Source organism: Muscardinus avellanarius, assembly GCF_963383645.1.
Source record: "Muscardinus avellanarius genome assembly, chromosome: 10".
NCBI classification, from domain to species: domain Eukaryota; kingdom Metazoa; phylum Chordata; class Mammalia; order Rodentia; family Gliridae; genus Muscardinus; species Muscardinus avellanarius.
In genome coordinates this window covers 88,597,679-88,658,498 of record NC_137796.1, presented here as the reverse complement: position 1 = coordinate 88,658,498, position 60,820 = coordinate 88,597,679, and the positions used below count along the sequence as shown (strand labels likewise).

Sequence of the window (60,820 nt, the reverse complement as noted above, 5' to 3'; positions counted from 1 at the left end):
AACTGGGTTTGCCCCAAACATCACTTCTGCATTCTAGGCCGGAAGTGCAGGGAGACCCAGACGCCCTTGCAGACCTTCCCGTAGATTGCATCGGTCAGAAAGAGGGCGCCTGGCCTGCGGTCAGCTTGTCTAGTCTCTCTGTTGGAGAGAGGGGCAGGAGGGAGAGTTGGAGTTAACCCTCTAGAGAATCAGCCACAGGAACTGGAGGTCACATCAACCTGCCATGGTGGTTCAGATGAAATTTATATGTAATTTTTATTTTTTTTATTTATTTATTTTTTTTTGGTGGTACTGGGGTTCCTGGAAGCCCTTCTTCCTCCGGGCTACACTCCCAGACCTATTTTATATTTTTGAAACAGGGTCTCTTACGCCAGCAAGGCTGGCTTCGAACCTGCGCGATCCTCCTGTCTCCGCCTCCCAAGCGCGGGGATTACAAGCGTGCGCCACCACGCCCGGCTATAATTTTTATTTTTTGGAGGGGTGGTATGGATGGAATTCAGGGGCATTCTCCTTCTGAGCTACATTCCCAGCATTATTTTATTCTTTTATTTTGAAAGAGTCTCACCAAGTTGCAGATGGCCTCACTAAATTGCTGAGGCTTGCAGCAAACCTGTGATCCTTCTGTCTTATTCTCCCAAGTACTGGGATTACAAGTGTGTGCCACCATGCCTGGCTATATGTAATTTTTATTTGTGTGTGGGGGTACTAGGGATTGAACCCAGAGGCATTCTACCTTTGAGCTATAACCCCAGCTCTATTTTATTTTTTATTTTGAAAAAGGGTCTCATTAAGTTGCAGAGGGCTTTGTGAGGTTGTGGAGACTGGCCACAAACCTGCCATCCTCCTGTCTCAACCACCCAGCTGGCATGCACTACTGTGCCCTGCTGGGGTGAAATTTATATATGATTGGAAGCAATAACATACTTTATGAATCTTGGTTTAAAAATAGAATGCTTAGCCAACTGGCAAGTCAGGCCCCTAATCCCAGTACTTGGGAGGCTGATATAGGAGGATTGCAAGTTTGAGGCCATCCTCAACAATTTAACGAAGCCCTCAGCATCTTAAGTGAGATCTGTAGGGCTGGGAGTATAGCTCAAGGATAAATGTCTCTGGATTCAATCCCCTAGTGCCACAAATAATAAGAATAAAAAAGAAAGAGCTGGGCGTGGTGGCACACGCTTGTAATCCCAGCATTTGGGAGGCTGAGACAAGAGGATCACAGTTTGCAACTCAGTGAGACCCTGTTTCGAGATAAAGAATAAAAAAATAGGGCTGGGGGTGTAGCTCAGAGGTAGAATGCCCTGGGTTCCATCCCCAGTACCGAAAAGAAAGAGAGAAAAGAAAGAAAGAAAGAAAGAAAGAAAGAAAGAAAGAAAGAAAGAAAGAAAGAGGAAAGAATATTGTACCACCCATTTGGACCATCATTTGGCAGTGACTACAGAAGACCTCAAAGTATACATTTAATTTGCCCCAGAGATTTAGTTGTTTTTTTTTTTGTTTGGTGGTACTGGGGTTCCTGGAAGCCCTTCTACCTCCGGGCTACACTCCCAGACCTATTTTTTTACATTTTCATTTTGGAAACAGGGTCTCCTAAACCAGCGCGCGCGGCTGGCTTCGAACCTGCGCGATTCTCCTGTCTCTGCCTCCCAAGCGCGGGGATTACAAGCGTGCGCCACCACGCCCGGCTTCAGAGATTTAGTTTTAAAAATAATATCTGAGCTGGACATGGTGGCACATACTTGTAATCCCAGTACTTGGGAGGCTGAGATAGGAGGATTATAGGTTTGTGGCCAGCCTCAGCTACTTAGTTAGACCCTGTTTCCAAATAAAGAATTAAAAATAGGGCTGGAGGTAGAATGTCCCTGGGTTCCATCCCTAGTACTGAAAAAAAAAATGTGTGTGTGTGTGTGTGTGTGTGTGTGTGTGTGTGTGTGTGTGTATTCAGAGGAAAGAATTCCAAAGAAGCCAATAACAATATTGTAGAGCATTTTTTTTTTGTGGTATGGGGTGACAAAATTAAACTTACTCCATCATGACAAGTTGGCAAACCTCCTCTGTGCAGGAGTGAGGCCTGGGCATTAGTGCAGAAAAGCTGTCACAGCCAGGCGTGGTGGTGCAGATTTTTTATTTACAAAACTCTGCCATTGTATAGTCAATACAACTGGGAGGAAAGTATAATTGTGATGGCTTGTTAGGCCTGGCTCCGTCTCTCAGGAGCTGGACAGGGTCAGATGTCTTATATCTGACTCACTCTCCCAAAATCACGCGTCCTGTGGAGTAGGGGAACATCTGTGGCTCTTTGATTTTTTTGTTTGTTTTGTGGTACTGGTGATTGAACCCAGGGACATTCTACTCCCGAGCTACACCCTTAGCCCTTTTATTTCATTTTTGTTTTGCAACGGTCTTGCTAGGTTGCTGAACGTCTCACTACATGGCTGAGGCTGGCCTGGCACTTGCCATCCTCCTGTCTTAGCCTCCCAAGTACTGGGATCACAGGTGTGTGCTATTGCACCTGGCACCCTTTGCTTTGTATACCTATTCTCTCTCCCCTAGAAGAAAAGTAATATATATATAAACCGTTTTGTGATTCTTGTTCTACAACTAGTGCAACTTTCTTCCTGTTCTACCAAAGGAACTGATTTTCTCCCTGCCCTGTTCAGGTCATCCCGAGACACTTCTGCTTTCAAGGGTGGGAGGCAGGAAGAACTGTTTTGGGTAAAATGGCTACCCCTGCCCTGAGAGTGACCTCTAGCCAACCAGGCTCTTAGCGTGACCTTAGTGGAAACCCTTGGTACTTTCACAAAACTCATGGGAGGAGATTTCCTTCCCTCCTCCCCTCCTTCCCCCTCCCTTTCTTAGTACTGGGGGTGATCTCAGGGGCATTTTACCTCTAACCTGCACCTCAGCCCTATTTTATATTTCATCTTGAAACAGAGTCTCGCTAAATTGCGGAGCATCTCACTAAGCTGCTGAGTCTTGAACAGGCGATCTTCATGGCTCAGCCTCCCAGGTCCTAGGATTCTAGGCATGAGCCGCCACGCCCAGTTTAGGAGTATTCATCTGACTTACCAGACACTGGATCTCTGCTTAGATGATAGACGAAGCAAGTAGAGCAGCTGGAACGCTTTAGCTGGTAGCAGGAGAGTTTGCACCAATTTTCCCTTCATATGTTATCAGACCATGCTGGCCTTACAAAGACCAACGAGAGCTGCAGCTTACAGAGTAGTTAATTAAAACCAATGGGAACTGAGTGTTCATCACGTGTGCGCTAACATTTATTATCTCACGTAGTTGTCACAACGACCCCAAGATATTAGTAGGATTATTACCCCCACTTTTCAGACAAAAACCATAAGGTCCAGAAAGTAACTTGCTCAAGATCATATATGCTAGAGCTAGGATTTTAACCCACTTATTTTGATCCTGCTCCAAAGACTTAATCTGATGGCTGAGGAGGAACAAAGCAGAACCTTTCTTTGCAACCGAGTGTCCATTGGAAACCTGGTGTAGATAGAAAAACACTGCTTCTACTTCCCAGAACCTGGATGGATTGTGTGTGGTATAATTTTTTTTTGTGTGTGTGGAACTGGGGATGGAGTCCAGGGGTGTTCTACCTCTGATCTATACTATATACATACATGGGGCTGGGGGGTTTAGATCAGAGGTAGAATTTGTATATTTGTGTGTTGGGAATTGAACCCAGGAGCATTCTACCTTCGAACTACACTCCCAGCCCAACTTTTTATTTTGAAACAGGGTCTCACTAAGTTGTGAAGGGCCTCACTAAGTAGCTGAGGCTATCTGTAAATCTGGGTCCTTCTGTCTCAGCCTCCCAAGTACTGAGATTTACAAGCATGTGCCACCATGCCTGGCTCCCAGCCCTATTTTTTGTTCTTCATTTTGAAACAGGGTTTCACTAAGTCATGGAGGGCCTCACCTAAGTAGCTGAGACTGGCTGCGAACCTGTGATCCTCCTTTCTCGACCTCCTAAGTACTGGGATTACAAGGGCGCATCACCATGCCTGGCATTTTTTTTTTTAATTTATGGTGCTCAGCCAGGTGTGGTGATGCATGCTTGTAATCCCAGTACTTGGGAGGTTGAGAAAAAAAAAAAAAGTACAGGTTTGCAGCCAGCCTCAGCAGCTTAGTGAGACCCTATTTCAAAATAAAAAAATAAAATAGGGCTGGGGGTGTATCTCAACAGGTAGAATGCCCCTGAGTTCAATCTCCAGTATTAAAAACAAAACCACAAAAAAATCTGTGGCACTGTGTGTTGTAGATGGTGTTGATAGATTAGACGTCTCGGCGCATGAATGACTCAGAATCAGAATTATTATTGAGACATAGGGTGGCTAGGGAAGAGACAGATCTCCTGCTCTCCTTCAACTAGCGCCTTTTTTTTTTTACTGAGGGTTTTAACCAAAACAATGGAAAAATGATTAAACACAGGAACTAGCGATGCAGTCATGGGGTGAATCAGGGAAACACAACAAGGTCGTCACAGATGACTCAAGTAAGGAAAGCGTTCTGGGAAATGTCAGGGTTCACCTGTGTATCCATCCCATTTGGTCCTGGGAAACTTGGTTGCATGCAAACAAACTTCCACTTGGGTGAGCAGTTTGTGTTCCTCCCAAGCCGACTGAAGGGACCTCAGAGCTGATGACTAGGAAGGCTTCCGAAAACTGTAGCTTGAACTCAGAGGCATTCTACTTCCGAGCTACACTCCTTCTTTTGGTTTGAAACAGGGTCTTGCTAGGTTGCTATGAGTCTTGTTATGTTGCTGAGGCTGGTCTTGAACCTGTAATCTTTCTGTTTCTGCTTCCCAAGAACTGGGATTTACAGGTGTGCTACAAGTGCCTGGCTTAGTACATTCTTTTGAATGTGGTGTGTCGAGCCAATTGAAGGGGGTTAGATACACAGAGTTTGTGGGTGTGGGCAAGGGGAAAAGATTTGGAGAGGAAGGTCTGAGAGATCTTGTTAGAAGAGAGAAGCCATGATCCTGGGTGTCGTGTGGGGCCATGGGAGATGGAGGAGATCCTGACGCCTTCATCCCTTGAAAGCAAAGCCAAAAAAGTTGAGATAAGCAAGACCAAGGTGTTTCGGGGAAGTTGAGTATCAATAGCCATGTGACGTAGAACTCACTTTTTGTTTTGTACTGGGTGTTGAACCCAGGGACATTCTACCTCTGAGCTATACCTCCAGCCTTATTTTATTTTTAAATGTAAAACAGGGTCTTGTGCTGGGCATGTGGCCAGCCTCAGTAACATAGTGAGACTCTCATCAACCTAGTGAGACCCTGCTTCTGAATTAAAAAAATAAAATCAGGCTAGGGGCATAGCTTGGAGGTAGAATGCCTTTGGGTTCAATCCTGAGTACCAAAGGAAGAAAGAAAGAAAGAAAGAAGGAAAGAAAGAAAGAAAGAAAGAAAGAGTTGTTAAATCCTGAGATTGTTCTCAAACCTGTGATTCTCCTGTCTCAGCCTCCCAAGTACGGGGATTACAAGCATGTGCCACCATGCCCAGCTGGTTTGAGGCTTTTTAAAAAGTAAAATATTAAAAAGCATTGTGTTTCTCTGTTCTGAATTGTCCTGGTCAATGGCTGTGACTAAAGGATACTTCTATTTCCATGGGCTGAAAGAGAGACATTCTACAAAGTGCTTTTGGACAGACATAGAGTTTGACATTCCACACTCGTTTGGTCTTTATCAATATTTAAAATATACATTGAAGGAGGAAGGCTCCGAAGATAATTACCTTGCTTTTAAAGTTTTTGGTACTGGGAATTGAATGCAGGAGCATTCTACCTCCAAGCTACACCCTCAGCCCTTAAAAAAAAATATTCTTTTTTTTAAAAAAAGCCGGGCATGGTGGGGCACGCTTGTAATCCTAGCATTTGGGAGGCTGAGGCAGGAGGATCGTGATTCGAGGAAAGCCTCAGCTACTTAGTGAGACTCTTTGCAACTCAGTGAGACCCTGTTTCAAAATAAAGAATAAAGAGCCAGGTGTGGTGGTCCACGCTTGTAATCTCAGTACTTGGGAGGCTGAGATAGGAGGATTGCAGGTTTGTGGCCAGCCTCAGAAATTTAGTGAGGACCTCTGCAACTTAGTGAGACCCTGTTTCAAAATAAAAATAAATAAATAAATAAATAAAAAGGGCTGGAGGTGTAGCTCAGAGGTAGAATGCCCTGGGTTCAATCCCCAGCACTACAAATAAATAAATAAATAAATAAAATAAAAAAAATAAAAAATAATAAAAAATAGGGGTTGGGGGTATAGCTCGGAGGTAGAATGCCCCTGGGTTCCATCCCCAGCACCCCCCCCCACACACACACAGTTAAATTGTGAAACAGGGTCTTACTAAGTTGCTGAGGGTCTTGCTAAATTTCTGAGGCTGGCCTCCAGCCTGCAATCCTCCTGTGTCAGCCTCCCGAGCATTATAGGCATGTGCCACCATGCCCACCTTCCATTCAGCTTGCTTTCCATGATGCTTTGGCGAGCAGGTGACCAACGGCACCTTTTGGGTGGTCACCTTCATGGTTTGGGCCAGGACCCTGAGGAGGGAGGGAAGGAAGGAGAGAGGAAGGCAGGCTTGCACAGGCCCCGGGGGAAGGTGCGCAGGGCTGGGCACTGGCTCGGCCTCCGCCCTCTTCCTCTGAGCTCTGACAGCCTTGGCCCCACTTCTCCTTTCTCCCTTCCTGGCTTTGGTGTCTCAGTGGCTCTTCCTTGCGGCTCCCGCTTCCTCCAGGCTGCGCTCCTCTCTGCCATGACCCGTAGAGTCCTTCTCTTCACAGGTACGCCAGGGACTGAGACTCTCGGGGCCGGAAGGAGGCAACGTCTGGGTCTGTGAGGGGAGAGGAAAGGCACAGACTATGTAGGAGTTAGACTGGGGAAGGGAGCTGGGAAAGGATCAGAGATTCCAGGAGAAGCCGAGACCAAGCAGATGAAGAACAAGACGGCCAGGAAGCTTGGAAGGATGACTAGCTTCCTAGCCTGCGCAAGGCTGTTTGGGGTCCACTCACCTCACAGATGAGGCCTCGGAGGCTCAGAGAGGTGAAGAGACATGCCCGAGGGTGCACAGCAGTGCTGGACTCTCCTCCCAGAGGGGCTCCTCTTGGGTTCCACCTTGTCACCTCTGCTTTGACTCCAATTCTGTTTAACAAGGGCCGGGCGTAGCTGTTTGTTGAATGACTGATGGATGATTGGAATGATTCGAGTTTGTTTCTTTGTATGCCTATGTTTTGTGGAAAGCGAGTAATGAAGGGAAGGAAATGCTTGAGATTTGCCTAAGAAAGAAATTATCTAACTGGATCTATAGGAACTTGCTGGCTAGGCAAATCACTGTGGGGGAAACTCCAGGGTAAGAGGCTGTCTGTGCGCTCAGAGTAGAGGGCGGAGCTCAGGGATGGGCTGACGGCCCCATCATGGTGGTCCTTAGGCCACGGGCCAGCGAGTATGTCAAATATGGCCCACCACCCGTAGTTACTTGTACCTGCAAGCCATAGGTTGAAGATGAATATTTGTAACGTGTGTGTGTGTGTGTGTGTGTGTGTGTGTGTGTGTGTGTGACTGGAGATTGACCCCAGGGGCATTCTACCTCCAAACTACACCTACAGCCCTATTTTATTTATTTATTATTTGAAATAGGGTCTCGCTACATTGCTGAGTCTGTTCTAGAACCTGTGATTCTTCTGTCTCACCCTCCCAAGTACTAGGATTACAGGTATATGCCACCATGCCTGGCTCGTTTATCACCACTTTGATGATAGGGAATACTAATTTTGAATCCCAGTTAAGTGAAATGTCCTTTCCAAAGAATTTCATTTATTCCATTAATAAATCTAATTACAAAAAATTAAACTTAATAATTGTGTGTGTGTATGTGTGTGTGTGTGTGTGTGTGTGTGTGTGTGTGTGTGTTTACTGGAAATTGAACCCAGAACCCAGAGGCATTCTACCTCCAAGCTATACCTCCAGCCCTCAAAAAAAAAAAAATTAAATTGTTCTTTTGAAACAGGGTTTTACTAGGTTGATGAGACTCTCACTAAATTGCTGAGGCTGGTCTTGAACCTGCCATCCTCCTGTCTCAGTCTCCCAAGTCCTGGGATTATAGGTGTCCACCACCACATCCAGCTTATATATATATATATATATATATATATATATATATATATATATATATATGTGTGTGTGTGTGTGTGTGTGTGTGTATGTATATATGTATATGTATATATGTATATGTATATATGTATATATATACGTATATATATATATAATTTTATATATAATATATATATATTTTTTGGGTGGCACTGGGGATGGAACCCTTCTACCTCCGGGCTACACTCCCAGACCTATTTTATATTTTTATTTAGAAACAGGGTCTCTTACAGGAGGATCGCGCAGGTTCGAAGCCAGCTGCACGCTCTGGCTTAGGAGACCCTGTTTCCGAAATGAAAATGTAAAAATAGGTCTGGGAGTGTAGCCCGGAGGTAGAAGGGCTTTCAGGAACCCCAGTACCAGCAAAACAAAACAAAACAAAACAAAAAACAAAACAAAACAAAACAAAAGAAACAGGGTCTCTTAAGCCAGCGAGGCTGGCTTCAAACCTGGGCGATCCTCCTGTCTCCGTCTCCCAAGCATGGGATTACAAGCGTGCGCCACCATGCCCAGCTATACTTAATAATTTTATTTTTAATTTCTTGATGAAAAATTTGTGGAAATGTATATTTTGTTATATAAGCACTGATGTAACATACTCTTTCTGCCTCTTGGCTTGAAAAGTCCAAGATTTCTGGCCTTGTAGAGAAAATGTGCCAACTTTGCCGTGGGCGATGGGAGCTGGCTCTGGAGGCGGACATCCTGACACTGGGCTGGGGTGGATGGGGACCGAGAGCTACGTGAGCAGAAAGGCATGCTGCTTCCTTAACTGTCGGTGTCTCTGCCTGACTCCCGCCTCCTTGTTCTCCCTCCAGCCTTGGCCTTATGTCATGGGTTCAACCTGGACACCGAAAACCCAATGACCTTCCAAGAGAATGCAAGGGGCTTTGGGCAGAGTGTGGTCCAGCTTGATGGATCCGGGTAAGAGCCTCAGGGGTTCCCTCAGAGGAACCCTTGTCTACTTCCCTAAATAACCAGAAAAAAAAAAAAAAAAAAAGAATTGCCTTGATTGATTTTTTTAAAGTAGGTAACAAAGTTCTAGGGTTTCAAATTCAAATATGCAAAAAGTATAAGAATAAGAAGTCTGTCTCTCTCTGTCTCTCTGTCTCTCTGTCTCTCTCTGTCTCTCTCTCCTTCTCTCTCTCTTTGCAGTACTAGGGATTGAACCCAGGGGCATTCTCCCTCTGAGCTACATCCCCAGCCCCATTTTTCATTCTTTATTTTGAAACAGGGTTTCACTAAGTTGTGAAGAGCCTCACTAAGTAGCTGAGGCTGGCTGCAAACTTGTGATCCTCCTGTCTCAGCCTCCCAAGTACTGGGATTACAAGTGTGCACCACCACGCCTGGCTAAGAAGTCTCTTTCTAACTCTGTTTTCTTCCCAGGAGGGACCCTAGTAAATAGTTACTTATGTTCTAGAGAGATTTTAATCTATTTATCTATCTACCTCATCTATCATCTATCTATCTATCTATCTATCTATCTATCTATCTATCTATCTATCTATCATCTATCTGTCATCTTCTGTCTGTCTAATCTCCCTGACTCCTCCTACCCCCCACACAATTTGTAGCATGCATTATATTGAAATTACGGCCAACTTGCTGGCAGCCACATTTTTCTCCCCTTGGTACTGAGGATTTAACTCAGAGGGATTTTACTTCTAGACTATATACCCAGACCTTTTTCTTGGGGGGTTTGGGGTTGGACCCCAGGTGCATTTGACCTCTGAGCTACACCCCGAGTTGCAGAGGGCCTCACTAAGTATCTGAGGCTGTCCGTGAACTGCGATCCTCTGGTCTCAGCCTCCCGAATGCTGGGATTTCAAGCATGCGTCACCACGCCCGGCTTCCCAGACCTATTTTATTTTATTTTTTTTCATTTTTTTTTATTGGTGCATTGTATTCATACATCATAGTAGGATACAAACTTTTGTAGACATACATGCACACATCGCCCAGTCAGCCCCCACCTGATCCCCACCCCATTCTCTCCCCATCCCTCTCTCCCATGCTTGGCTTAGTGGTTGACGTCTAGTATTATAGCAATTTATCCAAAATTAAAAATGATAATCTCTCATAACAGTTTCATTTGTCTGATACCAAGCTTTTGATGACTTAAAGATAACATTTCAATATTTCTTTTTACTTTCTTTCTTACCAGAGAATATTTTTTTTCTATTTTTTTAGGTGAAACTATCATATATTTATATATTTATTTTTCAGAAAAAAAATCTATCCTAATATGGAATATGGACTCTAGATACCCAAAACGATCTTGAAAAATAACAAAGCTAGAAGATATATATTTTCTGATTTCAAACCATATAAAGCTACAATAATTGAAACAGTGTAGTACTATTCTAAAGGCAGATATATAAACCATTGGAGTTAAATAAAAGCCTAGAGCTAAATTCTTCCCTATATTGTCAAGTTATTTTTGACAAGGTTTCCACGAACATTTGGTGGTGGAAATAATATTCTTTTAACTAAATATTGTTGAAAAATAATAATTACATGGAAAAGAATAAAATTGGACCCTTACCTAATCCCATATATAAATATTAACTCAAAATAGATAAAAGACCTAAATATAAATCTTAAGACTATAAACTTTTAGGAGAAAATCTGGGTCATAAAACCTCACAACATTGAAATTGGCAGTGATTTTTTGGATATGATTTCAATGGCACAGGCAACAGAAGAGTATACAAACTCCCTGAAAAATAAAAAAATATTGTATATCCAAAGACAATGTAAACAGAGTTAACAGTTACTAATAGAATGGGATAAAATATTTCCAAATGCTATATCTGAAGGTATATTAATATTCCAACTAGAAATCCTAAAAATTAACAACAATAAAGGCAAACAATACCATTTAGAGATAGGTAAAAGACTAACAAATAATGAATCTCCACAGATAACTAATCTTAGTTGTCTGTTGGATGGAAAATCTTGTTTCTCTGGTTCTGGTGTGTGTTACCTATTTCTTCTTTGTAGTTAATCTCTTTGAGTATTTTCTCTAGTGCTGGTTTTGAAGACATAAATTCCTTCAGTTTCTGTTTGTCATGGAGGCTTCTTATTTCTCCATCTAATTTGATAGAAAGTTTTGCCGGGTAGGAAATTTTTGGCTGAAAGTTGTTTTCTTTCAGAGTTTGGAATATGTTACTCCAAGCACTTCTGGCTCTCATGACTTGGTTTGGGAAGTCTGGAGTGATTCTAATTGGTTTGCCTCTGAATGTCACTTTGTTTTTGTTGCCTTTAAGATTCTCTGCTTGGCTTCCACATTGGTCATTTTGACAATTATGTGGCGTGGGGATCCTCTTGTCCGATCCTGTCTAAAGGGAGTTCTATAAGTTTCCTGGACCTGTGTATCAACCTCTTGCTCTATGTTTGGAAAATTTTCTGCTATTACTTCCTTGAAGAGATTGTTGATCCCTCTGGTTTCACTTTCTTTTCCCTCCTCTATTCCAATTATTCTTAGGTTAGCTCTCTTAAAATGGGCCCATATTTCTTCAATATCAGATTCCTGCTGTCGGATATTTTTTTCTAGATTAGAAACTATGCGTTCATTTTTGGAATGATCATCTTCTAAGAGTGAGATTCTGTTCTCCATGTGGTCTAATTGGTTGTTTGTGCTTTGAATTGAGGCCTTTACTTCATTAATTGCATCCTTTATCTCTTTTTGGCTCTCTCTGAGTTCTTTTTGAAGCACCTCTATTATTTCTACAGTTATTTTCCTGATTTGATCTTCTAGAAATCTCTGATTTTCTGTTTTATCGGGTTCTGATGTTGTGGGGTTGTGAGCATTAATTGCTCCAGTATTATTCCTCTTTCCCATGATTTCGGAAGTTTGTGCCTTCTCTGGGTCCTTCCCTTGGGTCACTATGACTTCACTTAAGGTGTTCTGGATCTCGAGACAGTAGTATCTCAGACCCCACTACTCCTTTACTGGGTTGTATCACAGAGTCTCCGACCCAGGGAGTCGATAGAGGCTGCTTTAGACTATGGGGGGTGCCAGGTTGCGCGTTCTCCTATGGTGTGATATCTCTGCCACCGCCACTCCCCCACTGGGTCAAGTCCCAAGGAGTACAGTACTGGGATTTCTCCGCTGTGGCCCGCAATTTGACTCACTGTTCTTGAGTACGCAGATGTAGCTGTTCTGGACTCGGTGAATTCACTGCTGCTGCCGCCGGTGGCAATATGGCGCCGCTGCTATGTCCTCGGCCATGAGGCTGGCTTATTTCTTCTTGGTTTTGATTTCTACTCTGAATCCCTGCAGCGTGTGCTGAGCTCAGCCACTGGGAGCTTTAGATGCTCCCTGCGCCGAGAAAACCCGCCTGGCTGTTCCGCAGCGGCTCACCTCGGCTTGCTGTAGCCGCCTGGTGAACTCGCCGCTGCCGCCGGCAGTATGGAGCTGCTGCCGCCTCCTCGGGCGTGAGGCCGGTGTATCTCCTCTGTGGCTCTGAGTTCTGTTCTCAGTCCGCTTTCTCTCTGGAGCCTGGTGATTTTTTTGTTTCTCTGGTGATGGTGTTTTCTGGCTATGAAAGGCGCTGATTTTGTGGTAATGGAGATTGGTTGTTAGTGGGGCTCTTAAGCCCCGCTTTTCTTGGTCGCCATCTTCCTATTTTATTTTTTAAATTTTTTGGTGGTACTGAGGGTGGAACCCAGAGTCTTTCTACCTCCAGGCTATACTCCAAGACCTATTTTATATTTTATATGGAAACAGGGTCTCACTAAGTTGCTGAGAGCTTCACTAAGTAGCTGAGGCTGGCTTCGAACCTGTGTGATCCTCCTGTCTCAGCCTCCCAAGCTCAGGGATTACAAGCGTGCACCACCATGCCTGGTTTATTTTATTTATTTATTATTATCATTTTTTGCAGTACTGGGAATGGAACCCAGGGACATTCTACCTCTGAGCTACACCCACAGCCCTATTTTTTATTTTTTATTTTGAAACAGGGTCTCACTGAGTTGCGAATGGCCTCGCTAAGTAGCTGAGGCTGTCTGTGAACTGCGATCCTTCAGTCTCCACCTCCCGAATGCTGGGATTACAAGCGTGTGCCACCACGCCTGGCCTCTTTTATTTTTTATTTTGAAACAAGATCTTACTAAGTTGCAGAGGGCCTCACTCCTCACTAAATTACTGAGGCTGGTTGGGAACCTGCAGGCCTCCTGTTTCAGCTTCCCAAGTACTGGGATTACAAGCGTGCATCACCGTTCTTGGCTTAAATCTTGCCTTAAATTTCTTTTTAAGAGGTGTTTAGATTGTTTCCAAACTTAAACCTCTCTTAAGAGATGTTTCAATTGTTTCCAAACTTTTCTATAAACAACGCTGTCATTTTGCATGTGTGTAAGTATATTTGGAAGTAAATTTCAAGAACTGGGATTGCTGGATCAAAGAGTATATATTCCTGTGGATTTGTTTTTGCTCTTGTGTTTGCAGCGCTGGGGACTGAATCCAGGGCCTCACACATGCTAGACAAGCGCTTTACTACTGAGCTACCCCCGCCCCGCCCTTCATTATTCTTTAAAATTTTGAGACAGGTTTTGCTATGTTGCCTAGGCTGGCCTTGAACTTACAATCCTCTTATCTCAGCTTCCTGAGTCTCTGGAATTACAATGCATATGCGATGTGTGTGTGTGTGTGTGTGTGTGTGTGTGTGTGTGTGTGTTACTGGGAATTGAACTCAGGGGCATTTTACCTCTGAGGTCTACCCCGAGCCCTATTTTATTTTTATTTTGAAACAGGATCTCACTAGGTTGATGAGAATCTCACTCTGCTGAGGCTGTCCTCAAACCTGCGCTCCTCCTGTCTCTCTGTGCCAAAGTATTGGGATTACTAGTGCGCACTGCTACTCCTGGCATGCGGATGCGATTTGAAACCATTTTTCCTGATTGCTCTTTGTAGAAGTGTCAACAGCTCATGATTGCACCAGAACCCTGGGCACTCCCATTTCCTATTTGCCAATCCAAAGTGTTAGCAAGCAGTGATCTCTGTAGATGGAGGGGATGAGAGGTGCTATCTCAATTTAATTTTAAATTGCTTTCTCTTTTTATAAGAGATGTATTTCCTTTTCTCTAAACGTTCTCTTCCCTCTTTCTCTCAGTATCTGCTACCCATTTTTCTATTTTATTTTTCCTTACTGGTTTCTAGGAACTATTTTGAGGAAGGTAGTCTGGACTAGGAGTTGCTAGTCTCCTTTCCCCAGTTTATGATTTGCCTTTTGACTTGGCTTCTAATAATCATATACTAAAATTTATCTAAAATGGCTGTGCCCTTTGAGTTTTATGTCAATCTTAGATGCTTCCCATTTTGAGATCCAAACCTACCTACCTACCTTCCTTTCTTTCTCCTCCCCTCCTTCCCTCCCCCCCTTCCTTCTTTTGTGGTGCTGGGGATTGAACCCAAGGGCATTCTACCTCCAAGCTACATGCCCAGCCTTTTTTTTTAATTTGAAAACAGAATCTTGCTAAGTTGCAGGGGGCCTCGCTAAGTTGCCGAGGCTGGCTTTGAACCTGCGATCCTCCTGTCTCAGCCTCCTAAGCACTGGGATCACAGGCATGGGCTACCATGCCCAACTAACATTTCCCACTTTTTTTTTTTTTTTTTTTGCTACTTCTTCCTCCTATTTATGTAAGCTCAGGAGCCTGTGTGAGGCCCCCACTCTCCTCTGGGGGGTGGCCTCCTCTCCCTCCCCACCTGTGAGTTTTCTCTGTTCCTTCCTCTCTCTCTAGGGTGGTGGTTGGAGCGCCCCAGGAGATAAAGGCTGCCAACCAAACAGGTGGTCTCTACCAGTGTGACTACAGTACGCACAAGTGTGAGCCTGTGCCCCTGCAGGGTGAGTCTGTGCCCCGCTGGGCCCGGGGCTGGGAATCTGCAGGTGAACCCACACTTGCCAGGCATCCCCATGTTCTGGGGGCCTATGGTGGGGGCAGAGAGAGCCTATCTCCCTGGCGCCAGCTGGGTCTGATTACTCTACCCAGACCCCCTTGTGTAGCCTGTGTTCCTTTCCTGGAATCTAGGTGCCCCTTGACCCGTCTGTCCCACCTCCGTTGAAGTCGAGGTGACCCCCATCCAGCTCTTACAAAGCCCCTTCCATGGCCCTGAGGCTGACCATGTGCACCTGTCTCCTCAGTCCCCCCGGAGGCTGTGAACATGTCCTTGGGCCTGTCCCTGGCAGCCACCACCAACCCCTCCCAGCTGCTGGTGAGTTGTGCTGGGTCACAGGAGGTCCTCCAGGGGAGGACGGGGGACCCAAGGCTTCTGGGACTGGGGGTCTTGTGAGGATGGGGAGCGGGGCAGCCCCTTCCACCAATGCTGCCCCCCAGGCCTGCGGCCCCACCGTGCACCAGACTTGCAAAGAGAACACCTACGTGAATGGCTTCTGCTTCCTGTTTGGATCCAACCTCCTGCAGCAGCCCCAGAGGGTCCCAGAGACCCTCAGAGGTAGGTTCCCAGGCCGGGGCCGGTAAAGGAGGGGTAGGGCTGGCCTGGGGCTCCTCGAGGTCAGGGAATGGCTTAGGTCGAGGTGCAGAAGGATGGGGAAACCAAGTTCTGAAAGAGAGAGAGGGAGAGAGGCACTAGGGAAGGTGCACGTTAAGAAAGAAGTCCCGGGTGGGCATGGTGGTGCGCACCAGTAATCCCAGGACTCGGAAGGCCGAGACAGGAGACTTAAGGGATTGAGGCCAGCCTTGGCAATGCATCAACACTCAAAGGCCTAATAAGACCCTATTAATAATAATAATAATAATAATAATAATAATAATAATAAGGCCGGGCGTGGTGGCGCACGCTTGTAATCTCCGCGCTTGGGAGGCGGAGACAGGAGGATCGCGCAGGTTCGAAGCCAGCCACGCTGGCGTAAGAGACCCTGTTTCAAAAATATAAAATAGGTCTGGGAGTGTAGCCCGGAGGTAGAAGGGCTTCCAGGAACCCCAGTACCACCAAAAAAAAAAAAAAAAAAATAATAATAATAAAAGAATAGGGCTGTAGCTGTAGCTCAGAGATAGGATTCCGTGGATTCATTCTCCGGGGAATACACACATATACATACACGCTCACACACAGTCCTGTACACACTCACACACAGTCCTGAAGGCCTGATATGGCTACTCTCCTCTGCAAGAGAAGGGGACCAGGCCACCCCGCTTCACAGGTGTCCCAAGAAGTGCCTGAACCTCGCCGTGACGGCTCCGGATGGGGCAGCCCTGCTCACCTCCCTCTTCCTCCGCCCCTTCTGCCTCACTCACCTGCCCTGGTCTTTCTTCTCCGAGTCATAGAGGCTGCCCTCACCCTCAGCTGACCACCTGTGACCGTTGGCTCCAAGGTCATGTCTCTGAAGAGTCCTTTCTGGGGTGACCTCTCACCATCCACCGCCCCTGCCATGCTGCGGCCCCAGGTCACCACCTTCACTCCTGTGCGGTCTTGTTTCTTATCTGTCCGTCTCTCTGCAGGTCCCAAGACCGCAGGGATAAGGTGCTGCTTATTCACTGCTAGCAAACTGCCCTAGAATTTAGCAGCTTAAAACATTTACTGTCCCAAAGGCATGGCCAGCCGCTGCCTGACTTGCTCATGAGACTGAAGTGGAGTTGTCGAACCCTGGCTGTTGGCTGGAGGCTGCCCTCCGCTGCTTGCTATTGGGCCACACCATAGAGCAGTTCACCAAATAGTAGCTGGGAGGCTGGGGGTGGGGAGACGGAGAGGGAGAGAGAGAGAGATGAATGGACATGCAGCAACCGTCCATCATCTAATCCAGAATTAGCCTCTTGTAGATGGGGTGGTGTTGCATGCTTGCAAACCCAGTACTTGAGAGGCTGAGATAGGAGAATCTCAGGTTTGAGGACGGCCTCAGCAAGTAGTTAAGATTCATCAATTGAGCGAGACCCTGTTTCAAAATAAAAGTAAAAAAATGGGGCTGGGGTGTAGCTTGGAGGGAGAATGCCCCTGGGTTCGACTCCATGCCTCCCAGGGAAAAGAATTAGCCTTGTGTTACTTCTTCCATATTGTTTCTTTGAAGCGAGTCCAGAGGTCCAGCTGTACTGGTGGGGAGGAGGTGATGCACGAGTGTTTTTGCCAGAGGGCGGGCATCTTGGGGGCGGCCTTGGTGGCTGCATAGCACCTGGCTCCCCCAGCGTTTGTTGATTGACAAAGATGGTGAGTCAGTAATCCAAGCCGCTTCCTCCTGTTGCTTTGTTCAACTGCTTGGTCTTTATTTTTATTTGTTTATCTTTTCTGGTGCTGGAGATCGAACACAGAGGTCCGCTACCTCCCAGCTACAGCCTCAGCCCTCTTTCACTTTTTATTTGGAAACAGGGTCTCACTAAGTTTCTAAAGGTCTCGCCGAGGTGCTGAGGTTGCTTGAGCCTGTGATCCTCCTGCTCTGCCTCCCAGTCCTGGGATCCTGAGAATGTATCGCCTCCCAGAGAAACAGAAGCTCCCTCTGGTCTCCTTTTCTCTTTGCTGAGGTTCCATAATGGCGCCCCCCAGGCCCAGCAGTGCCCTGTGGTTTAGGAGACCCACCTTCTTCCCTGTGACTAACACTTCCGTCCTTCCTGGCTTTGGAGGCTCCCTCGGGGGCCAACTAAGAAGCCCACATTCTCATCCTCTCATTCTTTCCTGGAGCTTTCATCTCTCTCCTTTTCTCAGTGTACACATGTGCACGAGACCCGTATGTTAAAAGCAGTCAACCACCAACACTGGTAGCAACAGAAACGGTTTCCCCTCTCCCTGATTTCGTCCTCCCCTTCTGCCATCTAGTCTTCCCTTCACCGCCAAACTTCGTCTGTGTGTGTGTGTGTGTGTGTGTGTGTGTGTGTGTGATGCTAGGGATTTGACCTAGAGGGATTCTGCCTCTGAGCTATACTCCATCCCTTTCCATTGTTTTGAAACAGGGCCGCACTAAGTTGTCAAGGCTGGCCTCAAACCTGCGATCCTCCTGTCTCAGCTTCCCAAGAACTGGGATTTACAAGTGTGCACCGCCACACCCGGCCAACACCACTTATTAAAGAAATTGTTCTATTCCCACTATGTGCTCTTGGCACTTTTGCCAAAAATCAGTTGGCTGTAGATGCACACGTTTATTTCTGGGCTCTGTTCTGTTAAATTGGTCTGTGTGTGTGGTTATCATGCTGGTTTGTTTTACTATGGGGTTTCTTCATTTTCTTTTAGTCCTGGGAATTGAACCCAGAGGCATTCTACCTCCAAGCTACACCCTGAGCCTGATTTTATATCTTATTTGGAAACAGGGTCTCACGTGGTTGCTGACAGCCTCGCCGAGGCTGGCTTTGAACCTACGATCCTTCTGTCTCAGCCTCCCAAGGACTGGGACTACCAGTGTGCGCCGCCATGGCAGGCTCGGTTACTGTAGTTTTATGGTGTTTTATGAAGCTGGATACTGTGATGCCTGCACCTATGTTCTTTTGTTATATAGCCAGTGGCTTGGCTATTGGTGGTTCCATATGAATTTTAGAATTGTCTTTCTATTTCTGTGAAGACGGACATTGGTAGGTAGAGAATGCAATGAATCTGAGTCACTTACGTAGTGTGGACTTTTTGGGGGGAGGTACTGGGGATTGATTGAACCCGGGGATGTTCTACCTCTGAGCTACACCACTAGCCCTTTGTATTTTTTATTTTGAAATAGGATCTTGCCAAGCCACTAAGGGTCTTATTATGTTGCTGAGGCTGGTCTCAAACTTGAGGACGACCTTCTATCCTCACCCCCCCTCAAAGTACTGGGATTACAGGTGTATGCCACTGGATTTTAACAATCCTTCTAAGCTGTGTATGGTGGCACACACCTGTAATTCTAGTACTTGGGAGGCTGAGATAGGAGGATTGCAGGGTTGAGGAAAGCCTCAGCAAGTAGTGAGACTCATCAACCTAGTAAGACCCTGTTTTATTTATTTTTTGCAGTACTGGGGATGGAACCCGGGGGGAATTCTACCTCCATGCTACACCCCCAGCCCTAGTTTATATTCTTTATTTGGAAACAGGGTCTCACTGAGTTGTAAAGGGCCTCACTAAGTAGCTGAGGCTGGCCGCAAATTGCGATCCTCCTGTCTCAGCCTCCCAAGTACTAGGATTACAAGTGTGCACCACGACGCCTGGCTCCTTTATTTCTTACTTTTGCCTAGTTGCTCTGGCCAGGACCTCTGTGAAGTAATAGTGACCAACATGGCCCTTTTTGCCTTATACCTAACCAGAGGGGAAGTGACTTCAGCGTTTTCCCATTCTTCATGACGTAGGCGGAGTCCTCAGGCGCGGCCTGCTGTGCTGGGGTGGGGGGGAGCCCTTGATGCCTCATCCACTGAGAGTTCTTAACAGGAGGGGTGCTGCATTTCCTCAAATGAATTCTCACCTACTGAGATGATCAGGGCTTTGGTTCTTCACTTTGTTGATGTGATGAATCACATTTACTGATCTGTGCATGTCAAACTGTCACTGAAGTCCTGGCATGAATCCTACTTGGTCACAGTGAATGATCTTTTTATTTTTATTTTTATTTTTGGTGGTACTAGGGGTAGAACCAGGGGCATTACTACCTCCGGGCTATACTCCCAGACCTATTTTTATATTTTGTTTGGAAACAGGGTCTCACTAAGTTGCTGAGAGCCTCACTAAGTAGCTGAGGCTGGCTTCGAACCCGTGCGATCCTCCTGTCTCCGCCTCCCAAGCGCGGGGATTACAAGCGTGCGCCACCACGCCCGGCATGAATGATCTTTTTAAAGTTCTGTGGGATTCAGTTTGCTAGAATTTTACTGAAGGTATTTTTTGTTTGTTTGTTTTTTGTACTGGAGATTAAATCCAGAGGCATTCTACCCCTGAGCTACACCCTCAGCTCTTTTTTATTTCGTAACAGGGTCTTGCTAACTTGCTGAGACTGGCCTTGAACCGGCGATTCTCCTGTTTTTGCCTCCTAATTACTGGGATTATAGGCATGCATCCCAACGCCCTGTTTATTGAAGAGTTTTGTATTTATGTCCACAAGGAATATTAATCTGTAGTTTTCTTTTTGATTTGTCTTTGTCTGGCTTTGATATCAGGGTAATGCTAGATTCACAGAATAAGTTAAATTTGGAGATTTTCCCTCTTTTTCGATTTTATGGAATAGGTGGGGAAGAATTGGTATTCTTCTTGTTTTGAATATTTGGTAGAATTCAGCAGGAAAGTCATCTGGTTCTTGGCTTTCTTTGATGGGAGACTTTTATATGACTAATTAAGTCTCCTCACTCATTACTGATCTCCATATTTTCTTTTATTTTCTTTTTTTCCTTTTCTTTCATTTTCTTTTCTTTTCTCTCTCTCTTCCTTCCTTCCTTTCTTTCTTTCTTTCTTTTTTTTTTTTTTGCGGTACTGGGGATGGAACCCAGGGGCATTCTACCTCCAAGCTACACCCCCAGCCCTATTTTAGCCTTTATTTTGAAACAGGGTTTCACTGAGTTGCAGAGGGCCTTGCTAAGTAGCTGAGGCTGGCTGTGAACCCTGATCCTCCAGTCTCAGCCTCCCAAATGCTGCGATTACAAGCGTGCGCCACCATGCCCGGCTACTGATCTCCATATTTTCTATTTCTTCACGAGTCAACAGAGGTAGGTTGTATGAATCTAGGAGTTTATCCATTTCTTCTAGATTGACAAGTTTGTTGGTGTATATTTATTCATAACATTTTCTTATAAACCTTTGTATTTCTCTCATACCAGATTAATGTCTGCTTTTTTGCCTCTGATTTTGAGTCTTCTCTTTTGTTTTTTAGTTAACCTAATTAAAAGCCTATGACTTTGCTGGGCGTGGTGGCGCACACTTGTAATCCCCGCGCTTGGGAGGCGGAGACAGGAGGATCGCGCAGGTTCGAAGCCAGGTTTGCTGGCTTAGGAGACCCTGTTTCCAAATTTAAAAAATATAAAAAATAGGTCTGGGAGTGTGACCCAGAGGTAGAAGGGTTTCCAGGAACCCCAGTACCACCCAAAAAAAAAAAAAGCCTATGAATTTTATTTATTATTTGAGAAAAACAACAACTCGTTTCCTTTATCTTTGTGTAATTTTTTTTGTGGTAATGGGGATGAAATTCAGAGCCATTCTATTTCCAAGCTACACTCCCAGCCCTATTTTTTATTCTTTATTTTGAAAGAGGGTCTCACTGAGTTGCAGAGGGCCTCACTAAGTAGCTGAGGTTGGCTGAGAACCCATGATCCTGTCTCAGCCTCCCAAATACTCGGATTACAAGCGTAACCACACCTGGCTTTGTTTTTTCTTTTTAGTATTTAGGATTGAACCTAGGGACATTCTACCTCTGAGTTATCTGTATTATTTTGTTATCTCTGTGTTTCCTTCAGATCATTTTATTGAGGGGGGGGTGGAACCCAGAGGCATTCTACGTCCAGGCTCCCCCCCCCCCCAGCCTTTTATTTCTTATTTGGAAACAGGGTCTCACTAAGTAGCTGAGGCTGGCTTCAAATTTTCAGTCCTCCTGTTTCAGCCTCCCAAGTGCTGGGGTTATAAGCGTGAGCCATCACGCCCAGCTCAGGTTGGTTTTGAATTCCTTTCCAGGCAGCTGGTAGGTTTCCTTTCCTTGGCATCCGTCACTGGCGAGCTGCTTCCTTGGGGTGCCACTGCCCTGGCCTTTTCACGTTCCTGCGTCTCTGTGTTGACGTCTACACCTCTGTTAGAGCGATCCTCTAACGCTGGAGCTGGGTCTGCGCATGCGCGGCTTGCTTGGGGCTGGGGGCTCTGAGTGCTCACAGCTCCTCCGCCTTGGTGCAGCCTCAGCACCGGCAAGGACTCCAGGTGCCTCCGTGGCCTCGGCTGCAGGCATTTGTAGGCATTTGTGGCAGCAGTGGTGGGGGTGTAGGTTTTAAGGTTCTAGGGGCGATTTTCCTATTCTCATTTTCTTTTTCTTTTTGGTTCTGGGAGGAAACTCAGGGACATTTTATCTCCAAATTACACCCCAGCCCTATTTTATTTTTTATTTGGAAACAGGGTCTCACCAAGTTGCAGGGGCCTCACTAAGTAGCGGAGGCAGGCTGGCTGGCTGCAAACCTGTGATCCTCCTGTCTCAGCCCCCCGACTCCTTGGATTTCAGGTGTGGGGCACCACACTCATATTCTCCAGAACCGAGAGACCTGGCTCAGGGGCTGCATTTTGTGTCAGGTCTGACCCGGCTCACAAGCAGGTTCACTGGTGCCGGGTTTCAGTGAAGACATGTTCAAAGTGGCTGGGGGGCTGGCATGCCAGGCTTTGTGTCCTGGAAATCCACTGTGGCATCTGGGTCTTGGGATGTGTGTGCGTTCTCGGGGGGAGGGTTGGGTGTACGTTGCCCGTAATGCTGTCCGTCTGCACCTTAATCCATTCTGGCATTTTCTTTTTCTGTCCTCTTTCTCTAGGATGTCCTCAGCAGGAGAGTGACATTGCTTTTTTGATTGATGGCTCCGGTAGCATCAATCTCCTTGACTTTCAGAGGATGAAGGAATTTGTCTCAACTGTGATGGACCAATTCAAAAACTCTAAAGCCTTGGTGAGGGCCGATGAGTGGGTTATGCCCATAGGAGGCTGGCATGTGTCCCTCTGACTGCAGTTGTAGGCCTTGCGAATGGACCACTGACCGGTGTATTTTGCGATTCCCTTTTCTGATCTGGTTGGATATGACATTAGCATTCTTCCAATCCTTTCATTTATTTTTCTGTGTTACTGAGGTTTGACTCTAGAGGCATTCTACCTCTGAGCTACGCCCCCAGCCCTATTTTTAAATATATTTTATTTTGAAACAAAGTCTCACTAGGTTGCAGAGGCTGGCTTTGAGCCTGTGATCCTCCTGTCTCAGCCTCCCAAGCACTGGGATTACAGGTGTGTGCCACAATGTCCCGCCCTCTTCCAACTTTTGTGAAGCAGGCGGCTCTAATTGGTGGTGTTGGCCTGGAGATAAACCCATGTGTCATCCCTAGTAGGAGCTACAGAGAAAGGATCTGGAAATGGGAGTGTTTCTGGCTTGATGCAGGGCCGCCGGGAACCAGGGCACCTTCTCCAGTGTAACACCAGGCACCCTGTTCCCAGTTCTCTCTGATGCAGTACTCTGATGAATTCCGGACTCATTTTACCTTCAGTTCTTTCGAGAAAAACCCCAATCCCAGGTCGCTGGTAAACCCCATAAAACAGCTGCGCGGGAGGACGCATACCGCCACGGGAATCCGAAAAGTAGTGTAAGTCCTTCCCTTTCTGCTTGGGGTCAGAGGAGAAGATATTTTTATCTGGGCTTTGAAGGGTGAGGGGAATTGTTCAGACAGGGATGGGGTAAAGAATATTTCCTGTGGAGGGAATAGCATGTAGGGAAGTTTGAAGGAGAGATTGTGGCCTGTCATCTCAGCACACAGGAGGCTGAGACAGAGGATTGCAGGTCTGAGGCCAGTCTCAGTATTTAGTGAGGTGCTCAGCAACTTAGTGAGACTCTATTTCAAACTCAAAAATAAAATCGAGCTGGGAGCATAGCTCTGAGGCAGTCCGCCTCTGGGTTCAATTTCCAGTGCCCAAAACAAAGAACATTCAGAATGTGGAGCTGACACAAAGCCGTTTAAAGGGAGCGAGGCTTCCTTTCTCTCCTCTCTTCTCCTCCCTCTCTGCCTTTCTGGCCTCAGGGCAGGCGAGTCTCAGTGTTGAGTCTCAGGGGAGATGGAGCCCCAGGACAGGTGTGTCTGTGACTCTGCTGACAGGGCCTCCCTGGCCGCGATGCCTGTCTGTCCACGTGCTGGTGACCTGGCTTCTGTTCTTCTCTGCACAGGAGAGAACTGTTTCAGAAAGCCAGCGGTGCCCGGGAGAACGCCGTCAAGATCTTAGTTGTCATCACAGATGGGGAGAAGTTCGACGATCCCTTGAGATATGAGGATGTCATCCCCGAGGCAGACAGAGCGGGGGTCATTCGCTATGTCATCGGGGTAGGAGATGGCTCTGGGGCCTCGGTGGAGGGTTTCAACTTTGAGGTACCCCCTTCGTCTTGCAAGTACTGATGAATTCCCTGAGCCAAGGGTTGCCCTCCCCCACATCCACCTGTGCGTCATTTACCCACGGTCACAGTCACGCTGCGTCACGAATGATCCCCAAATCCAGTGGCTTACAACAGTAAGCAAGTCGGTATGGGGGTGCCTGGCTGTAATCCCAGTTCTTGGAGACTAAGACAGGAGGACCACAGGTTTGAGGCCAGTCTCATCAACTTGGTAAGACTTGTGGGAACTTAGCGAGATCCTGTTTCCAAATAAAAACTAAAATAGGGAGGCTGAGACAGGAGGATTCGTGTTCGGGGCCAGCCTCAGCTACTTAGTGAGGCCCTCTGCAACTTAGTGAGACCCTGTTTCGAAATAAAGAATAAAAAATAGGGCTGGAGATGTAGCTTGGAGGTAGAAGGCCCCTGGGTTCAATTCCCAGTTACACAGAAAGAAAAGATTGGTCTCCCCTTCTGGGGGAGGTCGGCCAGGCAGCACGGCAGATGGACCCAAAGGCCGGCGTTAGCCCTAATTGCAGCGCCTCCTCCGTCCCTGGTACTGCCACCCCCAGGCAGTGTCTGATTTGGCCTTCATTTCTTGGAAACAGGTGGGAAATGCCTTCACCAGCGACAGTTCCCGCCAAGAGCTTAACACCATTGCATCTAAGCCGTCTCGAGATCACGTGTTTCGGGTGAATAACTTTGAGGCTCTGAAGACCATTCAGGACCAGCTTCAGGAGAAGATCTTTGCCATTGAAGGTGAGCCGGGGGCTGTGTTCCCGGAGCGGCTTTGGGTGTAGGTTCTTCTGACTCTTGACTTTCTTTCTTTTCTTTTTTCTTTTTCTTTTTTTTTTTTGGTAGTGTTGGGGATGGAACCCAGGGCTGTTCTACTTCTGAATCACACCCCAGCCCTATTTTATTTTTTTATTTGGAAACAGGGCCTTGCTAAATTGCCGAGGGTCTTAGTTGCTGGCCTCAAATCCATGATCCTCCGGTCTCAGCCTCCCGAGTGCTGACATCACAGGCGTGTGTCACGTGCCCGGCTGTGACTGGAGGTTTCAGTGGTGATGTTTTGGTTCTCTCTTAGCTTGTTAGGTTATCTATTTGTTTGTTTGTTTATTTATTTATTTATTGGTACGGGGGATTGAACCCAGGGGCATTCTACCTCCAAGCTGTTCCCTCAGTGCTTTTTATTTTTTAATTTTGAAACAGGGTCTCACTAAGTTGTCGAGGATCTTGCTGAGTTGCTGAGGCTGGCCTCCAACCTGCCATTCTCCCATCTCAGCCTCCCGAGTACTGGGATCACAGGTGTGCATCACCATGCCCAGTGGGCATGTACTTTATTATTATTATTATTATTTTATTTTATTTTATTTTGTGGTACTGGGGATGGAACCTAGAGGCATTCTACCTCCGAGCTACTATTTTTTATTCTTTATATTGAAACCAGGTCTCACTGAGTTGCAGAGGGCCTCACTAAGTAGCTGAGGCTGTCCGCGAACCGTGATCCTCCGGTCTCAGCCTCCCCAATGCTGGGATTACAAGTGTGCGCCTGGCTGGGCATGTACTTTAGAGTTTGACAAAGATATAATCTGAACTTCTTTTCATCAGAGTTTGAATTTCCAGCACCTCTTCTATTTCCTTCCTTCCTTCCGACTTTGGTGGTACTGGTAATTGAACCCAGGGGCATTTACCTCTGAGCTACAGCCTCAGATGATTTTACTTTGAAATAGGATTTCACTAAGTTGCTAAGAAATGGTGGCAAACTTGTGATCCACCTGTCTCAGCCTCCCAAGTACTGGGGTTGTGGGCCAGGACTGCTGTGCCGGGCCCTGCTTTCTTCAACATGGACGGCTCTCCTCCCAGGCACTCAGTCAGGAAGCAGCAGCTCCTTTGAGCACGAGATGTCTCAGGAAGGCTTCAGTGCTGCCTTCACCTCTGTAAGTATGCCACCATTCGATTGGCTGAGAAGAGAGGGCACTGGTGCCTCCTAGATGGGCAGGGGTGGTCCTTTCTGCCTTCCTTGAGTCTGTGCGGCCTCCCAGGATGGTCCCTTGCTGGGCGCTGTGGGGAGCTTCGACTGGGCTGGTGGAGCCTTCTTGCATAAGTCAAAGAATGACATCGCCTTCATCAACATGACCAGGGTGGATTCTGACTTGAAGGATGCTTACCTGGGTAAGTGGGCAGGCAGGGTCTCTCTAAGACGGGCTCAGGATTTGACGTAGTTCAGCTACTATAGACATCACTGGACCTTTTGGAGGCCCTTGGGAGAGCTGCAAAGATAGATAGTTCAAAATTTTTATTTTGTTCACAAAGAGGAATGCCGGGCAGGGCTCAGTTACCCCAGCCTACCAAACTCAGGATGCCCAGGGCCCCTGCTGATGGTGGGAAGGGCAGGTTTTTGGGGAAAGCACTTTGCCTGTTGGACTGCCGTCTTCAGGATACGCCGCCGCCGTCGTCTTGAGGAACCGGGTGCAGAGCCTGGTGCTGGGGGCGCCTCGATATCAGCACGTCGGCCGGGTGGTGATGTTCAGACAGAACGCTGGCGCCTCTGTCTGGGAGGTCAACGGCGACATCCAGGGCAGCCAGGTGAGCGCAGGCGTGGGAAGTGTGGACTTGCGCAGGTCCCGGGACAGGCTGCGCCCGATGCCACGCAGGTAGTGTCCCACCAAGGAGCCTTCAGAGGCTTCCAGATGGAGAGGCATGGGACCAGCTTTGCTTTTGAGGTGGCTGTCAGCCAGCCAGTGTGCTTGCCTGCCTGCCTGCCTTTCTCCCTTCTTCCTTCCTTCCTCCCTCCCTCCCTTCCTTCCTTCCTTCATTTATTTCTTGTGGGACTAGGGAATGAATTCAAGGGCATTCTACCTTTGAGCTATACCCCCTAGCCCTATTTTTATTTTTTAAAATTTAAGCTCTCCTTGAACCTGCAATCCTCGTGTCTCAGCCTCCCAAGCACTGGGATTACAGGGACATCTCACTACGCCCAAGTTTCACATGAACTTTAAAATCAGTTTGTCCATTTGGAGCATCTCAAAGAAGCAACCATGTATCAACAAATATGGAATTATTTCACTATTTTATTAAATAATGTGGGCACATTGTTTATGTACTAGTTGAATACCAGTTTGGGGTACAGTTAGAGAGACCTCTGTATAGGTCAAACATTGTTTATTTATTGTTACAAAAGCTAAGGACACTTAAGCCGGGGATAGTAGCACATGCCTGTAATCCCAGTACTTGGGAGGCTGAAACAGGAGGATTGCAGGTTCAAGGACAGCCTCAACAATTTAGTGAGACTCTGTTTCAAAATAAAAAATAAAGCTGGGAGTGGTGGCACAGGGTTGTAATCCCATTATTTGGGAGGCTGAGACAGGAGGATCATAGTTTTGTGGACAGCTTCAGCTACTTAGTGAGGCTCTCTGCAACTAAGTGAGACCCATTTCAAAATGAAGAATAAAAAATAGGGTTGGGGGTGTAGCTTGGAGGTAGAATGCCCCCTGGGTTCAACCCCCAGATCCGCCAAAAAAAAAAAAAAATCAATAGAGCCAGAAAGTAGATTAGTGGTTGGAGAGGGATAGGGGTACAGTGGGGATTGGAGATGACAGCAGTTTCTGGGGAGACGGCAATCTTATGAAATTAGTTTTGATAGTTACACAATATTATGAATACACTAAAAAAAACACTGACTTTTATAATTTGAAACAGTAAGTTTGTGTTACGTAAATTTTATCTCAATTTTTTTTTGTGTGTGTGGTACTAGGGATTGAACCCAGTGACATTCTACCTCTGAGCTATACCCCCAGCCCTATTTTTTTTTTATTCTTTAGTTTGAAATGGGTCTCACAAAATTGCAGAAGGCCTCACTAAGTAGTTGAGGTTGGCTGTGAACCTGTAATCCTCCTGCTTCAGTCTTCCAGGTACTGTGATCACAAGCATGTGCCACCACACCCAGATTTATCTCTATTTTTTTTTTTAAAGCTATTTAAGCTGGGTGTGGTGGCGCATGCTTGTAATCCCAGCGATTGGGAGGCTGAGACAGGAGTTTCGCACAGGTTAGAAGCCAGCCTCTGCTACTTAGAGAGGCTCTCAGCAACTTGTGAGACCCTGTTTCCAAATAAAGTATAAAATAGGTCTGGGAGTATAGCCCAGAGGTAGAAAAGCCCCTGGGTTCCACCCCCAGTAACACACACACACACACACACACACACACACACACACACACACAAATAAATTTAAAAAGCTATTTAAAAAAATCAATAAAGTTCACATAACAACAGATTCGAGAAGGAAAAGAAAAATCCTCATAATCATTTTTGTAGATACAGAAAAAGAACTTGACAAAAGTAACATCCTTTTGTGGTAGGAAACTCCCAGAGAACTAGGAACTTAAGGAAACTTCCTCAGCTTGAAAAAGAGCATTTGCACCAGACCTAAAAGTGGGAGGGGTGCTTTCCTCTTACACTTGGAAACCCGGCAAGAATATCCACGCTCACCATCTCTGTGCGTTTCACAGCCACATGCAAAGGGGAAAAGCATACAGAGCTAAAGGGAGAGACACAGCTGTCTCTACAGATGACTGCTGTGCACAGTCCCAAAGGATCTGCAAAACTACTGTCACTAACAGATTAACTAGACGTTCCTATACTGTATCACGGAACAACTAGAAACAAATAAAAAGGTGCCATTTACAGTAACACCCAAGATCAGATATTTTGATATAAATCTAACAAAAATGTGCACAGTAGTTGTGTGTTTGAAACCACAAAGCACTGAGGAGAGAAATCAAAGTTTCCTTCTTTTAGGAGGCTGAACAGAGCTGGGTGTGGTGACTCACACCTGTCTGCACTCCTTCCCTGGACTTAGGAGGCAGAGACTGCAGATTGGAGGACAACCTCAGCAGCTTAGACCCTCAGCAATTTAGCGAGACCCTGTTTTCAAACAAAAAATAAAAAGGGATGGAGATGTAGCTTGGAGGCAGAACACCCCTGTTTCAATACCCAGTACCAAAACAAAAACAAACAAATAAAAAAGCATTGCCTGGACCAGTATCAGGAAGCTTTCTTCCTGTGTTTCCTTCTGGTAGTCCTTAATTCATTTTGAGTTGATTTTGTATGGGTGTGAGGTAAGGTGTGATTTCACTCCTGGCTGTCCGGTTTCCCCAGCACTCCTGGTGAGGACTGCCCTTCCCCACTCTGCGCACTAGACGCCTTCACTGAAGATCGGTGAATTCCAATGGCAGGGGCTGAGTTCTGGGCTCTTGTTTTTGTTCCATGGTCTATGTTTTGTGTGTCTGTTTTTATGCCAGTACCATTCACTTTGATTATTATAGTTCTGTGTGTGTGTGTGTGTGTGTGTGTGTGTGTGTGTGTGTGTGGTACTGGAGATTGAACCCAGAGGTATTTGATCTCTGATTTACACCCTCAGCCCTATTTCATTTTTATTTTGAAACAGGGTCTTCCTAGGTTAATAAGAGTCTCACGACTTAAGGCTGTCCTCGAACCTGTGATCCTACTGTCTCAACCTTCTAAGTACTGGGATTGCAGGTGTGTGCCACCATGCCATGCCTGGCTAATTTCTTCTAGTAATTTTTTTTTTTTTTTTTTTTTTGGTGGTACTGAGGATGGAACCCTTCTACCGGGCTACACTCCCAGACCTATTTTATATTTTATTTGGAAACAGGGTCTCTTAAGCCAGCGCAGCTAGCTTTGAACCTGCTCCTGTTTCTGTGCCACCACGCCCGGCTTAAGTTGAGTTTTTAATATGGTGATGGATAGGGGTTTAGCTTCATTCTTATTTATATGAATATCCAGTTTCCCTAGTACTGTTTATTGAAAAGGATGTTTCTTTCTTCATGTAAGTCCTCGGCTCTGTTTTTCCTCCCTCCCTCGCTCCCTCCCTGTCTCGCTCTCTCTTTCTTTGTCCTAGGGACTGAACTCAGGGGTGTTTAACCTCTGAGCTAGACCCCCCAGCCCTGTTTTATTTCTCTTTTTGAAAACAGGGTCTCAACTGGGTATGGTGGCGTACTCTTGTAATCCCAGTACTTGGGAGGCTGAGACAGGAGGATCACATGTCTGCAACCAGCCTCAGCTACTTAGTGAGACCCTGTTTCCAAATAAAAAATAAAATAGTGCTAGGATTGTAGCTCAGAGGTTGAATGTCCCTGTTCAATCCCAAGTGCCATAATAAATAAATAGATAAATAATAAATAAATAAATAAATACAAAAATGCATAAATACATAAATAAAACAGAGTCTCACTAAGTTGTCCAGTCTGACCTCAAACTTGCAATCCTACTGCCTCAGTCCCCCAAGGACTGGGATCACAAGTGTGAGCCGCCACCCCCGGCTTCCTTGACACCTTTGTTGAAAATCTGTTAGCTATAAATATGCGAATTTATTCTTAGACTTCTAGTCTGTCTATTGGTTTGTTATTTATTCCAACACTTGGCTGCTTTAATTATGACAACTTGGTACTGTGTTTTTCGGAGGTACTGGGGACTGAACCCAGGGGCGTTCTACTGGCAAGCTACACTCCCATCCCTTCTCACTTCGGATTTGGAAGAAGAGTCTCGTGAAGTTGTCCAGAGCCTCACTAGGTTGCAGAGGCTGGCTGTGAACCTGGAACCCTCCTGTCGCAGCCTCCCACGTACTGGGTTTCTAGGCATGCTCCACAGTGCCGGCGTAGGGGCCTACAGTCAGCTCTTGAGCTTCCTTTAGCTTTCCCCTTCCTGCTCAGGATTGCTTGACTATTTGGGGATTTATTTTTGGTTCCATAAGCATCTTAGGATTTTTCTTTCTTATTTCTCTGAAGACTGTCATTGGCATTTTTTATTATTTTATTTTATTTTATTTTTAATTCCTTTTTTGTGGTATTGGGAATGAAACCCAGGGGCATTCTGCATCTGAGCTACACTCCCAGCCTTGTTATTTATTCTTTGTTTTGAAACAGGGTCTCACTAAGTTGGGAGGGCCTCGCTAAGTAGCTGAGGCTGTCCCATAAGCCATGATTCTCCTGTCTCAGCCTCCCAATTGGTGGATCACAGCATGCACCACCACACCTGGTTGTCATTGGTATTTTAATATGGATTGCATTAAGTCTGTATAATGTTTGGGTAGTATGGATTTTTTTTTTTTTTTTTTTTTGCGGATCTGGGGATGGAACCCAGGGGCATTCACCTCTGAGCTCTACCCCTTGCCCTATTTTTAAAATTATTTTGAAACAGGGTCTCACTAAGTTACAGAGGGCCTCACTAAGTAGCTGAGGCTGTCCACGAACCGCGATCCTCCGGTCTCAGCCTCCCGAATGCTGGGATCACAAGCGTGCGCCACCACGCCGGGCTCAATATATGGATATTTTAACGATATTAATTTTCCAATCCACGAGTGTGGGATGTCTTCCATTTACTAGTGGCCTCTCGAATAGCCCTCCTTGGTGTTTGTAATGTTTGTATGGAGATCTTTCACCTTCTTGGTGAAATTTATTCTTGAATATTTTATTGTTTTTGATAGCTATTGTAAATGGCATTTATTTCTTCCTTTCTTTTTCAGCTAGCAAATTATTGACATATAGGATAATGATTTTTGGATATTAATGTTGTGTCTTGTAACTTATTGAATTTATTTACATGTTCTCACAGGGATTTTGGGGTGAGTCTTGGAGGTTTTTCACTCTGTTCTCTTTGAGTGCCACTTCTGTGGTCATTCATAGGATTTGAAATATGGAATGTCCCCCAGAAAAGTTTGTGGGTGAGCTGGGCATGGTGGTGCATGCCTGTTAATCCCAGTACCTGGGAGGCTTGAGTCAGGAGGATCACAGGTTCAAGGCCTAGCCTAGCAACTTAGTGAGGCTCTCTGCAATTTAGTGAGATCTGGTTTAAAAAAAAAAAACAAAAAACAAACAAAAAAAAAAAACCTGGGCTGAGGATATATCTTGGAGGTAGAATGCCCCTTGGTTTCATCCTTAGTATCACACACACAAAAAATAAAACCCTCATGTGTTGGCAATGCAGAAATGTTCAGAGGTGAAATAGTTAAATCAGGGCTCTAGCCTCATTGGTGGAGAAATTCACTGATGGATTAACAATTTGAATGAACTAGCCAGGTGTGGTGGTGCACACCTGTAATCCCAGTACTTGGGAGGCTGAGACAGGAGGATCACAAGTTCAAGGACAGTCATGCCCCTGGGTTCAGTCCCTAGGAACACACACACACACACACACACACACACACACACGCACGCACGTGCAATTTGAATGGCCCTATTGGGCGGGTGGTAGGAGGTGGGTCACTGGGGGCATGCCCTGGGTCTCTGTCTGTCCCTGGCCCCTTCCGCTCTCCGTGCTCCCCGCAGGTCAGAGCAGCTTCCCTCTGCCAAGTTCTGCCGCCCCAGTGCTTCTGCTCTGGAGTGAGCCAGTCATGGGCTTATTGATTTTCTGTCTGACTAATCTGTCCATTGTTGGAAGTGAGATATTGAAGCCTTCCACTATTACATATTTTCCTTTTAGTTCCGTTGATATTCTTTACATATTTAGCCACTTTAATAGCATATACATCCTTTTGATGAATTGACCACTTTTTTTTTAATACTGGGAATTGAACCCAGGAGCATCCTATCACTATTTTATTTTATTTTGAGACAGATCTTACTAAGTTGATCAGGCTGGCCTTGAACTTGCAATCCACCGTCTCAGCCTCCAAAGTAGTGGGATAGTGGGTGTGCACGACCACACCTGTCTTAAACTCTTTGTTTCCTTTTTTTTTTTTTTTTATGGTACTGAGAGTGGAACCCAGGGGCTTTTCTACTTCTGGGATATACTCCCAGACCTATTTTATATTTTATTTTCAAACAGGTTCTTACTAAATTGCTGAGAGCCTGGCTCTCAGCAGGCTGAGGCTGGCTTTGAACCTGTGCGATCCTCCTGTCTCAGCCTCCCAAGCAAGGGAATTACAAGTGTGCGTCACCACGCCTGGCTCAAAATAAGTAATTTTGTACAAACTTTAGCACACAGTTACTATTCCAGCCACCCCACTCCTAAGCAGTTGCATAATATCAAACATAGATACTCACCTGGGTGTGGTGCACACCTGTAACCTCAGTACTTGGGAGGCTGAGATGGGAGGATCACAATTTCAAGGCCAGTGTGTGGTAACTTAGCAAGACCTTGTTTCAAAATAAAAAGTAAGAAGGCCTGGGAGACTATCTGAGAGGTGTGTACCACTTGGGGTAAATCAAACCCTCTGTCTGTTGACTATAATACACTCCTCTACCTGGTAGCACATTCACATAAGAATGTATCACGAATCTCACGGGAGGGTGCATCCCAAGCAGGCATGGCTGTTGCTCACAGAGAGAAACCTTTACACTCCGCCTTAGCAGGAAGGGGCATGTGACCCCAGCCCCATCTCTTCCAGATCGGCTCCTACTTTGGGGCCTCCCTCTGTTCCGTGGACATGGACAGTGACGGCAGCACAGACCTGGTCCTCGTCGGGGCCCCCCATTTCTATGAGCAGACTCGAGGGGGCCAGGTGTCCGTGTGCCCCATGCCTAGGGGGGTGAGTGGCCGCTGGGGCCTGGGTGTGGGTGGAGGGCTTGTCTGTGTTCCAGCCTGGCACGATTTCTGTTTACAGTGGTGTCTGTGTTCCAGCCTGACATGGTTTCTGTTTACAGAGGGCTCGGTGGAAGTGTGAGGCTGTTCTCCGTGGGGAGCGGGGCCATCCCTGGGGCCGCTTTGGGGCAGCCCTGACGGTGCTGCGGGATGTGAATGGGGACAAGCTGACGGATGTGGCCATCGGGGCTCCAGGAGAGCAGGAGAACAGGGGTGCTGTCTACATTTTCCATGGACTATCTGTCTCCACCATCAACTCCTCCCACAGTCAGGTGAGGCCCGGCCACTGTCTTTGTTCTAACAGTGACCTCTTTGCTGTCCGTCCACTTCTAATTCAACATTCCCAGAGCCGTCAGGTCAGCGAGGGTCCCAGTACTCCTTTCGGAGCCTTCCAAAATAACAACACATAAGCCGGGCGTGGTGGTGCATGCTTGGGAGGTGGAGACAGGAGGATCGCGCAGGTAAGAGACCCTGTTTCAAAAATATAAAATAGGTCTGGGAGTGTAGCCTGGAGGTAGAAGGGCTTCCAGGAACCCCAGTACCACCAAACCAAACCAAACCAAACAAAAACATAGAAACCTTGAAGAATCTCTACTGGGGATTGAAACCAGGGACATTCTACCTCTGAGCTACACCCCCAGACCTTTTTATTTTTAATATTTTTTGTGGTACTGGGGATTGAACCCAGAGGCATTCAACCTCCAAGTTACATCTCCAGCCCTGTTTTTATCTCCCCTTCAGTATGAGGGATTGAACCCAGAGGCATTGTATCTCCAAGTTATAACCCCAGTCCAATTTTATTTCTTACTTGCAAACAGTCTCACTAGATTGATGAGAGTCTTACTACTTGCCGAGGCTGTCCTCAAACCTGGGATCCTTTTGTTTCAGCCTCCCAAGTACAGGGATTACAGGCATGTACCATCACACCCAGCTCCCAGCCCTGTTTTATTTTTATTTTGAAACAGGGTCTTGCTAGGTTGATGAGAGTCTTACTACTTACTGAGGATGTCCTCAAACCTGGGATCCTTCCCGTCTCAGCCTTCCAAACCCTGGGATTGCAGGGGTGTGCCACTGTGCCTGGCATCGTTCTTATTTGGTAGAATGCAGCAGGCCTGCCCTCCAGCACTGCACATTTGAGGAGACAGCTACCTCTTCAAGACTTTTACCATATCAAGTCTGAAATTCTGGACAGCACAGCTGTTACTGGGCTGTGTCCCTTCCTGAGCTCTGAGGCCGCAGGGTACCCTGGGCTGTGCTGGGTGACCTAATGGTGACACAGGCTAGACTCTGCCATCAGGAGGCGCTGTTGGCCGGGCTCCGTGACATCTCTGATCGGGCTGGGTAAAGACTGTCTTTGTTTGGAGTCTGTAGTTGGGTGGGGCTACATAATGGCTCCCAGGCTGGGTGAGGTCTCTGGGGTCGCTGTTCATCCACAGCAGTCTCTGCTGCACAGATGTTCGTGGACTTGAATTTGCTTCCTGGCTTCTGTGGGCTGGCGCAGAGCCCTGCTCTTTAGTGGAATAGCCTCCCGGCAGCTGGGCTCGAGCAGGGACAAGTGCTCCCCCTGCCGGCAAGTCGAGGGCCTGCAGCTACTTCCTGGTTTGGAGACGGCTTCTGCAGGGCGTTGGGCGTTTGAGTCTAAAGCCTTGGACCTGTGCCCCGCATGGTGGCGCTGTTGGCTAGTGTTGCCCTAGCGTGCAGAGCTCAGCTTGCTGGTGGTCTTTCCTGGTGGTCTGGCTCGCACTCACTGCTAGGATGAGATGGGGTGAGCCTCCCGGGCAAGGCCTCAGAGTGGCCGGACGCTGAATCCTCCAGCTGCATTCCCACTAGAAGCCCGCGGACACCAGGAAGGTTCTGGGTGTGGTCCTGCAGCACTTGAAGAGTAAACATGGCCCAGCAGGCTCCTCCTGAAACACCATTTTCACACCCACTGTGGTTTCGGCCTCATTCCCCTTGTGAGGACACTGCTCCCAGCTCTTTCAGTTATTCTGCATATGTCCAAATTACAAGATTGTTTTCCTACTTCTTTTTGTGTGTGTGGTACTAGGGATGGAACCCAGAGGCATTCACTAAGTATCTAAAGGCCTCACTAAGTTTCTGAGGCTGGCCTTGGATGTGTGATCCTCCTGTCTTGACCTCCCAAAGTACTAAGATTTTTTGTGTAGGGTAGTCTGGGGATAGAACCCAGGGGCATTCGACCTCTGAGCTACACCCACCTGCCCTATTTTTTATTCTTTATTTTGAAACAGGGTCTCAGCCTCACTAAATAGCTGAGGCTGTCTGCAAACTGCAATCCTCTGGTCTCAGCCTCCTGAATGCTGGGATTACAAGCATGCACTACCACGCTGGGCTAGCTAAGATTTTTTAATGGCTGAATTGTATATATACTTTAATATATATTCATATATCTCTATGACCACTTAAATGAGTAAATAAGCTGAAGAGATATATTTCAAAAGAAAACATGAATGACCAAGTATATGAAAAAAAAAAAAAGCTAACTATAACCATCCTGGAAATGCAAATCAGAATTGTAATGAGGACGGATGTAGTGGAGCACGCCTATCATCCCAGTACTTGGGAGGCTCAGACAGGAGGATCACAGGTTCAAGGCCAACCTCAGCCACTTAGCAAGACCCTCTGGGACTTAGCGAGACCCTGTTTCCAAACAAAAAAAATAAGAAGTGCTAGGGGCAGAGCTTAGAGGTAGAGTGTGCCTGGATTAATTTTTTTATTTATTTTTTGTGGTACTGGGTTCCTGGAAGCCCTTCTACCTCCGGGCTACACTCCCAGACTTACTTTTACATTTTTTATTTGGAAACAGGGTCTCCTAAGCCAGCGCACGCGGCTGGCTTCCAACCTGTGCGATTCTCCTGTCTCTGCCTCCCAAGCGCGGGGATTACAAGCGTGCGCCACCACGCCCGGCATGCGCCACCACGCCCGGCATGCGCCACCACGCCCGGCATGCGCCTGGATTTAATCCCCAGCACCACACAATCCCTAGAGAAGTTCTGAGTGTCCCTCATTCCCTGATAAGCTGTGGAGACAAGAATGAAGAGAACCTCAGAGGCTCACCCGGGATGCCCGAGTGGTTCCCGTCCCCACTTTTCCCTCCGTCTCTTCTCTACCCCCAGCGGATCGTGGGCTCCCAGCTCTCCCCTACGCTGCAGTATTTTGGTCAGTCACTGAGCGGGGGCCAGGACCTCACGATGGACGGGCTGATGGACCTGGCCGTGGGGGCCCAGGGGCAGGTGCTGCTGCTCAGGTGAGGTTGCTGGAGCACGCCCGGTGTTCGCCCTCAAAGCCCCTTCTTTGCCACCTGAAGTTTGCTGACGGTCCTCTGATGTCCCTGTAGATCCCAGCCGGTGCTGAAGGTTGCGGCAACCATGGAGTTCACACCCAGGGAGGTGGCGAGGGACGTGTTTGAGTGTCGCGATCAGGTGACGAGAAGCAGGGCCGCTGGGGAGGTCCGGGTCTGCCTCCGAGTCCGCAAGAGCACACCGGATCGGCTCAAAGAAGGTGAGGCTCGGTGGGTAAATCTCAAAAGGTTAAGTGAGCCGGGCCTGGAATCCCAGTACTGGGGAGGCTGAGACAGGAGGATCACGGGTTCCAAGACAGCCTCAGCAAGTAGTGAGACTCTCATCAACCTAGCAAGATGTTTCAAAACAAAAATTAAAATAGGGCCGGGCGTGGTGGCGCACGCTTGTAATCCCCATGCTTGGGAGGCAGAGACAGGAGGATCACACAGGTTCGAAGCCAGCCACGTGCGCTGGCTTAAGAGACCCTGTTTCCAAATAAAAAAGTATAAAAATAGGTCTGGGAGTGTAGCCCGGAGGTAGAAGAGTTTCCAGGAACCCCAGTACCACCAAAAAAATAAATAAATAAATAAATAAAATAGGACTGGGGGTGTGGCTTGGAAATGGAATGCCCCTGGGTACTGCATACTGGGGTATGGCCCCAGTACTGCAAAAAAAAAAAAAAAAAAAAAAAAAAAAAAAGATAAGTACCCGGGGATCTGGGGGCATTTTTGCGTGGCTCAGCGCTGTCTGCTCTGCCTTCTGCCAGTGCAGAGGAAAGTTCTCATGGGCTGTGACGGCTTTTTCCATGCTGGGCTAAATGAGCAGGTGATTCCCTGGCTTGTCAGGAAGCCCAGCCAGCCTCACCGGGTGAGTGAGTCGGCTGTCCTCTATCCCCCAGGGACTAAGGGCCCCATACCTGTGAACCCTCTAACTAGGCTTTTTTTCTTTTTTTTTTTAGTACTGGAGATTGAACCTCAGGGCTTTCTACATCAGAGCTACACCCCCAGCCCTTTTTTATTTTTGAAACAGTGTCTCACTAGGTTGCTGAGGGCCTCACTAAGTTGTAGAGGCTGGCCTTGAACCTGCAATCATCCTGTCTCAGCCTCCCAAAGTACTGACTGGGATTACAGATATATGCCATCATCCCGGGCTCATTTTTTCCCTTCTTTTCTTTTCTTTTCTTTTCCTTTCCTTTCCTTTCTTTTCTTTCTTTCCTGTGGTACTGGGGTTCCTGAAACCCTTCTACCTCCAGGCTACACTCCCAGACCTATTTCATATTTTTTATTTGGAAACAGGGTCTCTTAAGCCAGTGCTGCTGGCTTTGAACCTGTGTGATCCTCCTGTCTCTGCCTCCCAAGCCCGGTGATTACAAGTGTGCGCCACCACGCCTGGCCTTTTTTGTTTTTTCTTAATTGAGCAAGAACTTATTTGGGAAGCTGGAGTTGATGAAGCTGAACACAAATTCACAAGGCCTTCAGATACGCATTTTATAATCAATGACCTGACTTTCCCTCTGTCCCTGTTCTCAGAGAATGGACCTGTGCTCGAGGCCGGGACATAGTAATGGCCATGCTAGAAAGAAACAGGAGGAGGAGAAACAATTTTCTTTCTAGAAGCATTTTTTCCCCCCATTGTGGTGTTAGGGATGAAACTCATAAGCATTCTACCTCCAAGCTATACCGCTAGGCCTAGTCTTTCCCTCCCCCCCTCCCTTCCCCTTTCTTTCTTTCTTTCTTTCTTTCTTCCTTTCTTTCTTTCTTTCTTTCTTTCTTTCTTTCTTTCTTTCTTTCGTGGTTCTGGGATGGAACCCAGGGGCTTTCTACCTCCGAGCTACACCCCCAGCCCTAGTTTTATTATTTTTGAAACAGAGTCTTACTAAGTTGTGGAGGGCCTCACTAAGTAGCTGACGCTGGCCGCGAACCTGCGATCCTTCTGTCTCAGCCTCCCAAGTACTGGGATTACAAGTGTGCGCCACCACACCTGGCTTATTTATTTTGAAACAGCATCTCACTGAGTTGCAGAGGGCCTCACTAAATAGCTGAGGCTGTCCACAAACTGTGATTCTCTTGTCTCAGCCTCCCAAATGCTGGGATTGCAAACATGGGCCACCACTCCTGGCTCCCAGCCCTATTTTTTTTATTTTGAAACAGTGTCTCACTAAGTTGCAGAGGGCCTCACTAAGTAGCTGAGGGCCTTACTAAATAGCTGACAGATTCCCTGTCTCAGCCTCCAAGTACTGGGATTAACAAGCATGCGCCACCACTAGCTAGAAGCTGTTTTACTAGGCAGAGGAGACAATAATCAGAGACTGGGGTAGCCAGCATGGCTGGAAATGGAAAGAAAAGCTTTGGAGAGGAGGGAATTTAGAGAAGGTACCAAAAAAATCCACATAAAAATTCCTTTTAGCTGGGCCTGATTAGAGGCAGAACAGAATCAGTGAACTAGAGATGTTAATTAAAAGTGTCTAGAGAAAAAAGGATGGAGAATACAGGCAGAATTGTAAGAGACAAAGGATACAGTAGAAGATTTAACAAGCTATGCAACTGGAATTTGAGACCAAGACAGACAGACAGAGAGACTGAATAGGAAAGAAGTAATAAATAATGGGTAAGAATATTCCCAAACTGATGAAAGCCATCAATTTCCATACAAATTCAAAGCAGAAGCTGGGCATGGTAGCGGATGCTTGTGATCCCAGTACTTGGGAAGCTGAGACAGGAGGATCGCAGGTTTGTGGCCAGCCTCAGCAACTTTGCAAAGTCCTGTTTCAAAGTAAAAATTAAAAATAGAGCTGGGGTTATAGGTTGGAGGTCGAATGCCCCTGGGTTTAATCCTCGGTACTGGAAAAAAAAAATCAAAGCAGGATAACCATTCCAAGTACATTGTAGTTAAATCACCGAATACCAAAGACAAGGAGAAAAAAATATTTTTAAAAAGCCAGAAAAATAGCCGGGCATGGTAGGGTATGCTTGTAATCCCAGCATTCAGGAGGCTGAGACTGGAGGATCGCGGTTTGCGGACGGCCTCAGCTACTTACTGAGGCCCGGTTTCAAAATAAAGAATAAAAAATAGGGCAGGGGGTGTAGCTCGGAGGTCGAATGCCCCTGGGTTCCATTCCCAGACCTGCAAAAGAAAAAAAAAAAAGCCATAAAAATACAATGCATTTTCTAGTGTGTTAACAAAATAGTCACTGGTTTGTGAGCACTTAGTCTATGGGCACCATTTTATTTCATTCTCATATATATTTAGAAAGATATAATCATTAACCTCACTTTGAAAATAACATATTGAGCCGGGCGTGGTGGCGCACGCTTGTAATCCCCGCGCTTGGGAGGCAGAGACAGGAGGATCAGCCTCTCTGGCTTAAGAGACCCTGTTTCCAAATAAAACAAAATAGGTCTGGGAATGTAGCCCAGAGGTAGGAGGGTTTCCAGGAACCCCAGTTCTACCAAAAAAAGAAAAAGAAAAAAAAAAAAAGAAAATAACAAATTGAAAAAGAAATAAAAAGTAAAGAAGGACTTGGGATTCAGAGAGATCAGATAACATGCCCCAAACCATAGAGCTGGGGATCAGAGGAACTGGGCCTCAAAGTTTTGCCTGGGTGACCCCAAAGCCCTGGCGGCTCACCAGCACACCACTCTGTCCCTCAGGAGACATCCAGAGCACGGTCACTTACGACCTGGCCCTGGACCCCGGCCGCAAACACCGGGCCATCTTTGACCAGACCAAGAACAGCACGCGCAGAGAGACCCGGACCTTGGGGCTGTCCCCGCACTGTGAGACCCTGCGGCTGAGCTTGCCGGTGAGTGGGGAAGGCCAGGTCCCCGGGCGGGCTTGGGAAGCCGGGGAGGGCAGGCCCTAAGTCCCCACTACCTCTCAGGGTTGTGTAAATGACACGCTGAACCCTATCACCCTGCGCCTCAACTACACCCTGCTGGGGAAGCCCTCCCCATCTTTTGGGAACCTTCGGCCAGTGCTGGCTGCAGATGCCCAGAGACTCTTCGTGGCCTTGGTGAGTTCTGGAGTTGGGGCCCTGCGGGGTCGTGGAAGGGGGCTGAGGCCAAGATCGTCGAAGCTTATTTGATATGCTTTTATTTCAGTAGTTTGCTTCGTGTTGTATCATTTCCTCTTTTAGTTTCCCTTTGAGAAGAACTGTGGGAGTGATGGTGTTTGCCAGGATGACCTCAGCATTACCTTCGCCGTTATGGGGTAAGCGTCTCCTTCAAGCCTGGACCTCGGCGGGGTACCCGGCTCTCCTGGGCCCTAAGGAACCTTCCAGAGCCGCTCCGTCGGCCATGTCTGTGTGCCCCAAGCGCCCTCGGGGCTGCTCTACTGCCATCGAGCGCCCTCGGCCCCTTTCCGCCAAGGAGGCCCTCAGCAGCCCGCCCCCGTCTCGTTGCTCCCACAGCCTGGACACCTTGGTGGTGGGCGCTTCCCGGGACTTGGATGTGATGCTCACGGTGAAGAACGAGGGTGAAGACTCCTACGGGACGCGGGTCACCTTCTCCCACCCATCTGGCCTGTCCTATCGGAAAATGTCAGGGGCCCAGGTAGCCACGTCCTTCTCAGGCTCCATCTGACCTGCCCCCGCCTCCGTGGCCGCGGGTTGATAAAGCGCGGTTCTGCTTCCCTCGCCTCCTAGAACCAGCGCTCACAGCGGTCCTGGAACCTGGACTGTGAGTCCGGCTCCTCTGCCGAAGGGCCTGGGGCTTCGAACAGCAGCGTCTGCCTCATAAACCACCCCATCTTCCCAGGAGACGCAGAGGTCAGAGCTGCCCCCTTCTCCCTCCTCCTCTTCCTCTCCCCCCATCCTACCCCTTCTCCTTACTTTTCTCTTCCTTCCATCTGTCTTTTTTTTTCTTTTTCTTTTTGGTACTGGGAATCAAACTCAGGGGCCATCTATCTCCTACACACCCAGTCCTTTATATATATATATTTTATTTTGGAACAGGTTCCTGGTGAATTGGTGAGGATCTCACTAAGTTGCTGAAGCTAGCCTCAAATCTGTAATCCTCCCATCTCGACTCCCAAATACTGGGATTATGGGTGTGTACCACCACACCCAGCAACTTATTCTTTTTCCTAAAAGTAGAGGCTCATTTTTTTTAAAAAGAATAGCTTTCCTGAGCTATAATTCACATACCATAAACGCACCCATTTAAAGTGTACAGTTTGATGGTTCTCAGTATACGTCTAAAGTCGTGTCCCTCATCGAGATCAACTTCAGAGAGCACACTCTCAGTCCTCACTGGACTTTCAGTCCTTACTGGCAATCCACTTCGCTGCTGTAGATTTGCTCATCCTGGATATTCGTGTAAATGGAAACATACTGTGTGTGGTCCTTTGCGGTTGGCTTCTTTCCATTAGCTTTATGTTTTCAAGGTTCATTTGCCCGTCACTACTTTTTTTCTTTCACTGCTGAATAATATTCTGTTGTAGGGAAAGATTACATTTATTTATCCATTTTTACTTGATGAACATTTGTGTTATTTCTTTTTTTCTCTTCTCTCCTTTTTTTTAACCTTATTTTTATTGTGGTACTGGGGATTGAACCCAGGGCATTCTACCTCCGAGCTATACTCCCAGTCCTATTTTACTTTTATTTTGAAATCATCTCACTGCTTGCTGAGACTGTCCTCAAACCTGTGATCCTCCTGTCTCAGCCTCCCAAGTACTGGGATTATAGGAGTGCACCACCACGCCTGAGGCTTCTTCTCTCCTGTTCTTACCACTGTCTGTCCTTTCTCCAACTCCAGGTCACCTTTGGCGTCACATTTGATGTGGATTCTGATGCTTTCCTTGGAAGCAAGCTGCTCCTGAAGGCTAGCGTGACCAGGTGCACTGTCCCCAACCTCCCACAAGCATCCTCCCCTTTGAGGCCCCAGCCCCGTATCCAGGGTAGACCTTTTCCCTCCACCCACTGGTTCAGATCATTTGTTCCCTCAACAAATACTGACTGAGCCCCCACAACTGCCAGGCCCTGGGACGAGTACTGGGGGACGGCTGTGGACGGGGCAGCAGTGGTTCCTGCCGTCACAGAGGTTAGAACGTGATGGCAGGTAGACGGGAAAACTGGCCATTGCAATACAGAAAGAAATGAGATCCGGTGGTTCTGGCCCGTGTTCTTGGAATCTGGTGTTCAGAGAAGACTCCTGAAGGAAATACATGTGGGCTATAAGTCAGTCAAACAGAGGCATGAAAAGAGAGCAAGCGGGCACCGGCAGAACCAGAAACCTGGCACCATCACAGTGTGTTTAAGGGTCGTCTAAGCACACGGCAACTTGGGGTGGGTGGTGGTCAGATGCAGGCCAAGTCACAGAATAATAAACAAGCGGCATCAGGAGATGGGCAGTTTAACCTACAGGAGGGATGACTTTATTTGCATGTTAGAAAGGTCACTCAGCTAGCTGGGCGAGGTGATACACACCTGTGATCCTAGTCCTTGGGAGGCTGAGACAGGAGGGTCACAACTTTGAGGGCAGCCTCAGAGACTTAGCAAGACCATGTTTCAAAGTTTAAAATTAAATAGGGTGTGGCTCAAAGATAGAATACCCCCGGGTTCAATCCCCTAGTACTTCCCCCAACAAAATCCCCAGAACTCATTCTCCTGGAGGGTTGGGGATTGGGATGGGAATAGTTTTGAATGGAGAGGACCAGTTAGAAGACCGTTCGAGCCTTGGAGGTGAATAGAGGCGGGCCCCGGTTATACAGGGGTGAGAGTTAAAGAACGGTGTGACGTAGGGCACAGGGCTCACAGGACTCGGTGACCGACTGGGAGTGACTGGGGGCAGGAGAGGCAGGATAAGGCTGAGTCTCGGTTCTCAAGAGCTGGCTAAGCGCTCTCTTTCCCTCCAGTGATAACAACGTGCCCAGGACCCACAAAGCCACATTCCAACTGGAGCTGCCTGTGAAATATGCTGTCTACATGGTGGCCACCAGGTGCTGGCCTCCCGGGCTGTAGTCTCTGGGCTGGGCACAGCCTGTAGTGAGTCTGTGCTTGTGTTTGCACGTGTGCTATGTGAGGATCTCTGCGCATGTGTGTATCCGTGCACATGTTGTCTGTGTGCATGTGTTGGGTGTGTCTTGGGAGTGGCCCACACCGGAGCCCACTGCGTGTCCAGCACACTGTGCCCTGGCTCACCATTCTGCCCCCGCTCCTTTGGGGCTGCATTACCCACGAGCCCACTCACTCCCTACACCTCAGCCTGCAGCCCCTCCCCAGGACACCCCTCATTGTCACCACCTCCTGCTCCTCCTTCCTTTAGTGATGAGGCCTCTACCAAATACCTCAACTTCACGGCCTCCGAGAAGACCACTCAGGTGATACAGCATCGGTATCAGGTGGGCAGCAGGGCGTCGGGCCCGAGGGGAGGCTGGGGAGGGAGGCCCATGGGAAGCGTGTGCAGAAACAGAGATGGGAAGTGTGCAGAAAGTGCCTCCTGTGTGCCCAGGCATGGCTCCAAGGGAGGGAGCTCACTGTAGACACACACAAGTACACACATGCATAGGTATGCACACACACACTTACATGCATAATGAACTCATTTGCCTTCATAGAGACTGTATGATGACACATGCACATCCATGTTTATAGCAGCACGATTCACAATGGCCAAACCAGGGAGTCAGCCTGGGTGTCCGTCGACAGATGAAGGAGTTACGCAGCTGCGGCGTAGGCGCACGGTGGACTTTTACTCAGCCATAAAGAAGAACATCATAGCTGGGCACGGGGGTGCACACCTATAATCCCAGTGCTTGGGCGGCTGAGACAGGAGGATGACAGGTTTGAGGACAGCATTAACAAGGAATGAGACTTGCATCAACCTGCAAGACCGTTTCAAAATGAAATAGGGCTAGGGGTGTAGCAGGGAGGTATAATGCCCCTGGGTTTCATCGCCAGCACCAATAAAAAGATGAGGAGGAGGAGGAAGAGAAGAAGGAGAAGGAAGAGGAGGAGGAAGATGAGAAGGAGGAGGAGCAGAATGAGGAGGAAGAGGAGGAGAAGGAGGTAGAGGAGCAGGAGGAGGAAGAGGAGGAGGAAGATGAGGAGGAGGAGAAGCAGAAGGAGGAAGAGGAGGAGGAGCAGGAGGAAGAGGAAGCAGAAGAAGAGAAGGAAGAGGAGGAAGAGGAGATGTTATTTGCAGGGAAATGGATGCAACTAGAGGCTGTGAGGCTGAGTGAGGACGCACTTGGCCTCATGGTCTCTAGTAAGTTGTTTTGTTTTCTTGCCTAGTGCAAGCTGGGAAGAAACTGGGAAACAAAAGGGACTTCAGATAATTGAGGAGAGAGACCAGGAAATTAGTGGAAGGGGATTTGGAGAGGGGACTGGGGAAGGGAAAAGGGAGACTTGATGAAGGAAATCGTTCAAACATCCCACGTACCTTTGTGAGGTTATCAATACAATTTCAATATTATGAACAGGATGGAGGGAGCAGGACAGGATCGGGGGAAATGCGCTAGGGACTTTGTGCATATTTTATGTATATTTCTATCACACAAAACCTCACTATGATATATGGTTACAATGCACCAATAAAAGTATATTAAAAAGACTATATGTGGCACCATTGCTATCCCCCGTTTATAGATGAAGAATCTGGGAGCTGGGCGCCTGTAACCCCAGTTGTTGGAGGGCTGAGACAGGAGGACCGCTGGTTCAAGGCCAGCCTCAGCCACTCAATGAGACCCTGTTTCAAGGTTTAAAAAAAGAAAGAAATTGGGGCTCACAGAGGTTAGCAAAACATGTCTAAGATCTCACCACTAATAAGTGGCAGAGCTAGGACTAAGCTCAGCCTGTCTGGGTCAGAGAGTGTGTTTAATGGCTGTACGCTCCTGTCTCCCAGAAAGGGGCAGGCCACTTGAGCCTTACTCAAGCATGCTGGGATGTACTGGGATGTACTGGGGCATAGGAAGTGGGAGGCTGGTTCCAGGAGCGGACAGGGGGCTCTGATCTCCTACCCTCTTCTGTGTAGTTCAGTAACTTGGGCCAGAGAAGCCTCCCCATCAGCGTGGTCTTCTGGGTCCCTATCCGGCTGAACAAGGTGACCGTATGGGACCACCCCCAGGTCATCTCCCAGGTGAGTCAGCTGGGCCTGGGAAGTGGGCCAGATTTCTCCCTCCACGGCCTTCATCTTTCTTATACTACTTGGTTTCCCGCCTTTAACCTTGGGGCCTCTTCTGCTGTCTCCCCTCCTTGGGAAGAGACGGGAAGCCCAGGGTCTCTCTTCTCAGAGTGTCCCTCTTTCCCCAGAAACTCTCGAACGTGTGCCACACTGAGGAGAGAGTCCCCCCTCGCTCCGACTTCCTGGCTGTGCTTGAGAAGACCCCGGTGCTGGTGAGAACACGCCCGACTCGGCCTCGGGGCGACCTGCAGGCCCGTGGGGCCCCATACGGTCTCTTCACTGAGAGGGCTGGGCACGCAGGGACGTTTCTGCTGTGGTCATCTCCCTCCTCTGGTCTCTGCCCTAGAACTGCTCCATTGCTGTCTGCCAGAGAATCCAGTGCGACATCTCGTCCTTTGACATCCAGGAGCAATTCAACGTCACCCTCCAAGGAAACCTGTCGTTTGACTGGTACATCGAGGTACGCGGGCTCCAGGGCTTTGCCGGGCACGCGCGTGGCACCACGGGGCCCGGCGCCGCCTCACTCCGCGCTCTCCCGCAGACTTCACACGCTCACCTCCGGCTCACCAGCGCAGCAGAGATCCTGTTCAACACCACGGCGTTCGCCCTGCTTCCAGGACAGGAGGTCTACGTGAGGTCCCAGGTACCTGTCTCAGGCAGAGGGACCATCAGAGGGAGGAGGGGCAGGGGGAGAAAGGACAGGTGGGGACCCCAGAGTGAGGGCTGGGGAATTGGGGGGAACCTCCAGAAATCTGCGGCCTCTCCCCTGAGGTGCCTCCTGGCTCTTCCTCCTCTCCAGACAGAGACCAAAGTGGAGCCCTTCGTCGTTCACAACCTCGTCCCTCTCATCGTGGGCAGCTCTGTCGGGGGGCTGGTGCTCCTGGCCCTCATCACTGCCGGACTGTACAAGGTGCCCTGCTCGGCCCTCTTCCCGTTCCTCTCCCTCCTTCTGGCTGCTTCTCACTCAGCGGCTCCATTATTGGGTCCAACTCCCAGGACGGCCGGCGGCTGTGTGACCAGGGGCAAGTCGGGGCCTCTCTATGCCTGCTTCTTCAGCTAAAAACTGATAATCAACATTCATTTTTTTGTGTGTGTGTGGATATGAAATTGGGTTAATATATGTAAAGCAACTGGAATAACCCCTGGAACAGGATGACCATTATATAAGGAATAATTTTTGTTTTTAATATATATGTGATTATATATCATATATTAAAGATATATAATAACATATATAACATATGCTTGTTATCACATATTAAAATATACGTTTATTTTTTTAAATTTATTTTTGGTGATACTGGGGTTCCTGGAAGCCTTTCTACCTCCGGGCTATACTCCCAGACCTATTTTATATTATTTGGAAACAGGGTCTCTTAAGCCAGCACGGCTGACTTCAAACCTGTGCGATCCTCCTGTCTCCGCTTCCCAAGCGTGGGGATTACAAGCATGCACCACCATGCCTGGCAATATATATGTTTATTTTTATTTATTATTTTTATTTTTGGTACTAGGAATTGAACCCAGAGACATTCTACCTCCAAGCTACACCCCCAGCCTGATTTTATTTCTTATTTTGAAACAGGGTCTCACTAGGTTGCTGAGAGCCTCGCTAAATTGCCGAGGCTGGCTTTGAACCTGTGATCCTCTTATCTCAGCCTCTGAAGTACTAGGATTACAAGTGTGAGCTACCACATACCAGCTTACACTTATTTTTTTATTTTTTATTTTTTATTTTTCTGGTGGTACTGGGGTTCCTGGAAGCCCTTCTACCTCCGGGCTACACTCCCAGACCTATTTTATACTTTTTTATATTTGGAAACAGGGTCTCTTAGCCAGCAAGGCTGGCTTCGAACCTGCGCGATCCTCCTGTCTCCGCCTCCCAAGCGCGGGGATTACAAGCGTGCGCCACCACGCCCGGCTTACATGTATTTATTTATTTATTTATTTATTTATTTATTTATTTATTTATTTATTTATTTATTTATTTTGTGGTGCTGGGGATGGAACCCAGGGGCATTATACCTCCGAGCTTCACCCCCAGCCCTATTTTTTTAGAGTTTTTATTATTATTATTATTATTATTTTTTTTTTTTTTTTTTTTTGGTGGTACTGGGGTTCCTGGAAGCCCTTCTACCTCCGGGCTACACTCCCAGACCTATTTTTACATTTCTATTTGGAAACAGGGTCTCCTAAGCCAGCGCACATGGCTGGCTTCGAACCTGCGCGATCCTCCTGTCTCTGCCTCCCAAGTGCGGGGATTACAAGCGTGCGCCACCACGCCTGGCAAGAGTTTTTATTTTTGAAAAAGGGTCTCACTGAGTTGCGAAGGGCCTTGCTAAGTAGCTGAGGCTGTCTGAGAACTCTGATCCTCCGGTCTCCACCCCCCAAATGCTTAAGCGTGTGCACCATCAAGCCCAGCTACATTTATATTTTATATATTTAAAGTGTATACACATTTTTATATATTTAAACATATATATTATATTTGGAGTTTTGGGGGGATTATCAAAGATTGAACCCAGAGGCATCCTACCTCTGAGCTACACCCAGCCCATTTTTATTTATTTTTGGAGTGGTACTGGGGCTTGAACTCAGGGACACTCTACCTCTGAGCTACACCCTCAGCCCTATTTTATTTCTCATTTTGAAAGAGGGTCTCACTAAGTTGCTGCGATTGACCTCAAACTTGCGATCCTCCTGTCTCCGGCCTCCCAAGTAGTGGGAGTACAGGCGTGTGCCACGATGTCTAGCTTCTTGTTATATTTTATATTTCCTTCCTGGCCCCAGCACTGATGCAATTTCCCTTTCTGCATTGCTTTTCCCAGGTCCCCTCTGTACTCTGCCCCATTATTGTTATTATTATTTGTTTGTTTATTTTTCCCTTGGTCCTTCCATCTCCCCTCCTGGTTTGCACGACCTTCACCTGCTCCCTGGCGTCTGTGTCCCTTACACTGCTGTCTCTGTCCCATAGCTCGGCTTCTTCAAACGGCAGTACAAGGACATGATGAACGCAGCCGACCCCCAAGAGGCGCCGCCCCAGTAACAGCTCTTCCTCCGCCCCGTGGCCTCGACAACAGCAAGCCGGACTCTGGTTAGACCAACATGCAACCCCAAGGCTGCTGGACGGACATGTCTGTTCAAGGAGCCCTGTTGGGCTTCCATTCACACGCATGTGTTTGAGCTGTGCGTGTGGCTCGGTTATCTAATCTTGCACAAGGGCAGGTTCCTTCCTACTGCACCACCTCTCCTGCAGAAGGAAATTGCCTGATCTGCCTTGGGGGTGGGTGACGATGCTGTTGGGTCTTCTGAGGAAGCTGCTAGCAGCCTTGTGGGTGGACACAAAGGGAAGCGCAGGCCCCCTCCGTGCTGGAGGAAGTGAGACGCCCCATGCGAGCCCAGCGTGCTGGCCTGCGGCGGAACCCGGAGAACCCAGGAAAGCTGTGGGTCTTAACCAGGAACTCGTGAGTCGGCGGGAGCCTGTCCCATGGGTCCAATAAAGATGTCCAGTGAGGACGGACAAAGCGCCCTTTCCTTATTCATTTATTATTTTAATGTTACTTTTATTTTTAAGTTGATAAGCCCATCCATGGTGTAAATATCAAAAGGCATTCAAGAGCTAATGGTAAAGTCTCTTTCCCTAGCTATTTGAGTCCCCTCTTTGGGGGCAGTCAAGGCTATGTGTTTTGGGGTTCTCCTTCAGAACATTCTAGGCAAACACATACATGTACATGCAAGCTTTTTTTAAAATACAAACAGTAGCATACTGGATACTGTTGTGTATCTTGTGTTTTTTATTCCTGTATCTCAGATTGTTTCATATGAAGATAAATTCCTTTTTTCATTGTTCTAAACAGCTGTAGAGTATTTTATCATGTGACTCTATCATAATGTATTTTAACCAGCCTCCTTTGGATAGATCATTTCCAACTTTTCACGATTACACTGAATTAATAAATTGGGTATAAATCACATTTGCATATGTGTGAGGCTAATTCATAGGATATATTATTCTTGGAAGTTTGAGTCTCCCTGAAAGCAAACCCAAGACAAGAATTTGAGTGAGAGATATTTATTTAAGAGATGTCTCCAGGAAACACTCAGGCGAGGAAGGCAGATGCTGCTTACCAGGCGTTCCCAGCAGAGGTGCCGGGATGAGCCCAGACCTCGTTCCCAGCCGAGGGAAGGAGGAAGCGGGCACACCGACCTGGTGGCCGAGGGCTGCCCTGGGTGGGGAGGGTATTAACTCCCCTTCTCACCTTTCAGCGTTTCTCTGTGCTCTAATTTCTGTCCAGAACTACTCATTTCCTTTTCTGTCACTGCCTTAGTGTGTGTGTGTGTGTGTGCGCGCGCGCGCATGTGTGTGTGTAACCCAAGGGCATTCTGCCTCTGAGGTACACCTCCAGCCCTTTTAATTTTTTACTTTGAAACAGGGTCTCACTAAGTTGCAGAGGGCCTTGCTAACTTGCTGAGACTGGCCGTGAACCTGCAACCTTCCTGCCCCAGCCTCCTAAGTACTGGGATTACAAGTGTGCCCCCCTCTGCCCCCCCTGTACCCCTTTTTTTTCCCCTGTGGTAGCAAGAATTGAACAAGGAGCATTCTACCTCTGAGCTAAACCTCTGGCTTATTTTATTTAATTAATTAATTTATTAATTTATTTATTTTGGTGGTACTGGGGTTCCTGGAAACCCTTCTACCTCTGGGCTACACTCCCAGACCTATTTTATATTTTTATTTGGAAACAGGGTCTCTTAAGCCAGCAAGGCTGGCTTCGAACCTGTGCGATCCTCCTGTCTCCGCCTCCCAAGACCGGGGATTACAAGCGTGCACCACCACAACTGGCTTATTTTATTTTTATTTGGAAATGGTCTCGCAAAATTACTGAAGCTCGCTGTGAACCTGTGATCCTCCTATCTCAGCCTCCCAAGTGCTAGGATTATAGGCATGTGCTACTCCACCCAGCCCTGACTACTGTGTGTGTGTGGTACTGGGGATGCAACCCAGGGGCCTTCTACCTCTAAGCTATACCCCCAGCCCTATTTTTTATTCTTTATTTTGAAACAAGTTCTCACTAAGTTGCAGAGGGCCTCACTAAGTAGCTGAGGCTGTCCATGAACCCAGGATCCTCCTGTCTCAGCCTCTCAAGTACTGGGATGACAGGTGTGCGCCTCTACGCCTGGTTACTACTGTATCTTTTTAAAAAACTTAATGAGAGGATTTTTAAGGTTTCTACCATAAAGACATAATAAGTGTTTAAGAAGACAGATATATTTACATTGATTCCACCATTACACAATATATACATGTATGGAAAAATATCATGTTACCCTATACATAAATTTTTATTTAAAAATTTAAATTTTTTGTCAATTTAAAAAATTCTTAGAAGTTTGGTACTGGGGTTCCTGGAAGCCCTTCTACCTCTGGGCTACACTCCCAGAGCTATTTTTACATTTTTATTTTAGAAACAGGGTCTCCTAAGCCAGGACACATAACTGGATTCGAACCTGTGCAATCCTCCTCCTGTCTCTGCCTCCCAAACGCGGGGATTAGAAGCGTGCGCCACCACGCCCGGCCTTAGAAGTATTTTAAAAAGAAAGACCTATAGTTAACTCTCTTCTCTTGCCCTCAGGTTAGATCAACTGTCAAGAAAGGGGTAGCAAAGCCCACTCCCCAGGCACCACTGAGCTACAGTAGTGAAAGAGCTGGGAACCACTAAATCCTCTGTTAAAAAAATCTGCTCAGTGCCGGGGGTGGGGGTGGGGGTGGGGGTGGGGGATGGGGGGTGGGTGTGGGTGGGGGGGCGTGGTGGCGCACGCTGGTAATCCCTGCGCTTGGGAGGCGGAGACAGGAGGATCGCGCAGGTTCGAAGCCAACCTCTCTGGCTTAAGAGACCCTGTTTCAAAAAATATAAAATAGGCCTGGGAGTGTAGCCCAGAGATAGAAGGGTTTCCAGGAACCCCAGTACCACAACAAGCAAACAAACAAACAAACAAAAGCCCTGTTCATTTGTCTGGGTAATATCCTGCCATTTATTAGCTTCATCTATGTCCCAAGTATTCACCGTATGTCTCCTCTGTGTCGGACATTGTGCTGCTGGCTGGACAGAAGGGTTAGAAGGACACAACCCCCATATTGAATAAGCCTACAGCCCTGTCCTATACCTGGCACGTCAACATATTCCAAGATTTCCCCCCAAGCATCTTCCCCTGAGACTCTCCAGAGCAGAGATGACCACTTCTTCTTTGGGTTGCGTCAGTGTGATCTTCTAGGGTGGGGTGTTTGTATGATTGAACCCAGAGGCATAGTCCCTTTAAGCTACACCCCCAGCCCTATTTTTTACTTTTTTTTAAAATTTTGAAGCAGGGGCTAGCTCATTTGCTAAGGGCTTTGCTACGTTGCAGAGGCTGGCTTTGAACCTGTGATCCTACTGTCTGAGCCTCCCAAATCCTAGAATTACAGGTGTGCATCCAGGTGGGTGTGGTCTTTACAACTGGGTCCTTTTCCTGTTCACCTTGATTCCTCAAGTGGTCAGCCCAGAGGCTGGATCATGCGATTGGCGTGCGCGCGTGTGTACGTGTGTGTGTGTGCGCGTGTGCGCACGCGTGTGTGTGTGTGTGATGAATGGCTCTATGAACTGAATGCTGACTGAACAGATTCTGCACAGGCAGCACGTAGAGTAGAAGAGAAAGTAAAGTCATTTGCGTGTGGTTAAGACTCCAGGACCTTGCATTTTGCCCTCGGCTTACACTGGGTGACCGAGGCAAGTGTCTTAACTTGTCTGTGCCTCTGTCCTTCATCTGTGGTTTGGGGATGAGCAAAAACAAACAAACAAACAAACAAACATACATACAACCCAACCCTTTGCAGGGCTCAGCAAGCTAATATAAAGTGGGTGGTGAAATCAGGGGTCGTGGCAACACCTGTAATCCCAGGACTTGGAAGGCTGAGACGGGGGGATCACAGGTTCAAGGCCAGCCCCAGCAGCTTGGTGAGACTCAGTAACTTAGCGAGACCCTGTTTCAAATTGAAACACAAAACAAAACAAAGGGCTGGGGATGGAGCTCAGAGGTGGAATTCCCCTGGCTTCCATTCTTAGTACCACAATAAATAAACAAATATAAAAATCATAAACTAAAGTGCATGGTGATGCGAAGTTTGTGTTATCACAGCTCCTTTGTTCTGCCATCGGGATGTTCTACCCTCTGCTGCTTCTCCCTTTCACTCCACCAGCGTCCTGACCACAGGCTAAAACCCCCCAGCACCCAAGTCAGCACCCCAAAATCCTATGTGCAGGGATCTGGGAGTGTAGATAGAACCAGGAAGGGAGTCTCTTCTTGAGTGCCTACGTATGTGTGCATTTCAACTCTCTATAGAATTAAAAAAATTCATATATAGATATAGATATAGACATAGATAAAGTGGTACTGGGCATTGAACCCAGGAGCATTCTACCTCTGAACTCCACCCCCAGCCTGATTTTTCACTCTACGTTTTTTTTGTGTGTGTGGTGCTAGGGATGGAACCCAGAGGCTTTCTACCTTCGGGCTACACTCCCAGACCTATTTTCTATTTTATTTGGAAACAGAGTCTCACCAAGTTGCTGAGAGCCTCACTAAGTAGCTGAGGCTGGCTTCGAACCTGCGCAATCCTCCTGTCTCAGCCTCCCCATTACTGGGATTGCATGCATGTGCCACCACACCTGGTCACTCTTTACTTTGAAACAGGGTCTCATTGAGTTTTCAAGGGTCTCACTAAGTTGCTGAGGCTGGCCTTGAACCTGCAATCCTTCTGTCAGCCTCCCAAGTACTGGGATTACAGGTGTGCACCACCACACCTGGCAAATAAGCTCTATTTTAGGCACAGGGGCTGGCGAGGAGGGGAAGTCCTTCAAAGACAGAGAAGCAAGACGGTCTGCAAGAGGCGGGAGGAAGAGCAGGAACTTTAGGTAACTCCATTCAGGCCCTGTGGGTGAGCATGAGCTGGGCATACTGAGAAGTTGCCCCCGAGGGCTTCTGCCCACCAGGTTTCAGTTCCCCTCATCCCACAGAAGACAAATGACCCAGGAGACAGACTCAGTATTAATCAGTTCCGCTGAGCGCAGGCAAATCAGATCTGCCGGAGAGCCTCAGCCACTGCGGGTCGGTGCAGCTCCTCCTGCCTGCCACCCTGCTGGGACCCTGCACACCTGCATCTCTGGGCTCAGGATGCAGCAGGAGCTTTCTGAGTGGAGAATGCCAGCAGCAGGAAAGGCTGACTGCTCTCCGGGAACCCTCCCTCTGCCCTGTCTCTCGCCACAGGCCCAGGTGCTTGATGGAGAGAGCTGGGCCTGGCTGACTCAGCGTCCCACTGGGCTGAGGAGAGGCTGCGCGGGCATCTGTTCCTTCCTTGTTCTGTCATCCCTCAGCTCCTGACTTGTCTTTCAAAATATCACAGTCCTGATTTGCTGAAATAAAGCAGTACATTCTAGACACTCTAAAGTCCCAGCTGGGGTCTCTGCGCTCACCTGTAAAATGGGTGGGTTCAATCAAGAACATTTGCTCTGCGTTTTTATGATCCTAGGTTGCCTTTGGCAAAAAGTGGGCAGTCTTACCTTAGTTTTTCTCTGATTAGAAGTCACCTTGAAGCCGGGCGTGGTGGCGCATGCTTGTAATCTCTGCGCTTGGGAGGCTGAGATAGGAGGATCGCACAGGTTCAAAGCCAGACTCAGCTACTTAAGTGAGGCTCTCAGCAACTTAGTGAGACCCTGTTTCCAAATAACGTATAAAATAGGTCTGGGAGTATAGCCCAGAGATAGAAAAGCCCCTGGGTTCCACCTCCAGCACCATACATACATACATACATAAATAAATAAATTAATTAATTAAATAAAAGCTACTTGATTTAAAAAAAAAAAAGAAATCATCTCGAGTGGGCCCAACACGTGCTGGGTAGTGAGAGAAGAGGTGGGGTCTTCCTCTCCCAGTATTTTGGTGAACTCCCTGGCCTACGCCGGTTGGAGCCCAGGGAAGGGAGGCCTGAGATGGCCAGAGGCCAAGGCCCTTCTGGCTGGACTCACTGCTGGTTTGCCCAGAATCTGGACCACTTCTTCTTCCTCTTCAGTGGCCTTTTCTCTCACCATTTCCTTCTTGAAATACGGCTCCTCGCCCTCTCTTTCATGTCTTCAATAGCTCTATGCCTCCCGGGGCCTTTGCCTGGCTGTGCTGTCTGAAGTCTCTCCAGGTAACGCCGCTGCCCGCACCCGTCCTTGTCCGCGCCAGCCTGGCCTTTCCCTACCCTAGCCCGGCTCCCTCGGGGCCACTGGGGCTGAACCCGGGTCACCCTCATCCCTTCCCGCCTGGTGTCCAGCGCCGTGGCAGTGTTTACACTTCTTCCTCCAGCTGCCCTTCTAGGGCGCCCTGTCCTTCTCCTGCATGGAGAATCTATCCATCCTTCCCTCCCTCCCTTCCTCCCTCCCTCTCCCTCTCTTTTACTTTTTCTTTCTCTTCTTATTCTTTCTTTTTTTTTTTTGTGGTACTGGGGCATTCTATCTCTGAGCTACAACATCCCCTTGCCCTGTCTTATCTGTTATTTAGAAACAGGGTCCTTGCCCGGCCTGGTGGCCCATGCTTGTCATCCCAGCATTTGGGAGGCTGAGACAGGATGATCATGGTTCGCAGACAGCCTCAGCTACTAGTGAGTGAGGTCCCTTGCAACTCAGTGAGATCTTGTTTCAAAATAAAAATAAAAAATAGGTTTGGGGGTGTAGCTTGGAGGTAGAATGCCCCTGGTTTCCATCCCCAGGACTTGAAAAAAAAAAAAAAACAACCAAAGGAAAAAGAAACAGTGTCCTGCTAAGTTGCTTAGAGGGTCTCCCTGCACTGCTGAGGCTGGCCTCCAACCTGCAACCCTCTCTGTCTCAGCCTCTCAAGTCCTGGGATTGAGGCATAGGCCATCACGCCTCGCTCCTCTTTCCTCTTCACGGACTCCTGCTCTGCTGACAACATTGGCTCCTCCCTAGGACCAGCCCCAGACCCGGCTTTCTGGCCCTCTTCACACTCTCCCACACATCTCCAATCCCCCCAGGCTTTTCTTCTAAGGTCCAGATTCCCTTGCCTCCTGGACTCCCCTCCTGGGGGCTCCACAGGCCTCTCTGCCTACAGCAAAGACCAGCCTGGCTCAGTACTGACAGGACCCAGTAACAGCACTCATCACGCTTCAGAGCATTTCACTCTTGCTAACCTGAACTTCCAAACACTAATGAGAGTATTAGCCTTCAGCCTTGCTCCCATTTTGTAGACGAGGGAACCAGCGCATAAAGGGGATAAAGTAAACCAAGCCCTTAAGTAGCACATCCTGATTTTCTCAAAACTGAAGCTGGTGCAGCCCTCCCCCCACCCCAGAGGCTCAGCTGGTGACCGTGACCACCATCCTGTTTCAGCAAGCGGTCCATGCCTGCGGCAGCCGGCCCCAACACCTCCCTCCTGGTTCTGTCCCGGTGAACTCAGCGTCTAGCTTTCTAAAAGGCAGCCTTGGGGATCTTGGTCCCCACATGTTCCCACGCCTGCTGCCCTCTGCCCACAGGACACCATCAGCTCATCTTCGGGGGACTTCCAGGGCCCGGGCTCTTCCTCTCCTGCCCACGGCTCCGACCTCCCTTCTCACCACTTTCCACCTCCCACCCTCAGGGTCCCCGTCACTGATTTCACAAACAGGCCCCCTGTCCTGTGCCCCACACCCTCTGACTGCCCTTCCTCCTCCCCTCCCCCTCTCCATCTTCTTCTTTTGGTACTGGGGACCGAACCCCATCCTTTTTACTTGCATTTATTTTTTGCTTTTGAAACAGGATCTTGCTAAGCTCCTAAGGCTGGCCTTGAACCTGTAGTCCTCCTGTCTCAGCCTCCCAAGTACTGGGATTGCCAGTGTGTGCCACCACGCCCGGCCTGGGCTGCCCCTTCTGAGACACGCTCCCCTGCTGTCTTCAGCCACAACCTAACCCAGATGCCATCTGCTCTAGGAAGACTTCCCAGAAACCCACACCGCGGGGCCAGGTAGGATGCCCTGCGGTCCCCCCCCCCCCATAGCGACCACGTGCTACTCTCCCATTTGCCCTCTCCTCACCCTCTACCTGGCAAAGGGCTAGTCAGCCACAAATTAGGCTTGTTGAACAAATGAGTGAATGAATGAATGAATGAATGAATGCATATAGATCACTCTGTGCTCCTCCTCTAAGGGACCAAACTCCTCACTCCTTAGCCTAGAGGGTCAGAGGGGAAGATTTCTACCAGGGTTTGCATTAGCTTCTGGAGGGGTTGGCATCTGCCCCTCTCCCTTTCCCAGGCTTGTTGAAATTTCAAGGTCAAGGGGAGCCTTCTGGGAGACACGGAGCAGGTCAGGGGCTCTGCATCCGCCCAGCAAGGACGACGGGTGAGGCGGGTGAGCCAGCCGAGGCCTCCCTGATGAGGAACCCTCCACGCTGTACGTGGGCCCCTTCTCTGCTGGTTTTAGTCGTGTTCTCCGCCCTCCACCTCTGAGTCACTGCCGCTTCCCTCCCGCCTCTGGCCTCCTGACCACCTCTGGGCTCACTCGCTTCCTCAGCGCCGCGGTACAGCTGTTTCCACGGCAGCCCAGGAGCTCAGAGTCCCACGTCTAGGTCTCCAGTCATGAGCAGCACCTGGACAGCTCTCCTCCTGCTCATGGGTGAGCCCGGGGCCCCGAGCAGGGAGGCCAGGAGACCTGTGTTGGAGTGAGTCAGGGTCCTGAACTGGGGGGTTCGGGGGCTGGGCAGGGAGAGAGACTGACATGGAGTGGGGGAGCTGGTATATAGGTTTTGGGATCTGGAGTTTATGGAGGGAGACGATAGTAAAGAACCAGTCTGGGGGAATTCAGTGCTAGAAGAGAGGCCAGTCGCCTGGATAATTCAGAGATTTTGAACATAGGCAGAACAAATCGATTCTGTGCCACGCGCATAGGATTCTGTGCCCCAGGTTCTCCTAGACCCTCCTTCCCAGAAGCCCCGGGACTTAGGGCCAGGCAGGATGGTCTTGAGAGCTTGAACATTGCTCAGCGAAAATGGGGAACTGAAACTTGACAGCAGGGCCGGTGGGTGAGCGGCATCTGGAGAACAGCCGGTGCGTCCAGGAGCCGGAAGGCCCGGGCGCTCCGGGGTGCCAGCCTGGAGCGAGAGCAGGCAGCCGGGGCCGGGGGCGGCGGCCAGCGGGACGAAGACCCTCTCCCCCTCTGCTCGCTCTCTTCCCAGCCTTGCCTTCTTCGCCCAGCTTCAACTTGGACACGGAGCAGCCGACAACCTTCCATGTGGACAGCGCGGGGTTTGGGCACAGTGTGGTCCAGTACGCCAACTCCTGGTGAGGACGGTGTAGGGACCGGCCTCTGGCTTCCACCAGCTCCTGGCTCCCCCCACCCCGCGCCCCAGGGGACTCTGCACTTTCCCTCTGTTGCGTGTGGTGACTCTCTCCAAGGGATGACTGTTTGGACTGAGAGTTGGCCTTCTCTTGCTGCCGCAGTAATCACAGCTATGTTGACTGAGCACTTAGCAAGTGGCCAGCGCTGTGCCCTGGGCAGGTCATAGAAGGGAACCAGTTTAGTCTTCCCAACAAATGTACAAGGAATCGGCCATTGCACAATTAATTGCATCTGCTACGTGTCTCAGGAGCTGGGCGTATGCCAGAGAAGAAAATAGACACAACCCCGCTCAGGAAGATTTTAAATTGTTATTACTCTCTACTTTATAGATAAAATGGAGGCTCAGAGAGATAAAGCAAACTTGCCAGGGTGGTAGTCAGGCTCTAGTGTCTATCTCTTGTTTTGTGGTACTGGGGATCGAACCCAGGGGCGGTCTACGTTTGAGCTATATCCCCAGTTCTATTTTACTTTTTCATTTTAAAACAGGGTCTCATGAAGTTGTTGAGGGTCTCGCTAGGTTGCCGAGGCTGACCTTTAACCTGCGACCTTTCTGCATCAGCTTCCCAAGTACTGGGGTTCTGGGCGCACAGCGCCGCACCCCGCTTTACTGTCTACACTTTTAGCTGTAGTGTTGTCTTCTCCCAGGGTGATGGTTGGCGCCCCCAAGGAGATAAAGGCTGACAACCAAACAGGCGGCCTCTACCAGTGTGGCTCCAGGACAAGAACGTGTGAGCCTGTCCCCCTGCAGGGTGAGTCTCCATGCCTGCCTGGGGCCCAGCGCTGAGCTGCGATGCCGGCCGGGCCTGTGTGGAGCAGAGGGGTCCTGCTTGCCGGTGTCTGCTCTGCTGAAGACTCAGCCTCCACAGGCTTCCTGCACCTCGAGGTCCTCTGCCAGGACAGCCCCGTGTCCCCCCCACTCCCACGCCCGCGGTCCACCAAGGCCTGGAAGCTTCCTTTGCATTCAGACCTGGTCTCCCACATGTTGAAGGGGCCCCTGCCCAGCGCTCACAGCCTTCTGTCCCTGGGGTGACTGCATATGTCTGTCTCCTCAGTCCCTTCAGAGGCTGTGAACATGTCCCTAGGCCTGTCCCTGGCAGCTACCACCCAGCCCTCCCAGTTGCTGGTGAGTTGCCTTGGGTCACGGCAGGTTCCGAGGGGAGGAACGGGGTTGGGGACCGGTAGAGGCTGGAGGTGCTGGGATGGGAGGGTGAGCAGGAGTGGAGATAGCCCTGCCCAGGAACCCTGTCTGTCCCAGGCCTGCGGTCCTACCATGCACCACACGTGCAGAGAGAACATGTACCTGACTGGGTTCTGCTTCCTGCTGGTCTCCCCCTCCCAGCAGGGCCGAAGGCTCCCCGCTGCCCTGCAGGGTGAGTTTGGGGCCACCAGGTCCATCGGGGAGCCCTGCTTACCCAGCTGGGGCTGCAGTGGAATTAGAGATGTTTGTGCCAGAGTGGTTAAGAAATTGGGGATCTGGAAAAAATTAGTTACTGGAGAGTGTAGTGGCTCCAAGCATGGCCAGAAGGCCACTGCCTGCTTTGACAAGCTCCTCGCCCCCGTCCCACTGCCCACCTCCCCCAGGAGCGCCCCCTCTCTGATCTGCCCAACGGGGCTAAAAGCATTTCCAATACTGAAAGTAGCGGGGGATGGTCCGTGTCCGGGCTTAGCACAGAGCCCTGCGGGGTGAGAGCTATGCTAGAGCCAGCTGCAGCTAGCTTTAGAGACGAGGGGATTCGCTTTACTCTAGTAAACCCTGGGAGTGACCCAATCGGCTTATGCAGCAGTAGGGGGAAGGTTGGGGAGTGTGCTGTCTGAGCAGTGTGTGTGTGTATGCTTGTGTGCATGTGTGTTTGTGTGTGTGCGTCTGCTCACAAAGGTCAAGGCACAGGGTTCCTCTTCTCTGGTGCTGATGGGGATAGAAGATAAGGCGGTGCAGCAGTGAGCTTTTCAGACCCAAACCGCGGCATAGTAAGGCAACTGGCCGGTTTCACCTTCACTGGGAAGGGAACTGGCCTCTGGCCACCGATGGGCCCCTTGCAGTGCCCCCTGAGGTCTAGGCTCCATCCACAGGGGCTCTCAGAACACCTAGGACACCGGTCAGCGCCTCCAAGTGAGAGGCTGCCGAGGCAGAAAGGGGGCTGCAGGCTGGAGCAGGTCACTCTCCTGAGATGGAAGAGCTCCTAGGGGAAGGGCCACTGTGTGGCTCTTGCCAGGAATGACATTGAAAATATCGAGTGGAAGTACCAATGGATGAGGACAGGCACCGGCCA

At 48.4% G+C, this 60,820-nt stretch overlaps 2 protein-coding genes across 2 annotated transcripts in view; both read left to right on the top strand.

Moving 5' to 3' along the window:
• Nucleotides 1–6,756: 6,756 nt before the first annotated feature.
• Nucleotides 6,757–49,193, top strand: ITGAM (integrin subunit alpha M; the record flags this gene model as incomplete). The annotated part of the gene is made up of 30 exons (XM_080702572.1): nt 6,757–6,790; nt 8,972–9,077; nt 14,895–14,998; nt 15,296–15,366; nt 15,489–15,606; nt 22,539–22,669; nt 23,206–23,351; nt 23,927–24,080; nt 24,733–24,883; nt 25,991–26,064; nt 26,170–26,299; nt 26,565–26,713; nt 33,533–33,673; nt 33,789–33,998; nt 36,861–36,991; nt 37,082–37,245; nt 40,676–40,827; nt 40,906–41,037; nt 41,161–41,234; nt 41,434–41,575; nt 41,668–41,790; nt 42,782–42,861; nt 43,881–43,964; nt 44,291–44,366; nt 45,998–46,102; nt 46,276–46,359; nt 46,494–46,607; nt 46,689–46,790; nt 46,947–47,057; nt 49,122–49,193. Exons 1-30 carry the CDS (start codon nt 6,763–6,765, stop codon nt 49,191–49,193), a joined length of 3,459 nt encoding a protein of 1,152 aa, XP_080558698.1. The 5' UTR covers nt 6,757–6,762.
• Nucleotides 49,194–57,790: 8,597 nt separating this feature from the next.
• Nucleotides 57,791–60,820, top strand: part of ITGAX (integrin subunit alpha X) — a gene marked incomplete at both ends in the record, with an annotated part of 21,587 nt that continues 18,557 nt past the window's right edge. The window contains 5 exons of the mRNA XM_080703886.1: nt 57,791–57,827; nt 58,387–58,492; nt 59,196–59,299; nt 59,603–59,673; nt 59,806–59,920. Of these exons, the coding sequence (XP_080560012.1) occupies nt 57,791–57,827; nt 58,387–58,492; nt 59,196–59,299; nt 59,603–59,673; nt 59,806–59,920 (433 nt within the window). The remainder of the gene's footprint in view (nt 57,828–58,386; nt 58,493–59,195; nt 59,300–59,602; nt 59,674–59,805; nt 59,921–60,820) is intronic.